Below are 72,089 nucleotides of genomic sequence, written 5' to 3'. Positions count from 1 at the left end.
CACTTCTAGGGCTAAAATCCCAACAATTATGCCAAGTTAAACCCCTCTAGCCACACATCTCATTGGCTCACTAACTATCCTAATTACATTAACAAATTAGGGTTAAAATTTTTTAGATGTTACACACCATCAATTGAGCTACCTGAGTCAGCTTCCAACTTAAAGAGTCTACAACATTAGCCTTTTGTAGGTGCTATTTCAATTCAAAATTAAAATTTTTAATGAACTCTATCCACCTGCTATATCTCATATTCATCTCCTTCTAGTCTATCAAATACTTTAATCCTTTATGATCATTGAATATCTTAAACATCGAGCCATAAAGATGCATTTTTATATACCACATATGGTAAATATGGATCAGGAATAACTGACACAAGCATTAAAGTCAATTTCTTCTTATGTTCCTAGAATACAACCTTACATTTATCAATCCATATAAACGGCTGATCCTTCCTAATTAACCTAGTCAATGGCGATGCAATATGAGAAAATCCCTAAATAAGCTATTAGTAATACCTAGTTAATCCCAAAAAACTCTGAATTTTGGTAACTAAGCCAAGATGTTCGTAATTCAACATAGTATCTACCTTATGCTAATCCATGGCAATACCATCAATTGAAACCATATGACCAAGAAACCTAACCTCCTTTAACCAGAACTCACATTTGTTGAGCTTAACATATAACTTGTTATCCTTTAAAATTTATTGAGTGATTCTCAAATGTTTGGCATGCTCCTCTTTATCTTAGGAATAAATCAAAATGCTATCTATAAATACTATGACAAATTAGTCCAGATTGTTAGGGTTGAAATATATAATTCATGAAAATTATAGGTGCATTTAAAAACTCAAATGGCATCATTAGAAACTCATAGTGGCCATATCTTGTTTGAAACGTTATCTTGGGTACATCTTTAACATGAACCTCAACTGATGATACCTTGACCGTAAATATATCTTAGAAAAGACTAAGGTTAGATCATGTATTTTGATAATTACAAAACTAAGAGAAGAGGTATTTGTTATGTATGCAGATATAAAGAATCATGAATGAAAACAAAACCTTAAGAGCATGAAGAATCAAGAGAAGATGAAGAACTTTAGGATAAGTAATTTAAATTCTCTTAGATTCAATGTGAAAACTTAGAGAGCTTAATCACTTTTCTTAACCACTAAATGAATGCATCATATGTCTTTTCTACATGTATTAAGACTCATCTGAGTACTTCCTTCTTGTATATAGTTCCTCATAGAAAAAGTTTGCATAGTGAAGAGGCAGAATCACATGTGATCTATAGGTCACTCATGAGTTTTTGCATGTTAGGCACATTGACAGCTAAATCATGTGAGTATGAAGAAGTGCTTCACACGTGATAAAGCACTTGTGTTGTATGCTACCTTATGATTTGTCTTTGCATGAAAAACCACGAGTGAAAGGCTTCATTATCCACACAAGTTTTAACACATATGATTCATTGTATTATGACTAAGTGCAAAACCACGAGTGATTTGTTGCTTATTAAACAATCATACTTTGTTTTGCCAAGTTTTAAATCTTCTCAAGTAAAACTAAAATTGTTCACATTTATGATCATTGATTCATAAATCCATATCTCTTAATCATGCAAAATCTTGCTTGAGTTGTGCTTTATTCCACGCATGAATATGCATCAGACAAGTTTATGTATTAGTGCTTGCAATTTCACGTGTGATATGTTTTTAGTTTCATATGAGTTTTGATCATATTGAATGGCTTTGGCATTGTGCTAGCCATTTCACGTGTGAGAGAGTAGGGGTTCCTTACATGATTTGTCACATAAAATTGATGATAGTTTATTATGTGTAAAACCACGTGTGAGAGCAAGTGGTGCACTTACAAGTTTTAGCACCTTGATATGTTAGTATATTCATAAGTGCTAAACTACGTGAGAGAGCAATAAGGTACCATTCATGTTTAAGCACATAAAACTAAATGGTTAATCAAAAGTGAAAAATCATACGTGAGAGGGCAAGGTGTTCATGCGTGATCTATCACATTTAGTTTTTTGAAACTTCCTTAGTACAAAATCGCGCGTGATTATACCAATCATTGATAAGAAAATGCATTAATAGATAGCATCACTATTCTAATGGTCTGTCAACTTTTAAAAACTATGTAAGTGATTCATTTTGAACTAGAACATGAACTAATGATCCTTGAGTGAACAGATTATTAGTTGTGCATTTTAAGAGCTTTCAAATTATAATTTTATACATTACATTCATTCATTATTCTTGAAAAGAATGGTAAAAAGGTTTTAAAGGTTTATAAGCTTTTATTTGTATTCTCATATACTCTTTAAGAGATTTTTTTGTAGAAAGCTTTTATTATCATCTCAAAAATCTTAAAAAAGAATTTTCAATTATTGTAACATCTTGCTAGCTTGTAGCAAGGTATGTTAAGTGAATCAAGACAAGTTTAGTCTTAAGAGTTATACTGTGGTGGCAAACACCCATTGAAGCTTGTGTTTTTAGTTGAAAATCTCAACTGTAATCTTAAGGACTGGATATAGGCCAAGTTTGTGGCTGAACTAGTATAAATCTTGAGTGTGTCATCTTCTTCATTTACTCTTTAGCTCTTTACTCTTATTAAGTTTTCAAGAGTTTTAAGTGTCACCTAATTCATCCCCTTTTAAGTGCCAGCCTATCCTAACATTTGGTATCAAAGCTTTGACTCTTTATAAAAGATTTAATAGTCTAAGAGGATCCTATGACTAGTTTTAATGACAGTGTTCTCCCTAAAGGTGCTGAAATTAATAGGCCTCTAGGATTTAATGGTGAAAATTATACCTTCTGGAAAAGTAAGATAAGATTATTTTTTGAGGCCTTAGACAATAATTTATGGGCGATTGTCGAAATTGGTCCTTACATTCCATACAAAAATTGTAGAAGGATAACTCATAAGAAAAGAAAGGAGTGAACTTACTGAAAATGAAGAAAAAACTTGTACTGCTCAACTCCAAGGCAATGTTGATTATTGTAAGTGCCTTGAGTCAATAAGAATATTTTCGAGTGAGGAATCTAAAGACTACAAAGAGATCTGGGATGCTCTAGAGATTGCTCATGAAGGTACTGAAGGAGTCAAGGAAAATAAAATAAGCACTTTAACTCAGCAATTAATATGGGTTATTCAAGATGAAGCCAAGAGAAAACATCAAGGATATGCAAGTTAGATATACACACATGGTAAACAAGCTTGCAGTACTTGGAAAGACATATATTCAGAAGGAGCAAGTTAAAAAAATTATGAGAGGTCTCCCAACTGAATGGCAACCAAAATTATTGCTATTGAAGAAGCAAAAAGTGATTCCATAAGATTTATGGCAGCTCTGTTAGGAAGTCTTGTCGAGTATGAAAGAAGATTATCCATGCTAAAGGAAGATGCTGATAAAAAGAAGAAGTCATTAGCCTTAATAGTAATAATGGAAGAATCTAAGTCTGAAGCAAGTGACAATGATGACTCTAATGAAGAAATGGCTATATTTGTCAAGAAATTTGGCAAATTCTTTCGGAAGAAAAAGTTTAGGGAGAAATTCTCAAAGAAGAAAGAAAAAGAGATAATTTGCTACAAGTGTAAGAAGCCTAGCCATATTAAGGCTAACTACCCTTTAAAGTAAGAGAGTAAAAGCTACAAGTATGACAATAAAAAAAATTCAAAGCTTATCTTTCTTCAATCTGGGGTGATAGTGATGAGGAGTATACGAAAGAAGAAGTAAATTTGTGCCTAATGGACAAAAGCCATTTTAATCAGGTAAACAATTCAAACTCTGATTCTGAATTTGATTTTATGTTTAAAGAGCTAAAAATTACTTCTAAAGAATTGCACAATGAGTCTTTTCTTCTTATGAAAAATCTTTCATAGGTTGAAAAGAAATTTACTATTTTTGAAAAAAAAACTTGTTTCTCAAATCTAAAAAATGATGCCTTGAAAAAGAATATTACTGTTTTGGAAAAAGAAACCTCATGTACTGATTGTTCTCTTCATATTTTAAAAAGGAAGGTCTAAAAATACACTTGGAAAATTTGTTAAGGGTAGAGATAATTTAAACAAAGTTTGAGTCAATAAAAAAGTGTTTTTGATAAAGCTTGCATAGGCTATAAACTGAATAAGAAGAAAAAATATTACAAGAACTTCTTTATTCCTGCCACTATGACTAACTCAGCTAAATTCACTTGTTCCTACTACAACAAAAAAGAGCACATGACTAAGTCATGTATTCATAGGAAACAAGAGTTGAGTGAAAATATAAAGTGGATTTTAAAGGGGTCTACTAACTCACCAGGACCCAAATAGATTTGGGTACCTAAAAAAACATGGCATTTATGTAGGTATCAAGGAAAGCCACAGATAAAAAGTAATATCTAGACAATAGCTGCTCCAATACATGACTGGTGATAGCTCCATATTTTTATATATAGTAGAAAACAAAGATAGTGGAACTGTCACCTTTAGAAATAATGAAAAGGGAAAAACTCTCAACATAGGTAAAGTTGATAGGAATGCATCTAACTTTCCTTATATTGATAATGTTTATTTGGTTGATGGTTTAGGACATAACCTTTTAAGCATAAGTTAATTATGTGACAAGGGTTATGAGGTTATTTTTAATGTTGTGCATTGCATTGTGAGAGATGACCAAACAGGAAAAACTATCCTAAAAGGAAAGAGAGTTTAAAATGTATATTCAATAAATCTATGTGATGATGACTCACTGAACATAAAATGTCTCATCTTTATGAATGATGAGAGTTGGTTGTGGCATAAAAAATTAGCCCATGTTAGCATGAAGCAATTAGACAAGCTTGTGAAGAAGAAACTTGTCATTGGACTGCCAAAGTTAAAATAAAAAAGCTAATAAGCTATGTGATGCTTATATGAAAGGCAAACAAACCAATACTACATTTCAAAGAAAAATGTAGTATCCATATCAAGGCCCCTTGAATTGCTTTATATAGATCTAATTGGTCCTTCAAGGGTAAAAAGTCTAGGGGCTAATCTCTACGCTTTTGTTATAGTTATTCTAGGTTCACATGGACTATCTTCATGTCTCACAAGGATCAAACCTTTAAATATTTATTGGCATTTGTAGCCAAAGTACAAAATGAAAAAGGTTTGAAAATTATAAAGATAAGAAGTAACCATGGTGGAGAATTTGACAATTTCAACTTCATTGAGTTTTGTGAAGAACAGGGAATTAGTCATGAATTTTGAGCTCCTAGAATACCTCAACAAAATGGAGTTGTAGAGAGAAAGAACAGAACCCTGGAAGAACTTGCAAGGACCATACTGAATGAAAAGAAACTTCTTAAATATTTTTAGGCGAACGCCATGAGTATAGCATGCTATATAACCAATAGAGCACATATTCGACCTATTTTGAATAAAACTCTTTATGAGTTCTATAAGGGAAGAAAGTCTAACATCTCTTATCCTCATGTATTCGACTGTAAGTTTTTTGTACTCAATAATGGTAAGGATAATTGAGATAAGTTTGATTCTAAAAGTGATGAAGCTGTATTTCTTGGTCATTCCAATAGAAGTAAAACTTTTAGAGTCTTTAACAAAAGAACCTTATCTATTAAAGAGTTAATTCATGTTAGATTTGATGAATCCTTATCATATAAGAACAAAGAAGAAGAAATTGTGAATCTTCCTCTTGATGATTTTTTGCTGAAAGAAAAGGAGGAAAATTAAACCAATAACGATACCATGACTAATAATCAAAGTAGAGAGATAAATAATATTTCAAAAGTTTGGAGATATAGTAAGTCACATCCTATTGATCAAGTTATTGGAGAAGTTGGTAATAGAGTTAAAACAAGAGGTTCACTTAAAGAAGTATGCCATTTCAGTGTATGTCTTTTTAATATTAAACCTTTTAATATTAAAGAAGCCTTAACTGATGAATAGTAGCTTATAACAATGAGAGAAGAGTTAAACCAGTTTGAGAGAAGTCAATTTTGGTATTTGGTACCAAGACTAAGTGATCATCCTGTTATTAGGACAAAATGGGTCTTTAGAAATAAACTTAATGAAACTGGTATTAAGGTAAGGAATAAGGCTAGGCTAGTAGCTAAAGGTTATAATCAAGAAAAAGGTATTGATTATGATGAAACCTTTACTCCTGTTGCTAGATTTAAGGCTATTAGACTTTTACTTGCTTTTGCTTGTATTAAAGATTTTAAACTTTATCAAATGGATGTTAAAAGTGCATTCTTGAAAGGACTAATTAATGAAGAATTTTATGTAGAGAAACCTCCAGGATTTGAGAATCCATCAATGCTAAATCATGTTTATAAATTGAAGAAAGCATTGTATGGATTGAAGCAAGCACTAAGAGCTTGGTATGACAAGTTAAGTACTTTTCTATTAAATAATAACTTCAAAAGAGGAATGGTGGATAAAACACTATTTTATCAAATTGAAGGTAATGATATCCTAGTAGTTTAAATTTATATTGTTGATATTATTTTTAGAGCTACTAACAAGGTTCTTTGTGAGAAATTTGCTCAAATTACACAAGGAGAATTCGAGATATCTATGATAGGAGAGCTAAACTTCTTTCTCGAATTTCAAATCAAGCAAATGATGGATGGGATCCTTATAAGCCAAACTAAGTATACTCAAGAATTTCTAAATAAGTTTGGATTCAAAAATTCACATCCAAGCAACATACTTATGAGTGCATCAATCAAAATGGATAAGGAAGAACAAGGAAAAAAGGAGGATCAATCAAAATTCAGGAAAATGATTGGATCACTACTCTACTTGACTACTAGCAAACCTGATATCATGTTTTGTATCGATATGTGTGCAAGATTTCAAGTTGATCTAAGAGAATCATATCTAATGGCTGTGAAAAGAATCTTCAAGTATTTAAATAGAACTACACAGCTAGGACTATGGTTTTTAAAAGGAGGAAAGCCTGAATTGATTACTTACTCAGATGCTGATCATAGAGGATACAAGACAGATAGAAAGAGTATTAGTAGAACTTGCCAGTTCTTTGGTGGCTCATTAATATCATGGTTCAGCAAGAAATAAAATAGTGTGTCCTTATCATCATGTGAAGCTAAATACTTGGTGGCTGGAAGTTATTATGCATAGATTTTGTGGTTAAAAACAACAATTGGAAGATTTAGGAGTTCATCTCAAGGAAATTCCAATCAGATGTGGCAACACTAGCACTATCAACTTAGCTAAGAATCCTGTCCAACACTCAAGAACTAAGCACATTGACATTAGACACTATTTCTTAAGAGATCATGTGTAAAAGAAGGATGTCATGTTGGAATTTGTGTCTATCACAAAACAACTAGTAAATATTTTCACCAAATCCCTGGCTAAAGAACAATTCACATTCATCAGAAGGGAATTGGAAATAGTAAATCTCAATAAGTTGTAAGTCTCTTAAATTTAAACAAATTACATTTTGAATCTTTTATAACTTAAGCTTCAGAGTTGTCTTAAGTTGTTTTTATAGGAAGAAATCTATGAATCCTGACCTCATTAGAATAAATCAAGGAAAATCTTAAAGAAAAAAGTTAGAAGATTAGATACAATATGTTTAAAAGATTGGTTATTACTATTATAAAATGGTTCTTGTATGTTTAAGTGGTATATCTTGGGTGAATTTACTTGATTCTATGTTTCTCTCTATATAGCTGCATTTTCACATGTGAAATAGATATGCTCACCTACATGAAATAGTACTTAGGATGTCTTCACTTTTAAATTATGTTAAATCATGCATGAAGATGTTAATCTTGCTTGCGTGAAATAGCACTTAGTGAATATTTCTTCCTAAGATGTGTTAAATCATGTGTGACAGAGGAAGGCTCACTTGTGTGGAATGCCTTCTCGAAAGCATGGTATTCAATTATGGTCATTTCACACTTGAAAGTAATTTGTGATCACGTGTGACTTTACCTGTATTTATTATGCATTATTTGAACATTATACTTGCTGTCAAGATCATGTATGAAACTTGTCTGTCATAGACGAGATTTACCACTTGGTTAGCTAAAAGTGCTAACTCACATGTGAAACTAATTTTTTCTCACACATGATCCTACATTATCTATATATATCTTCCTCATTTATCTGCATTATCACGCATGAATTAGTGTTCATTTTTTTTAGTTGTTACTCAATCCTTCCTTCTTAATTGCCTCCCTAATTCTTCTCTGGCCATTTTGGCATTCAAATTACTTTGCCCATTACTTCTAACCTTCTTCTCGCATCTCATTTCACTCTAAACTCATTTCTTTCTTCAACCTAAATTCTTGTATTCTATTAAACTTCTCTGTAATGGCGAGAACAAAGGAGACCGGAAAGGGAACCAGTGAAGAGGTTATAAAAAAGAGAAAATTCTCAGAAGCTCTAATAGGAGAAGGCAGCAAATTAGCTTCTCGATCATCCAAGAGACTCAGAACTCCAAGAAAATCCAAGGAGCCTTCTTCTACATTAGAGCCTACTACAATCGATCAACAAGTCATAATTGATAGAGACTTGTCCAATCATGGTAGCAATGTGCCTTTAAGTAAAGTTTCATAGGTAAATATCAAAGATGGAAAGCTTTTGAGCTCTGAGCATCAATCCAGATTCAATTAGTACTTCTCCTTTATTATGGTGGTTACATGTCATTGCACTAAATATAGTTCTTTTATCAAAGCTCATAACTTTAATATAGATAAATATTTGAGTGACTATAAAGGCTTCTTAGAGCTTAACCTCTCATGCTCAGTCAAAGTAGTGAAGGCCTTCTATGCTAGGTTTGGATGGGATAAGCAAAAGAAGACTTATAAGATCAATGTCTAAGGGTGTCTTATATACTTCACTCCAAAAAGCTTAGGATATATGCTTGGTCTTGAAGTAAAAGGTCTAGAGCTTCAAGAGTTTGATCATGCTAATCAAAGAAATGCTCCCAAATAAAACATAAATAAGAGAAATACAAAGCAATTATGATGATAGAAGATGTACCTGAGGAGGCTTTGAAGCCTAGTTTCATCTTTAAACTAACTCCATTCCATTTCAAGCAACAAATGCTAGCATATGTAGTAGCAAGGTTCTTTCATAACAAGAGGACAACCTTCAACACTTGCATTGAGTTTGAGACTGAGTTCCTTACTAAAATGATCAAGAAGCAAAAAATAAATATGTGTCACTATATATTGACTAAGATGCTACATATTTGTAAAGTTGACACTAAGAGGAAGAAGGAATAGAAGAAAGACCAAAATCTTTACTTTTCATTAATCGTATCAAGTATTTTAAAAAGATTGCGAGTCAATGCTAAAGGAGCAATGCTGGAGCCAGAAGAATTTAGGATACTATACTCTATAAAATGAAGTTCAAGCTAGAAGGGAACATTCTTACTCCTAAGGAGGAAGAAGAGCTCGCTAATCCTATTACAGCAAGAAAGAAAAATAAGTTACATAAGAAACCTACTGCTAGAACATTAGAGGCTACTAGAGCTTCTTCATCTTAGCCCCATTTTCAAATGCCTACTCCACCTGACATGTCAAATGCTTACCTATATAAAATCCTTAATGGAATTGAATGAAAGCTTGACCAAACAATGGTGCATCTTAAAAAAAACATCAAGGAACTTAGTGACATGATGCTACATTTAAATGGCAAGCTAGATAGAATCATGAATCATCTTGGGATCTCAGAGACATCAGGAGGAACTATCTGACAAAAAGATGAGGCTGGTCCTTCAAGATTCAAAAAGGGCTTAGTGCACATAGTGGATTCACCCTCAACCTCTAAAACACACTCTAATCTACCTCACTCCCTATTCAAAATGCCCTCACCAGTTGACCTTTCTTCTCAAAAGCAAGAAAATCTTCTTTCTCAAAAAGATAAAGGATCATCCAATCTTCACTTAAAACACCAACCTCTAGAATCCCAATATAAATATTAAAGCCATCATGATACTTCAAAGCCTATTCATCCTTTTTAATAGCATGCTACTTCCTCATATTCCCTCTCCACCAAAATCCTTAGACATAGCCAAAACTACAGAAACTCCTTTATTTGAGAAACCTTTCAAAGATATTGATGATATGAATCTTACCAAACTCATTAGTAAACTCACTCAAAATTTGGAGAACCTGCTACACCCTCATCCATGCCAATGCCTATAACTTCACTAGCCATCTCCTCTACTCAATCAATAACAAAAACTTTTCAAAAGAAGAAATCTATCCCCAAACATAGACAAACCAAACCTTCCCTTTGCCAAACTGTTAAGGAACCCCTCATTGAAGAACTAAAGGTTTAAGGACTTAAAGATCAGCTTGAAGATACTAATCTAGAATCATCCCTATCCTTTCCTCAAGCTACTGATAGCTCAAATAAACCTTTGAATCCTATTCCACCTATAGATTCAAACGATTCTTCCACTTGGGCAATTGTTCTGTCAACTCCTGCCTTTAATCTAAATTCTTTATCTGATACAGAAATCTTGAAAGCCTATCTCAGATATCAAGTTTCCTCTCTCTTGGAAGGCCTACATCTTTTTAATAATGCCAAAGGGAGAGAAGAAATGTATAGAAAGATAAGCTAGGCTTAAGGGAGAGTTGTGTATAAAATTAAGCCTTAGGAAGAAATTTTTTCTTTAATGATATGACTATAATATTTTATGTTATTAATGGAATTTTATGTTTTCATCCATATGATTCAATCTCTTTACTTAATTTTGCACTTTTATCTTTCAATTCTCCCATATCAGTTTAAGGGGGAGTTTTATATCAAACATAACAAAGAACCTTGATCTTGAGGCTTTGTCATCATTAAAAAGGGATAGATTATTGGATCATGTATTTTGATGATTACAAAATCAAGCGAAGAGGTATTTGTTATGTGTACAGATATAAAGAATCGTAAATGAAGATAAAACCTTAAGAGCATGAAGAATCAATAGAAGATGAAGAAGTTTAGGATAAGTAATCTAAATTTTTTAATTACTAAATGAATGCATCATATGTCTCTTTTACACGTATTAAGACTCAACTAAATATGTTGAAGCTTTCAAACAATGGCCTTCTTATGTATGGTTCTTCATAGAAAAAGTTTGCCTAGTGAAGAGGCAGAATCACTCATGATTCTGCAGGTCACTCATAAATTTTTGCATGTTAGGCACACTGATAGCAAAATCACATGAGTATGAAGAAGTGCTTCACGCATGATTAAGAACTTGCATTATATACTGCCTTATGCTTTGTCTCTGCATGTAAAACCACACATGAAAGGCTTTATTGTCCATGCAAATTTTAGCACTTGTGCTTCATTGTATTGTGACTAAATGCAAAACCATGTGTGAGACTGATGGTAGCCACATGTGATTGTCACTTGTCAAACAATCATACTTTGTTTTGTTGAGTCTTAAATCTTCTCAAACCAAGCTAAAATTGTTCACATTTATGATCATTGACTCACAAATCCATATCTCTTGATCATGTAAAATTTTGCTTGAGTTGTGTTTTATTCCATGCGTGAATATGCATCAAATAAATTTATGCATTAGTGCTTGCAATTTTACACGTGATATGTTTTGGTTCCACATGAGTTTTAATCACATTAAATGGCTTTGGCATTCTACCAGCCATTTCACGCATGAGAGAGGAGGGGTTTCACACATGATTTGTTACACAGAACTGATGATAGTTCATTATGTGCAAAACCACGCGTGAGAACAAGTGGTATACTCGCAAGTTTTAGCACTTTGATATGTTAGTATATTAATAAGTGCTAAACCACGCGAGATAGAGAGCAATGAGGTACCATGTGTAATTAAGCACATAGAACTGAATGGTTAATTAGAAATGCAAAACCATGCATGAGAGGATAAGGTGTTCATGGGTGATCTATCACATTTAGTTTTATGAAACTTCCTTAGTGCAAAATCACACATGATTATATCGGTCACTCACAAGAAAATACACCAACAACTAGAATCACTATTCTAATAATCTATCAACTTTCAAAAACTATATAAATGATTCATTTTGAACTAAAACAAAATGATCTTTGAGCAAAATAAATTATCAGTTTTGCATTTAAAGAGCTTTTAAATTGTGATTTTACGCATTGCATTCTTTCATTATTCTTGAAAAAAATTGTGAAAAGCTCTCAAAGGTTTATAAGCTTTCTTTTGTATTCTTATCTACTTTTTAAGAGAGTTTTTGTAAAAAGCTTTTGTTATGATCTCAGAAATCTTGAAAAGAAATTTTCAAGTGTGTAACAACTTGTTGGCTTGTAGCAAGGTGTGTTAAGTGAATTAAGACAAGGTTAGTCTTGAAAGTTGTTCTATAGTTGCAAGCACCCATTGAAGCTTATGCTTTTAGTCAAAAATCTCAAGTGTAGTCTTAAGGACTAGATGTAGGCCAAGTTTATGGCTAAACTAATATAAATCCTAAGTGTGTTATCTTCTTCCTTCACTCTTTAACTCTTCACTCTTTTCAAGTTTTCAAAAGTTTAAAATGTCACCTAATTCATCCCCCCTCTTGAGTACTAGCCTATCCTAACAACCAATGCTCCCACTAACTAATCTAATAGATCATCAATTCTCGTCAGAGGATACTTGTTCTTCACTACTACTTTATTCAATTATCAGTAGTTAATCCAAAGCCTTAAACTAACATCCTTCTTCTTGACAAACAACATAAGCAATGTCCAAGGCAATATGCTTGGCCTGATAAATTTTTTTTCCAATAACTCCTTAAGCTTCTTTTTAAGTTCTGCTAATTTCAATGGGGACATTCAATGTGGAGCATTTGAGATTGGCTTAATTCCTAAGATAGATCAATCAAAAATTTTGCTTCCTAATCTAGAGATAACCTAAACATATTGTCAGAAAACACCTGTGAAAATTTATTAACCACATTAATATTTTCGATAACCCCATCATATACCCAAAAACTGAAAAGAAAACCATATACACCTGATAATCTTGCTATATGTACTTTTCTGCTTACATCATGTAACAGCCCTCCTGGGTCACCACTGCCTCTCCAGGGTCTTTTCCCAGGCGCTGGACAACACACATGTCACCACATGATTGCCGGCTTTAGCCCAGGTGGTACTGAGCGTATTCCTCACCCCACCCTCACGGGGGTCTTTTGGAACCTTCCCAGACTCGAACCTCCAACCTCTACCACCTTAATGAAGTTGAGGTGAAGTCTGGTACCATTGAGTCAAGTGACTCAATGGTACCAGACTTCGCCTCAACTTCATTAAGGTGGTAGATGTTGGAGGTTCGAGTCTGGGGAGGTTCCAAAAGACCCCCGTGAGGGTGGGGTGAGGAATACGCTCAGTACCACCTGGGCTAAAGCCGGCAATCATGTGGTGACATGTGTGTTGTCCAGCGCCTGGGAAAAGACCCTGGAGAGGCAGTGGTGACCCAGGAGGGCTGTTACATAAAAGGCGCCTTTTATGTAACAGTACGGAGCCACCCCTTGGGCCTCGACTCGGTACTGGACTCTGGCCCATCACTGGACCAAAGCCGACTTTCCCACAGGTGGTACTGTGGTTATTCCTCACCACTGCCTCTCCAGGGTCTTTTGGAACCTCCCCAGACTCGAACCTCCAACCTCTACCACCTTAACGAAGTTGAGGCGAAGTCTGGTACCATTAAGGTGGTAGAGGTTGGAGGTTCGAGTCTGGGGAGGTTCCAAAAGACCCTGGAGAGGCAGTGGTGAGGAATAACCACAGTACCACCTGTGGGAAAGTCGGCTTTGGTCCAGTGATGGGCCAGAGTCCAGTACCGAGTCGAGGCCCAAGGGGTGGCTCCGTACTGTTACACATCACATAAGATAATTGGGTTGACCAAGTGTAGCTATAAGTACAACATAAATAGGTAAAGAAACCATTTTCCAGCATAATCTAAAGTAGTATTATAAGCTACTAAATAGTTCATCCCAACTATCACATCAATTCCTTTTATTAGAAGGCACATTAAATATATCATAGTAGTTTGATTTTCAAATGTAAATTCTTCATTCAAGCACACTTGATGAGTTAATACAGATAACCTCATAGGTGTAGTTACTTTCACATCATAAGGCAACTAATATATATGAAATTTTAACCTTAATGTATAATCATCCAAAATGAAAGAATGCATGACACCATAATTAAATAATGCTTCTATTTCAAATTTAGTGATGTCCCAACCTACTCCTAGGACAAAGTACACACCCTAATTGGAATGGTAGAACATTGGTCAAGTGTCTTAGATCTATTACAATGCATTGCCTCACATTGTGACCCATTTTACCATACTTGGAACAAACCCAACACCTCCTAGCATGGAATGTACCACATTTTGCACATTGTGGCATACGAGCTGTATTGATAGTAGGAAAAGGCATAGCTAAAGCTTGTTGTGATGGCTGTGGGGCACTAACATTCCTTGGCCTCCTGCTTTTCTAGAATGAGCCTCTAGACTAAGATCCTCCCTAAAAAATTTTCTTCTGAAAGCTCCTAAAACTACCAAAGCAGTAACCTAACTTCTTAAAAACTTCACTAGTAAGACCTAAAGCTGATGAAAATCTCCCCTAACATCTCTTCTCCTCATAGCCTCTATCTCTTATCCCTTTCTCGCTACGATTCGAAGCCTGTTACACATCTCATCAAACATTGTAATACCCAATAACAAGCTATTGTCTCTACTCAAAACATGTCTTTTCTAGAAGTCTCTCCACTTTTCATTTGCTGTCACTCTTTTAATGTAGATAAGTAGAGTATTTCACTAAATAATTAAATTTTTTGATAAGCTCCTCTTCATCAAATTTCCCTTGCTTGAATGCATAAAACTTTGTCTCTTTCTCATCTTTGAAGGCAACTAGGAAGTAATACTTGAAAAAAGATTTGCTTAAACTCATCCCAATACAAACAGGACCCATTTGATGGCTTAGTGGTATCCCACCATTGATTGGATGCATCAACCAAAAGTACTATGGCAAAAATCACCTTCTATTTAAAAGAGCAAGTCACCACCTCAAAAATAGTCTCAAGTCGCTTTATCCAGCTCTCTACTTCTTTTTCTTTCATACTCTCATCAAATGTCAGTGGATTGAATAGAACAAAAGCCTTCCAAGCTTTATTAATATAAACCTTCATACCACTACCACCAACATTTCCATATTATTATGGCCTACTACTAGAACCTTGAGACAATCCCAACCCACTTTCATGCACCTCTTCTTATTCTAGCTTACCTTTATTTCCTATTGTCCTGCTCTCACCATGACCTCTATTTCTTAACAAAGCATCATGGTCTTGAACTGTGATCCTAATCTCAATCATCATATATCGTAATTCTTCTAACAATGCATCATTTCCCTGAGGTTTAGGTTGCTCAAGTATAAGGTTGCCCTTACTAATTCACAATTATCTTTAAAATTCAAGGTAACAATTGAAATAACCTAAGAGGATTACCAAGTTTGTAAAAATCACATAAATGGGATTCCAAGTTTTCTAAACCTTAAAACACTTTTGGGCTCTTTCATGAATCAAAATTAGAATAAAACTTGTTTATAAAAGCATCGGAATCTACTTTGTATTAAAGCATTTACATTAAGATTAGAAAACATCATTTCAATAAAACAATATAGGTGCATTGCAACATATTGCAAATGTGCCACGGCACATCTTTGTGCTATGCACTATGGCACATTGCATGAGTTTGACAGTAATTTGGCTATGAAATGACAATTTTTAGGGTGAACTTCCAACATACCCCATTTTTCCATCTGATGTCGATTGAGGTGATCTAATTATTTACAAAAAGCTTTCTTCAAGCTTTAGCTAATGACACTAGTTTCACATTCAAATCATTTATAACTAAAAGTTAGACACTAATTTTCAAACTCACTTCTTTTTACCATTAACACAAAACTTAAGTGTCAATATTCAATCAAAGTACCCAAAACTCATACAAACCCTTAGATCATGCTGAATTGACTACAAAGGATTTGTACAATGCACCATGATCATTCAATCACACATATATCACATTTTCACTGCTCAACCCCTTGATCACAAGAACATAAGGGGGACCTAAATCATTATGACATTCGTGATTCTCCTTTACAATCATCCACAACATATATATCATATTTGCACTAGTATTTTTACTTTGTCTAAACATCAAGATTTAACATACAAATTCCCTCTGGCAAAAAAAATGTACAAATGCCCTAGGGCCTAAAATACACAAATTAAATTCAAAACATCAAATAGTATAAGTAATCAAAACAATGCATTCCTAGTTGGCAAATTATCAATTAAAATACACAACTTAAATCTACAAAAGACCTATAGTTAATATTCACAGAATCTTATGCCTTAGGTCATTTTCCTTGATTCTATACAATGAGCTATCTCCTGTAATATTGAAGAGGGAGTATGAGTACAACCACTCAGTAACCAAGGTTAATCTAGTATGTGCAAATGCAAGTCAATCAATCATAAGGATGCAAATGGAAATTACACTACTTTCACATGTTTATTTGTTTTCTAAAATATTACTACGACCACAATACAAACAACCATGTAGTTAGGCATAAACATACATCAAAATTAACATCAATTATAATTATCAAATCACATTTAGGGACACAATACTAACAATCATATGCCTCTATCAAATCATGTCAAACTATAATAACAACAACCGTGTAATCGAGATATGATATGCATGATCAATGCTATCCTTATACCCTCTCGATATCTCTAACATGAAACTATTGGCTATTTAGTAGGCTATGTCCATGAACTCGGACTACCCAAGCCTTACATTCATAAGGAGCTTCCCGACCAAGTCTACTACACTCACTGGTGAGTTATATTTTCCCCCAATGCTAATAACCATGGAGTGTCATACCCCTAATCTACCTTTCTTATAAATCAGTGGAGATTAGTTAGGTTCGAGTCCCTTCAAAATAGTAGGACAATCCTTCAACAATAGTGAGACAATGGCTACCTCTAAATTCTAATAGTTGGCAACCTAGCTAGCTTTTCAATTCTAATGATAAGCAACTAATACCACATAGACTTGGTCATTTCTCTTCTTTTTACGCAAAATCTCATCATAAATGATCATGCCATATATATAACATTAGCAGTTAGTATAATGTCCACCTTGACATTATTAAAATTCACCATATAATCACAACCAACAATCATAATTAGGAGCAAAGATTGCTCTTAAGCTTATATTATCTATATAAGAGTTAAAACATAATGCTTTAGAAATAATTTTTAGAAAATTTGGGATCCCATAAAAACCTTTCAAATTAATAGCTTGAGCTCAAATTTAATGATTTATAAAGGTATTGGAAGCATGAAAAAATTTTAGGAAGCAAAATACTTCAAAACAGAGCCAAAAATGTCATTTTTGAGTGTTTTGGTCCATATGCCGCAGCATGTGGCACAGAAAGCCAAGTTTTCTTACTATACCGTGTGCTGCGACTTGTGCAAAATCCGCTGTGGCGCACATGTCCATGACAGCAATGCTGTCATGATAACTTTTGTAGACGAACTTCGAATGCGCACGATTTTCGCATCCAATATCCGATTAAAGTGATTCAAGTGACCACACGAAGCTTATTCAATAAGTTAACTAATGGTATAAGTTTCATTATAATCTAACACCATATGAGAATTTTAGACTCTCAGATGCAAAAGTCAGTTTTTAAAGTGATTTTCAAGCATCCAAGTACCCAAAACTCATAACTTATACCATTAACCCATTGTAAGGCTTGAACCAAATCCAATAGACAAAAATACACTTGAGTGAACATTCAAACACACAAAGACATACCAAACACAAAATTTGGCCACTCAATGGCCATTTCGCCTAATATGGCTAAAATACCAAATCAATACCATATACACTATTTAGCCTCTATTGCCACATAATACATTACATATATATTGTCACGACATAAATAAAACATTCCTTGCACTTGTAAAAGTATTTTAACCCATCACCACAAAAATTGCCACATATTCATATCATATATAATATTAGGCTAAAATACAAAATAACATAGTATGAAACATGTGCAACCAATCAAAATGCTATGCATTCCTAGTTGGCAACATATAATATCATATAATAAGTTTATGTACACCACTCAGACCAAAATCAGGCATTACTATTCAATGTGGCAAATCTACTAATCCTTGCCTGATTCCTTCCCTCACTCAATCTCAGTAGTAAAACCTTAAATGATAACTACGGGGTAAGATAAAAATTTCAGTAACTAAGATAACCTACATTATTGATTATCATGCCAATTTATAAACAAGCATTAAAATAAGTAACACAATCACACCATATAAAATCACTACAAGTTACATGTATGATCCTTAACCATCCGGTCCTCCAATACTCCCGACTAAACTGGTAGGCTATTTCACGAAACCAAACCACATGTATGGTCCCAAGCTCACCATTCATGGTAGGACTACCCGGCTAAGATATCCTAAACCACTTCTAGACTATTAGTTCCCCCATTACAAGTACTTAGGGTGTCATTACTCCACTATCACATCCTACGGATACTAAGGAGCATATTCTCCAACTTCGTACCCTTTTTGGTACTAAAGAAAATAAGTCTCCAACAACACACCCATTTTCAGGCATTAAGGAGAGTAAATGTTGCACCTGGTGTCCTGAGGTATCAGCAGTGCCATATGAACTTAATTTTCACTAACTCCACTAAGATGACCTCCCACCCTCTAATATGCCACAATTCACTACATATCTCTACTTCACTACATATCTCTACTTGACCATGCATAAACAACTTTCCAAACAAATATAACAAATGTTACCATTTATTTTAAAAATAAAATTTCACAAACTAATACTCCACTCATTTTCTAAAATAGTTAACCTTTAAAGAATTTATACATATATACTCAACAAATTATAGAAAAGTAACTTGAGAATAACTTATGCAAGGTAATAAATAATACAAATTATCTAGTTACCTCAACCCTTTTGTCACCAAAAGGTTACCCGTGGTACTAAATTTCTTCTTATGTCAAGTCTTCCCACACCACAATTTACATCAACAAGTACTATATGTTAATTTTCAATTAACACAAGCACTATTAGCTACCAATAACCTCCTAATTCTCCCACTTCTCACTCATATTCTCAACAAAGAGGTTTGTTGAGATTAGAATTTGTTCACACAATTCCTTTAAGCCTCCCTCTAACTCTCTCACAATATAATACTTAATATCTCAACTTATCACACTTCAAAACCCCATGATCAAGTTAGGGCTTGATCCAACTTTCACCAAACAACAAAATAGCTTCATATTACCACATATCTAAGATTAATAAACCTAAATCAAACGTTTATAGTTAATAGAAACCTTCAAAACATAGACTCATGGCTTAATCTAATTAGACCAAATTCTCCCTCTTCCAAATCTCATGGAAAAATGAGATGAAAAGGTAGAAGAGAAGGGTAAGAAACTTACTCAAAAGTTTGAAGGCTTAAATTATCTTTAAAATTCTCTCAAAATGATGCCCTAGCAGTGCCCAAAATTGTACCCTTCGTGCTCTAGGCTTTCCACCACAAAAACTGCCATTTGCTAATCATTTTTAAAACTTTAAGTTACCTACTATGCCGTGTACCACAGCTCATGCCACGTAAGCCGTGGCTCACAACGCAGTAAGCAACAAGTGGATTTTACTCCCCCCAATGCCTCCCGACTTGATCTAACTTTCATCCTATCTTAATTTAGAGCCAAATATGATCTAAAAATCCAATTAGCTACCCGAAAACATAATCAAATATATTAATCATATTTTTAACTAATTTATCCCTTAATTAATCAATTTTTTTAGATTTGAAGTTTTTAGATGTTACAGTTAGTATGCCAATTTCATTAACATCAATTTCATTATGCTCATCACATTCACAAACACAATAATGCTCAATACATATCTCAATTCACAATGTCCCTTTATTACGATCATGTGTGTATGTCATTTTCATCAATTCAAACACATACTTGCACATCACATAAATTTGTCAAACTGCCACAATTTACTTTTAAAATAAATTGATAACTATCATACGATTTTTGAATAAATTTTCAACATATAATCAACTAACAACCAAATATACAAACTAAATTTTCCTTCATTACTTCAAACCTTTTAGAGGTTAAAGGTTTACCCCCTTAATACAATTTCTTTCAAAGCTCTTCTCAAGCTCAAATAGTGCCAAATGATGATTAATCTATAATTAATCACATCAACCATCATTAATATTCTTATGAGGATTAATCCCAACACTTTAACTCAACACTCTCAACTCACAAAATCACAATCTCTCCTTTCCAAACATACCTATTGTGTTTATTTTCTCTCTTTAGCTCACATTAGCTTCATTTGACTATTAAACTATTATTAATGGCATCAAACACCTCCAACAACCCTCATTAATATCCCAAATTTGGCCATTAATGACTTCTACCTACCAATAGATTGTAAAATCATGATGGTGTAGAGAGGAAGAAAAGAGGTTAGTAATGGCTTACCTTAATATAGACAAGCTTGAATCACTCCTTTGGGTTTAATCTCCAGGCCCTAGTGGACCAAACCAAGAGCTACTCTTCCCTCTCTTTCAAAACTCACTTTCTTCTCTATTTTTCACAAGTTTGACTCATATTTAATAGCAAAAAAATTAGCCATAAAGGTCCCTTCTTTGTGATCTGCCACATATGTGCTACAGCAGAGGTGTAGTACGCTATGACATGTGGCACAAAACTTTCTTCATCTAATTTTCTTACTTTTTTATAGATGCGTGACATAACTTCACTTTGGATCCAAATTGAGGGTTGAAACCACAACCTACAAAACATTGGTTAGACTTCTAGCCACACACCACATTAATTTATTAAATTACCCTAATTTAGCTTAGTTAATCAGGGTTAAACTTTTAGGATATTACATTAGGTGCTGGTTCTTCCTTCAGTATTGCTTACTCATTTTCCTCTAGTAAATTTCCAAAAGCAAGAACTTGTATCACCATTTCTCTCTTTCTAAGGATAGAAGTGAGATAAATAAAGTTAGTATAGAAGACAAGAATGCAAAGACATAAAGGGGAAGAAATGTGTAAATTATATATATATATATATATATAGGGTTAAAGGTCGAAAATATCCCTAAAGTACACAAGAAGGGTTGTAAATGACTTTAAACTCAATTATGAGTAATTTATATCTCTCAAAAAAAAAAATCGTTGCTCCGTTACCTTGGCATTAACTTACCATTATGTGGGTCTCACATATAAATTTTCTTAATGTTTTTATTATGAAATATTGTTTGTAGGCCCTATATTTTTTTAATGGGTTAAAGATCAATTTTATCCTTGAAGTTTACATGAAAGGTCACAAATGACTCTAAACTCAATTTAGGATCAATTTTATCCCTCAACTGTTGAGATTTTTAAATTTATCACTTTGCCATTTTCTCCGTTTATTTTCTCTATTAATGGGGCCTGTAACCTCCTCAATATTCACTCAATATTTCAGAAGATTACGGTGTTACCACTGCCTCACATCAATCATAATAATTAAATTTCATTTCAAAAGCTTTGGCCGAAGGCTTATTTTGTAAAATCATTCAATTCACAATATAATTAGAGAAATATATAGCAAAAGAAAATCATACACTCCTCTAACATGTAATGGACATAACCCAGCAGCATTCCTATCCCAATGGCATGCATTTAATCACAAAATAAAATTGAGAATTAGTCTGTGCGCCGCTTGTATAATGTGCATCACGACATGTGGCACAAAGCCACACACTCACCCTTTCTATGCCGTGCATCATGACACATGTCACCATGCACCGTGGCACGCCTGTCCAATTTTCTACTGTCATTTTGATAGCAAAAATGATGAACTTTTGGCGTGCATAATTTTCACATACAATATCCAATCGAAATAATTCAAGTACCCATACATAACTTAACTCATAAGCTAACTAATGAGATAGGTTTGGACATGATCTAATAATCCGATCAAAATTTAGACAGTCGAGTGCAAAAATTTACTTTTTCTAAAAATTTTGCACACCCAAGTGCTCAAATCAATCCTTGTCTCTCATTAGACCATACTAGGCCTTGAATTAAGTCTAAAAGGATCTAATACACCTAATTGACCACAATTAAACACAACCATACTCATATATCGAAATTTAACCCTTTGATAGCCAATTTTCACAATTAAATAACTTTACACACTTTGCCATTTCTTGGCATAACTTAGCTCACTTGGCTATTTCTATACACATTCATACATATTCATGTTCACAATAGAATTTTAGCCCCTAAATTACTCATTTTATCATAATTTGTCCTTTGGCTTAAGATTCACCAACATACACTCATTTCAACACAATATCCTCAATTCATAGCCCCTTGTTTCAATCAACACATATACACATAATCGGGCTAGATTTCACAAAATTTCTATTCAAATCATGCATGCAACCCTATAGTAACTCATTTACATATATACACATAAAATCATGGTTCAATTTATTACACAACTCAAAGTATACAGCTTCACAACTCAAGCTGGTCCAAAATCTTTTTCCTTGCCTTGATCACTTCCCGATCCTATAAACATGTAACTATAGGAGTGAGATAAAAATCTCAATAACAGAATAACCTACTCCTATTAACTATCACATGTAACAATATGGAAGTAAATCATATGATATCATTCAAGTCTCATTAAAATAACATTTATACCACATAGCTCATTTCATTCTCAACTTTTCGTCAATCACATAGGATCTCGTGTCATCTCATAACATATCTCAACATATCACATAGCACGTTAGCATGATCACTACCGACCAAACCTTCAAATCACCCCGACATGAAACCATAGACTCACTTTAGACTAATGTACACTCTCATTGGCCTTAAGCTCACCTGCAGTGGTAGAATCACCCAACCAAAGGTGTTCTAACTCAGAATACAAACTATAGTTTTTCCCAATACACACAATAGAGCATCGTTAACTCTAATACTGTATCACAAAGATACTAAGGAGTCTTTCATCTCCAACACCACACCTTTTAAGGCACTAAGGAGAATTTTTTCCAACACCGCACCCTATTAGGTGGTACTAAGGAAACCTTACCATATAGTCTTTATCATCTCCTACACCCGGGTGAAGTCTCACCCCTATAATCATACTTTTTTGAACCATTTAAGGTTCCTATTTACCATTTTACACTTCTCAAACATAACACACACACACACCCACACCCACACACACACACACACACAGATATATATATACATATATTACATTCCATTTGAAATCACACATTTCAATGCTTTATTTCAATTAAAAGTTATTTCATACAACAATCACACAATACTATAAAACATGCTCAGTTTAAAATTATTTCATCCACTACATAGCATATTAACATACAGTTACAATAAACAATCAAACAAAGAAAGTTATTCTATTACCTCAACCCTTTTATCACTAGAAAAGTTACCCGTAGATTTCAACTATCACACAAGCTTATCTCAAGCTTCCCTCCTATACTCATGCGTCTAATATGCCAATCTGAACATATTTTAGTCATTTGGTCTAGTTTCTACTACTTAAGGCTATATTCATCCATAAATTATTTTCCATTAATCCATTTTAGGTCTATTACTACCCAATTACTACTTTACATTACCTCAAATGACCTTATTTTACATAAATTAAATTTTTCTCCTAACTTTCTCTCTCTAAAGGTTAAAATTGAGCCTACGGGTTCAAAGCTCTATTGTTCAGCTTTAAACCAGTTGTAAAGTTCTAATTTAACTCCTGAGAACATTTTTATTGCTATTGGGTAAGAATTAAACCCCTCAAATTCCACTGATTCAATTTTCCTATAACTCATTTTCAGATATATTTGTGTACGATGGAAGGTAAAAGTTATATGTAGCTTACCTGATAAGTTATCGATCCGAATCACCTTCCAATGACCTGAAATGACTTGACTTAATTTCTTAGCCCTTTACCTCTCCTCACTTGTGTGTTTCTCAAATTTTTACTATTGAAAATCACCCAATTTCATAACTTAAGAAGTGATTTTTTAGTCCATGTACCACGACACATGCAACACAAGCCGTAGCGTGTGGCATAATGAGATTTATTCTCACCACGCATACTTGCTTCAACCTGAAATGCACTCCTCTTACCCGTATCTGCTCATACAATATAACAAGTCAAATCATCAAGGAATCATCCGAATGTCTAATCCCACATTAATTACCATCCTCCTCCAATTAACCGCTAAACTTGGGATTAAAAAATTCAAGATGTTACAGGGCTCATTTTAAAAATTTTTAATATTTTTATTATAAAATATTTAAATGAGTCCTACCAATTATTTTTTAATATTTGTTCTCCTTCTATCTCCCCTCTCCCCTCTCCCTTCTCTCCCCTCTTTCTTTCCTTCATTAGTTTGAATCAAGGTCGTGTAAGAGTGGTCAAAATTGTTGTTAATGGGAAGAGAGAGGGAATGAAGGATCTTGGAATGCCGTCATTCAAGCATAAGCTAACCATTGATTCAATTTTCAAACTAAAAAAAGCCAAATCTTGCAAAACAACCATGCTACATTTAAATCTACAAGAATGGGTTATGTAGATGAGGGGATCAGCATTATGATTGCTTTAAGCCATGCTTGAAATGAAAATGTATGCTTATGTGTGAGTTGCTATCCAGTCGTAGTTCAAGTTTTAGGCTCGAACTCCCTGAGTGGTATTTTGTAATGTAAAGCTAGCCTTCAAGCACTATGTTTCTCATTTTTCATTTAGGATTTCACTCTCAACGAGTGCATGTTGCATCTCTAGCTGTAGATTGAGTTCTGGGCGTATGTTTCTCTCAATTGAGGAGTTTCTACATAAGGACTCAGCTTGTTAGATGAGACACGACCTTGATTTAAATGACTAAAGGAGAGAGGAGAGAGAGAAGGAGAAGAATATTAAAAAAAATGATTGGTGAGACCCAGTTAAATATTTTATAATAAAAATTTTAAAATGGGCCCCATTAATAGAGAAAATGAATGAAGAAAACAGTAAGGTGACAAATTTAAAAATATTAGAGGTTGAGGAATAAAATTGATCTCAAATTGAGTTTAGGGTCATTTGTGATCTTTCATATATACTTCAAGGATAAAATTAACCTTTAACCTATTAAAAAATAATGTGGGGCCCACAAGCACTATTTTATAATAAAAAACATTAAAAAATTCATATGTAAGACCCACATAACAGTAAGTTAATGCCAAGGTAACAGAGCAACAGGTTTTTAAATTTAAGAGATATAAATGACCATAATTGAGTTTAGGATCATTTATGACCCTTCGTGTGTACTTCAAGGATATTTTTGACCATTAACCCTATATATATGTATATACGTAGATTGCCAAAATCTAAATATGAATACATGAAACAAAATACACAAGATCAAATCTAAAAACTTGAGAAACTAATACCAAAAAAAGGAAAAAAATGAAAAGACATAAGGGGAAGAAATGTCTTCCATGATATTACTAGAATAAACTATACATAACTAGAGCCACTGATGCTATCAATGGTATCATATAGTTTTTTATCTACTCCCCCTAAGGTGAACTCTCACACTATCACTAATTATGCAGAATCATACAATAATGCATTCTCATATACAATTAGCTTTTCACTTCCAAGTCATTCATATAACATAGTTTATAAATTCATAAATTAAATCTCTATATATCTTTATATAAATCTATTTTAAAAATTGTAATGCGCTCACTGACATTACTTTACAATCTCTATGCAATCTACTAATCAATTCAAAATCATTTTATTTTGAAAGCTTAAGAGCCCAAATAAAACATTTCTAAAACCATTTCATAAAATATTCAAGTTGTAAAACACTACATAGTGGAAATATTTAGGATAAGCACATCAAAGAGCAACTCAAACCATCATAATTTACACAAAAAAGTGAGCCATGTGCCGTGGCTCATGCTACATGCGCCATGGCATGTGGCACAAAGATATAGCTCCCACGCTTTGTATCATGCGCCACAGCATGTGGTCACACGTAGACACATGCACCATAGTGCACATATCAGATTCTACTGTCAAATTCTAAAATCTAATGTGAACTTCAGACATGCACCATTTTTGCATCTGATGTCTAATTGGGATGATTCAAGTACCCACACAAAACTTATTTCATAATCTATCTAACCACTGATACTGGTTTCATTCAAATCCAGTATTCCATTTAAAAAGTAGACACCCAAGTGCATTTTGACTACTTTAAGTCAAAATTTGTCACTTATGCATCACCAAATGAAACTACTAGTCATTAGCCACTTCTAAGGCCATGATCAATTCCAAATGGACAAACACCTGATTGAACAGTTATATACAAAATATAAGTTACATATATCCATCTAGCTTGTAAACTACCCATCTTAAAATCCTGGGCTAAATTTATTTATTGATTTTATTCATATTCAAGGCCAAATTCCACACAAGCATCACATATGTTTCACCCCCATATTCTCAAACATTCATTGTCTAGCCTACATTACCATATCATCACTTACACACATATACACAAGTTTATCAGGCTAGAACTCTAAAAATCACACACATATATACATATATCACAAGTTTATGCATAGGTATGGATTCCTATGGTAACTTATATATATAACCACTATTATTTACTCAAATTCATTACACCATCTTATAATGGGATTTGTAAAGGATTGTCTATCCCTAGCCCAAATCCTTTCCCTTCGCACCACTAGTATCAAACCTTGAAAAATGTAATAACCACGAATGAGATAAAAATTTTAGTAGCCAATATAGCTCATTAAATGTCTATTACCATAAATAACTATACCAAAGTAACAAAACCAAAGTAATGGCATATATATATATATCGAAAGTAGATATAAAATTTTTCTCTTTTCAAAATGCTTTCACAATCATAAACTAGCATGATCATCTATCCACCTAGCCTCTAATGCTTCCTGACATAAAACCACAGGCTCTCTTGGATCAATCGCATATTAACCCGAGCATACTTTCAATGGTAGAAATACCTGAACAAATGTGTTCTATCCCACTTCTAGACTATGGTTTCCCTCATTTCACACACTTGTGATTAGAGGTGTCATTAACTTCTAACTACACTCTCATAGGCACTAAGGAGTTGCTAGAATATCCGGATGTCCCATGGTAACAATCTTAATATAATGCTGTACCAAATATCCCATGGTACTGGCCCGTATAATGCTGCACCAGATGTCCCATAGTGCCAACCCAATCATATAGATTTGTTCACTCTCATCTCCACACACACATATCTACACATACCCTGGGTGAACTCCTACCCCCTATGATCATGATTTTCACACACATTTCTTCACTTTTCCACAATTCATACCACTCATATATATATGTATACATACACACACACATATATCAATCAAAACCAATAATCACTGAGCTTTCATTTTTACAAATCAATTTCATACTAAAACCATTTACAATGCAGAATCATGTATAGAAACTAACAAACAATGATTTCACAATTGTACAGTTACTTCTACATAATTGTAAAAGCTAATAAACATAACAAATTATATAGTTACCTCAACCCTTCTATCTAATAGAAAAGGTTACCTGTGATCTAAAACCTCATTTAAACCCCTTCTCGCATTTTCAACACATCATGCATGAAATCTACACAATTAAGGCATCCAAAGTCAATCTGCTCACTGACTGGAAGTGCCAATTATAGCAATTTAGGCATCTAATCTGTATCATTTTCTCTATTCATATTCATTCACACATATTATGACCAATTACCGCTTATGACAAGCACTAACCTTCTCACAATCAAATTTCTCTCACTACTCTCTCTCTCTCTCTCTAAACTAAGTTAATTTGACACTATCACTTTAAAGCTCTATCGTTTTGACTCAAACCAGTCACAAGGTTCCAGTTTAGTCCAGAAAACCCTTCTATTACTATAGGTTAAGAAATTAACTCATTAAAACTTTCAAATTCAATTCCTCAATAGTTAAGAATCAGAAGTTAAGGCGGTACAAGACTTACCCAATAAGTAATAGGTCAAAAATATTGTCCTTACTCTTGAAAACTAAAGCCCTAGTAGAGGATCATTCCTTTTCCATTCGTGACCCCTCTTTCTCTGATCTCCCTTCTATTTTTCATGAGCAAACATGTCCTTATTTACTAAATTTTTCACCATGCACCGAGGCGCATCCAACCTTAGCCACGGTGCATGGCACAGTAAGAGAATTCCTTACTGCACTACCCACTCTAGTTCGCAGGCCATTCTTCTACTCATAACTATTCACACATCGTCCTAATGAGTCAAATAACATTTCACTATCTAGAATTCTAATCTCGCATTAAATCACTAATTCATTCCTTAATCAGTATTAATGTAGGAATTAAAAATTCAAAATGTTATAAAAATCCTCTTTCTTTAGGTTTTCAAACTATATTTATGTATACACAAATCAACCATTTCACAAACATATAAACAATTCAATATGTAAATAAACATATTATATTATTTAGTTACCTCAATTTTTTTATTACTAAAAAGGCTGCCCATGAAAATTATTTCTCTTCACACCTCCAATTGCTCAAAACAAATTTGAGCACATCAATCAACAATAATGAGCAATGTATGTCAATTTCCTAATTTAACTTAAGCACTTAACAACACAATTAAGCTAATCTAAGCTCCTAACTTCTTATTTTTGGATAATTCTAAGCCTTAACCTCCCAATTAACACCAATATAGTTCTCACAACTTCAAACCTTCCATTTAAAGCTGTAATTAAATCAACGTCCCATAACATAATCAACAACCACCAATTCAAATGCAAACCTTAATTTAACTTTCAAGAAGCCTATAAAGGTCATTAGGCCAAACAAAAACCCTCTGTAAACTTAGAATTTATTTTCCCCATATCTCAAACAAAGAGAAAATGAAATAGATAGGGAAAGTAAGGAAGTAAATGCTTCATCTTCTTCTTCCTCTTGTCTTGTTTTCCCTTCTTTTCCTCTCTATCTCATGTTTAATTCAGAAGCTACTTAAGTAAATCTAGCACCATTGGTTGCGGTGCATGGATGCATTCACCATGACATATAGGTTAGTTTCATCATATGAAATTCAAGCCATTGATTGGGCCCAGTTGATCCAAATACCATCCTAGCTTCATTTTAAAGCTATCTAAACATCCCAATAACTCCATTAACTATTCCAAAAACATAATTAAATTAAAATTATAGTTCCCTGATTATCTTTTTTTAGTTCATAATTTCTTAGATTAAAAATTTGGGATGTTATAAATAACGTCCCAATTTAAAATTAAACAAAATAAAGAGAATGTGTACTAATGACATAATTAGAAATTTAATAGAAATATCCATTTTAAAATGAATTAGAAACTCATATCCATAGGCCACATGATTCTATATAAATATATGAATCATATATGTACAAATCCAAATAATGATAACATAGCATTAAAATTTCACTTTTATACTATAGTATATGTTTTAGACAATTAAAAAAATGTAACTCTTTTAAAAATCTATAAGTGAAGAAATATATCTCATTTAACCAATATCTTTTTGAATAAACAGTAAGTTTCAAAAATTAATTTTTTAATAGGACTTAATCAAAATTATTGATAAGCATGGACATAAAGTCTATGAAATTAAATAACTAACAAGCAGGGCTTTAAGCTATGAAATAATCAAACGCAGCTAGAAGCTACAAAACAAGAGTCATGAAACAAGCGCAGGAAGAAAGCCTGCAAAACAAGCATCGGCAAAAAGCCTGCAAAAGAAGGGTGAATATAATGGTTATGAATACCAAGCTAGCTAAGATTTAACCATGACGTGCCAAGTGTAACATCCTAGGAAAATTTAATCCTAATTAGCTAGGTTTAACTATAATAATTGAGTGATTTGATGTAGTGTATAGTCAGAGATATTTAATAAGTGTATTCGGTTGTGATTTCAACCTTAATTATGGGTTCGAAGTGAAGTTGGGCTACTCAGGCATCTAAAGGATAAGAAAACTTGAAGGGCTTATCTCTATGCCACATACCGTAGCATACAACACATTTGCCACAATGCATAGATGACAAACAAAAGAGGAGGACCTCTCTATGCCATAAGTTATGGCGTGTGCTACATGTGCCACGGGGTATGGCCAAAATTTCTGATAAACTACCTTGTGAACAGACAGAAACTCAAAATGAGAAAAGGGGAGAATAAAGAGAAAGTGACAATCCTCTATTAGGGTTTGCTACATTAATGGTTTGGGAGTATTTTGGTGCTAGAAAACACTTAAGGTAAGTGTCCTACACTTCTTTCCTTCTTTCTCTTCTATTTTCTTAAAGATTTGAGTTAGGGTTTAAATGGAGATGATGATTTTAAGTTCAAATAGCTTATAGGTCCAAACTCATTGATTTAAATAGAGTTAATGAGAGTTGTTTGAGGTATCTAAACTTAAGGTTTATGAGTTTACAAGTTTTGGTAGTTGGGAGGGCATTAATTCCAAAATTTAGAATAAATAAGAGAGTTGGAGTTTGTTGGGAACTATTAATGATACTTTGAGAGTTTAATAAAATTATTGGGAGTTAAAGAGAGCTAATAAACCTAATAGGTAGGCCTAAATGTGAGAAATATGGGCATTGGATATTGTAGATATGGAAAATAAGAGTTAAAAGTGTATTTAGCAATGTTAATTGAGGTTGGACTTGATTAATCATCCGAGCACCACATCTGGCTTGGAAAACAAGCTTAGAAGCTAATTATTGAGAGGTGAACCTTTAACCTCTTAAAGGTTTGAGGTAACAGGGAAACCTATCTTAGATAATTGTTTATTAATTGTATTGAAAAGTGTGATATGTTAATTTGTATGTGTATTTGTAATTGTGAATATGTAAACATGTTATGGAGCATGTGATCATGTATTCTCTTTGATTTGAATTAAAATGCAAAGGTGAATTTGAAATATATTTCAAACTACAATAGTGGATTGAAATGATAAATTTTATAATGCGAGATATGTGATATAATGATAATGTGATTGTATTAATATATGGTTATAATGTGTGAGCTTAAATGACAATTTGAACTACATATAAAATTGAGAATGTAAATGGATAAGGTTGTGAAAAATAAAATTAATGCTCACTTGGGCAATATACTATCTTAAACCCAACGTGTTGATATTGAAATAATGAAATTATGGAATGAGTAAGCATCATATATTGTATGATTAGTTGTGAGAGTTTGCTTAGGGAGAGGAGTAGTTAAAATCTATATAGTATTTTTAGCTGCCTTTCGATGCACGAGGGTATAGCCTTGGCTCATAGTTTGTCAAGAAACTGTCCCATAGTTTGTCAAGGGATAAGAACCTAGCTAGCTCCACCTGTTTATCAACAAGGCTAGCTTAGGATATTAAATACCCCAGAGACTTGAGAGTGGGGAAAACCATGGTTTAAGAGTGAGTCTTATGATCTTTAATCGGGTTACACCTCACAATTGATGAGCTTGGGTAATCCTGTCACATGGATAAATCCTTATTTAATATTATAGCCTATAGTTTCAATCGTAGAAAATAAATAGGGTATAAGATGATTTGATCATGCATATATGTTCAAATGACGTGTCACAAGGTTGTTTAAGTTTGTGGTAAGTTGTCATAGTAAATTGGGTCATTGACATATGTATGTATGTCTTAGGGTATGTGTCATGTGATTTGAGATAAAAATTGTGAACATAAGTTAGAAGAGGAATGATAGTTTTGTGCTACATGTGTTAGTACTTATGTTTTGAGAAAATCAACTTCAATTATGTGTGTTTGTTCAATTAATATATAACTACATAGGATAGGTGTACCTTAATTACTAAATGGCTAGATTCACTGCTCTCTTTCAATATTTTATAGCCTCTAGCTCCAGTGCAAAAAGGAAAAAAGCTATAGAAGGTTAGGAATCTAAGATTCCTACTGTATAGCCTCTTGACCCTACTTATCTTTGTGTATTAATTGATATATTGCCAATTAGATTTAAATTTTGCATACACTTACGCTTTTGATGGTTATAATTTTGGAATTTATTTTGAGCCCTGGGTTATTGTTTGTATGTTGCTCAAGTATATTATAAGGTCAAAATACTAGTATAAGTATAGGAATATCAAATTGATTGCAACTATGAATACTATTGTTGAAAAACAATGCTAAAACCTCTACCTTCTATTTTTGGTATCAAGGGGTTAAGGAGTAAAATTTTGATGTGATTGAAATTATGTGCATGTGGTGTATTGTACAAGGAGCCCTAAGTCCTATGAGTGTATGTTGGATGTTAGGAATAGCTTTTAGCATAAGTATGAAATTTTGGACACCCTTTTAGTTGTGAAAATGTATTTAGATGTCCAACTTCCTTGACTTAATTTGAAGGTAAAATTCATGTCATTAGCAAGTTTATAAAAAAAGCTTTTTGTATACACCTAAATTACCTCATTCAAACATCATACGGAAAAATGAGATACATCAAAAGTTTTTCCAAATTATTGTCATGTGATAGCAAAATCTATTGTCAAAAACATATAACACGTCGCGATGCATGGCACAGAAGAGAACAACTACAGTGCACGTGTACAAAGTTTTTTTTTTTTTGCCCTGGATGTTTTTCAACATTCATCAAGTTATTTCACTCTTGTGAGGTATCTTGTGCTTTCGAAATGTTATTTTACTCTGATCACAAGTTTAGGAAATGATTTTGGTTTATTTTAAGCTATAAAAATTTGGAATTCCATTTCTATAAATTACAAAACTTGGTAATCTTTCTTAGATTATTCCCTTAATTATCTTGAATTATGGTTTCTAGTGAGATTAGTATTTGAAGACCTTACACCACTGGCTAACAAAATTGTCATTAATAATCAACATTCTAATTTAATCCCACATTTTAAATCATGCATGTATGGGTCTAAAAAATGACATATTATCTCTTTTTAATATTTCTCATCATATTTAACATAAATGAATTCACCAATATCTATATCCCATGCACAAATTAGAATAGTTAATCCTTCTTTAAGCATAAAATCAATCATCAAACATTATGCATGTAACAAATATTTTTTAATATTATTTGAGGAATGAATTTAACTCTTTCTATAAAATTTTATATAATAAAAAACATTCTTATATATGATAGTCAGCAATTGCTTTAATATCATAAATTATTAAGTAAAAATAAATTAAAATATTCTAACATTTATTCTTGAAGGAAAAAAAAAAAAAGATCATATCGATGAAAGAGGTAGCATACGGATAAACTTTATCAATTTTTTAAAGAAAATGAAATTTACTAATAAATTGTTGGATGCTATTTACTTACTGAAATACTCCCAAGATAATAAAACACCTCTCCTTTCCTCTTAAGCTATTCCTTTCCCATAATTTTCCCAAGCAGCAGAGGAACGTCGAACTTGTGAGGAGTGAATTAGTAGCTGAAAAAAGGGAAGAGCTGAGCTAACCAATGCCGATGAAGCAGGGGAAAAGGATAAGAACCTGATACACTAACCCACAGTAGCACGGACAGGAAGGGAAAACGGTTTCCGACAACACGAAGTAGAGGGGAAGGAGAATGACAAGCGACAAAGATGAACGGCAACCAGGGGAAGAAGAACTCGCAGCGGAACATCATGGAAGCAGGAGAACATCACACCAATGGCGGATGGATGCTTGACAGTCATTGGCGATGAATAAAAAAGAACGGGGGAAGAGGAAAACAGAGGAAGCAGACGTTTCTGGAAGCTCTCCCTCCGTTTGCAACGATCAAGAAGAATGAGAAGGAATGGGGAAAAAAGAAACCTTATGGGTCATTTATTATTTTTTAACAAAGGGGCGTTGTAATAATCTTGACAATTTTGGCAAGTTAAGGCAAAATAAAATATCTCCCTACCTGAACATAAGCAGCGTTAAGCAGCGTGAGAAATTTTTACAAGCCACCAATACATCTTGTTAAATCCCCCCCCCAAAAAATTTTAAAATATACTTACTTACCATATTATTAATTCTAATTTAATAAATATATTTTGGGCCATTATAAATTCCTCCTTTTGTTCAAAATATAAACAGCATTTAATAATATTTCACAAAAATAATATATGTATGTGTGTGTGTATTTTTCTTTCTTTCTTACCCTTAGCTTCAATTTGCGAAGTATGAGAAGGTCATAAATTTATAGACACAAAAATTTAGGTTAATAAGTATAAGAGATAAACTGGGAAATGGCTTTTGTAAATATTAAATCATTTATATTTTGAATTAAGATTAACTAAAAAAAATAATTATATTTTGGATTAAAGGGAGTAACAATTAAGAAGGTAATGACCAAAACAAATGAAAAATGTTTAAGAAACCAAGTTGCAATAGTGTTGTATTCAAACATTCCCCTTTTTCTTTCCATTTCAAAGTTCTTTCAAAGAATAGGATAACCTATCCGTTAATGTTCATATGTCATGGTGGGTGTTGAAGATAATGATCCTCCCACATGTCAAGTGTTCGAACCGACATTGAGAAAGTGGAGGAGTAATAGGATAACCTATCATAACCATAACTACCCAACTAGAGCAACAAGCATATTGCAATCCTGCATGTAGACTCTTAAGTTGTATTTGGCATGCATGTAAAGATTAGTTTCCCAAGCAAATAAAAATTTAATATGTTTGAGCACAATTGTATATCAATGAAGGAAAAATATAAAATTTATGTTTTTTTTTTTTGAATATAAGATCATAAATAACCATGCAAAATTAGGTCAAATTAAGCCGTATAAAAATATGACATTTACATGAAGTATCTTCAAAAATTGAGATGTTGATGTTGTCGTTTAAATTTGATAAACCATCCAATCTGCACAAGAGCTGAATTCTCTAAACATATGATTCAAGTTGATGACCCATGCTTACATTAAGAATGTTGACCTTTTAAAAAAAAAAAAAAAACATGTCTCGTGCCATATGTGGGTTAAAGAGTCCTGGGGAAACTAAGATACGTGTACTCCAAATGCCAACCAAGGTCTACATTCTCACAAAGGACAAGGTATGCAGAGAAAAGGAAAGAGAAGGGAGGAATTATTAGTTGGTGTGACGAATCAAGTTTAGACTAATTTTATTTCCACTTCTCCAGCCACTATAAGAGCTAACAGGAAGTATATTTTCCTGCGAGTTTCATATTTCAAGGAAGATCTAAAACATCAAAGTTTCTAGCATGTTTCAACCCCATTACACCTCATAGAGGTTTCAATGCACATATAAGAGCTACAGCTTAAAGCAAGCCAATAATTTTGGATGCTGAAGCAATGCTTTTTCCTCTTTTTGCATCCAACCATTGCAAAACTCATATAAATATATATATATATATATACATATGAAACAATTTATTACCACCACTGAACAATAGAAGACGACTTGCATCTGCCTGTGTTGTATCTGCGATGAAAATCTCAAGTCATACCATAGGAAGTGATAATTATTCATACCAGAGAGGGAGGGAGACCTCCACGTGTCAATTTGACATCAAAAGTGGAAGCAGAAATTGATTTTAATAATTTCACTCAGCAGCACTAGATATTTTCCAATTTGCCAGAGATGTACAAGGAAGAGCAGGAATTCGCAGGCGGATAAAGTACCTCACACAAACTCACAATCAAGGTGTTGCAAAGCTCAGGAATCTCATTGTAGCTAAAGTCAACGCTAAGATCCAAGCAACGTTTGAGCTCATCCAGATCTTCATTGGTAAAGATAGATTCTCATTTGGTGAATTGTGAGCAAGGCCACCACTTAGGCGGCAATGTAAGGAAGGGGTAGATGTCTAAGTAGCAATGTGAGAGAGACAATGAGTGACTAGCAATTGAGGATGTGAGGGAAAAGGGTGTTTGAGTGACTGAGTGCAGTGGTTGGGAGTTGTGTGGGTATTTTGGTCAGTTCATTATCAATCAAAACTAAGATCCAAGCAACGTTTGAGCTCATCCAGATCTTCATTGATCAAGATAGATTCTCATCTGGTGAATTGTGAGCAAGGCCAGCACTTAGGCGGCAATGTAAGGAAGGGGTGGATGTCTAAGTAGCAATGTGAGAGAGACAATGAGTGACTAGCAATCGAGGATGTGAGGGAAAAGGGTGTTTGAGTGACGGAGTGCAGTGGTTGGGTGTCATGGTTGGGTGTCGTGGGTATTTTGATTATTCCATCATCAACCTTTATTCCTGTAAAGGACCTAGGTTTAAAACAAACTTTCAGGTACTTTTAAGCAATAAATTTTTCAATGAGGAATTTTTCATAATTTTGAATTTTTCCCTTGTTCATTTTTTTTTTCTCAAATATTTGACCAAGGTTCTTGCAAAGACATAACCAAATAAAACAAAATCATAAAATTATTGATAAAAAATGTTCACGAACAAACGTGGATATTATTAAAAGAAATAAGTGAATCATAACCAAAATTTTCGCGCTCATATTTATCGTACAAATAATACAAGAAAAATATTAATTTTGACGAGTTCCTTGTTCGTACACGCAGTACCCTATCTATTCTTCTGTCAAATGATCCTATTGCTGGAGCTTGAGCACTGGGAATGCAATTACATCTCGGATACTAGGAGAATTCGTCAAAAGCATCACAAGCCTATCAATTCCAAGTCCCTGAAACAATATATTTATTCATCAATAGTAGCTCATGTAAACAAAAGTTCAAGGAGTTAATTAAAAAAAAAAAGGCAACTAAAAGGCAATAAATTCAAGCTGAAACTGTGTGTGTGTGTGAGAGAGAGAGAGAGAGAGAGAGAGAGAGACCAAGCTTATGCACCGGGGAATCATCACGATGCTCAAGAATAAACTTGCTACATGACTTTCAAAGACATGTATATGGTTTGGTTCAACAGGTCTTTATCAATCTCTTGTAAGAAAAAACTACAACTAGGCATGAACTAGAAACTCGCTGTGAGACATGAAACATAAGAAAAAACATAATTGGGGATTTGACCTACTATCAAACTTGATGTGAAGATATGGGAGACTTGTGACGAGGTACTAAACATTAGACATGTCATTAAACTGATCAAAGCACTAATTTAAGGGCTAATGGTCAAAGTTTTATTTGAACTGTGATCAAAGTATTTTATTAAACTGATCAAGATATTAGTTTAACATTTTATTAATTCAACTAGGTAGGTTAACCTAAATTTTTATACTATGCTTGCGAAATGCTCCAGCTACAATATTAGTGCCTTGAGTTGGTTTGCTGTGGGGCTAAGAACAAAAAGAAAAGAAAAAAAATCTAGAAAAGAATTTCTACAGAAAACTTGATTGTCTTTATGTTACTTCAATATATTTCAAACAAAACAAGAGAACATGGAAACAGATGATGATACCATTCCAGAAGCTGGAGGCATTCCATATTCCAGAGCTGTTAAAAAGTCATCATCAAGAGTGACTTCATATGAGTCATCCTCATTTTGCGCGTCTTCCCTCTTAGCACCATTTGCTGTCAAAGCTGCCGCTCTCTTCTTTTCATGCTCGCTAATTTGATACTCAAAGCGTCCTCTCTTCCAAGTCAAAATAACAAAACCATTTTATCAGAAAATCAAACCAGTCCCAACTGAAAACAATAATAAACATAAGCTTGTCCACCTATAATCACCATAAATCATTTCTTGCTGAGTAGCAAATAAGACAAAATCCTCTGAAAAATACGTTGACATTCTAATATACCATCGTGATGAAGTTTAATACAACAGCATACTGGTTTAAGGTGCAAATAAGAATACAATGATCATCACAAGACAAACTCTTCGCATCAATTCTGGGTAACATTTTCAAGACATAAACCACAACAACAAAGTTTTTATGTAATTGTTTTAAAAACATATAGATCCACGCCAGTTAATAAAAGGTTCAACCAAAAAACCATTAAAAGTGAAAACCTAGGAAGCACCAACAATTATAAATGGACAACGATACACACCAAAAATACATGTGCTAGAAGAATCTTCAGTATATTTTCAACTTACACAGCTTTTTTACGACTCTATATAGCTGAATAGCAAAAGTGCAGTATCTTATTAAATAGTTACGATTACCTGCTTTGTGAAATATTATTTTACACTCATGGATATTTATTTTCTGCTAATCCCCATGCTTCGGAATTTAGATAGTATTGAATTGTTTGTAGAACAAGTTTGAAAAACTATTTACAATCAGGTGTCTAATTTGATATGTCTTTATGGGTTTGCCAAAAGAAAAAGAAGGAATCAAAAGACAAATACCCAAAGCATTATGTTAATTTGCATACATTATTGCAGCATCCATTGGCTAGAATATGCCTTTAGAATATAGATCAGTTATCAAAAGTCGAATACTCGATTGATTTTGTCAGTCAGAATGTAACTCTGTCATAGAAGCAGCTGTTTCATTGTCATTTAGCTTCCAGTTCACTTGTCTCTATCTTGAGTTTGTCTTTTTTCTCTCTCCTCATTTCCTGATTTTGTTCACTACAGAATCACTGTCTCTGTTGACGCTTGAGAGATTTCACACATGCATTCTGATATATGCTGTCATTTGGCTTCTAGCTCACTTGTCTCTATCTTGAGTGTCTTTTCTACCTCCTGTTTTCCTGATTATGTTCACCACAGGACGACCGTGTCTGTTGACGCTCCTGAGACACCAATGGTGGTGCATTCTGATACATGTTGCTTAAATTGCAGTTCTGTTTGACCGCTATGAAAGATTATATTTTGAGAAGTTGATTTATGATCTTAAGAAGTTAATTTACAATTCTGTTCTCTGCAGTTCTCTAAGTGCAGTCATCCTCAGAATTTATTTGTCGCCAAGGGGAGCTATGAGCCAGTAATTGAACAAAAATAATCAAACCATATCTGCAAGCTGTTGATTGAGGACTTGATGTTACTGTTCGTCCCAAGGTCTCATTATCATCATCATAACTACCCAATTTACAAGTTGATGGATTTGGACTTTTGTAGGATCAAATTTTTATTCGCAAAACTTAGTTACTAATTTGTAATAAGAAATTGATTTTGAGAGGTAGATCCAACATTCAGAATTTTTCTATCATGTCGTTCAATTCAAGAAAAATAAGCCATCGAACATTCAACAATATGAAAGCTTGGAAGCCTCAAGCCAATAATCTCTTGATTCCGGACAAAGATATCATAAATTTTTTCTTACCTGATCTACAGGATCGGTTAACTCAGAGAATGCATTGCCCAGCTCACGACCACAGATAAAAAGTTCAAACCTCTCTGTCAAGCCTGTGAATCTAATAGGAGAAAAAGAGTATAATGTTGTCCATAAACAGAGTAAGAGGATCAGAGCTAATTAGTTAGAAGTGCTTGTCAAGTTTTACAATTTTCTCATTACATCCTAAAAATTGACTAGTAAAATATATATTGAAAAGTCATTCTTAAATATTAGCGTCAGAAATAGGGGGAAAACTAAATATCATGTCAGTATTAGAACTCAACATATAAGTGGCAATTATAGATGAAGATTAGTAAGTAGTTTTCTTTCAAGGTAATGAAATCAACCACTGCACAGTTTTTATGCCAAGCATGAGGAAACAAGGTGAATATTTAACAGCCAAAAACAAAAAAAAAATGAGAGAGCTTAGATACATCGATGCCAGGAAAATTTAATAAAATTGAGGAGAATATCATAGTACAGCATTTATTCTAAAGACAAAAATATTAGTTCCAAGCAAAAAGCAAGGAACCCAAAATTATCCTTGCTCTAGGAGATCATATAGCCTACAATACTTCTGCAGCATTCACCAAATTTTATCAAAAAAGCACATGCTTATCATGACCATGGGTTTTCATGACCCAACGAAAAAGGCACCTCACTGAATCACTATACCATGGGATGAAACAATAAAACTATTTTAACAAAATAAACATAAACAACTCTCAAATAGAAAGCAGCTTCCATCAAGTATTGACCATTGTTATAAAAACCACTCTAATTATTAAATCAGTTTGTTGAATAGGCTTATGTTTATAGCCGATCCCAAGCCCGGATAAAGGAGGAGGGTTGTGTTAGGCCATCAACAGCCAATGTAAAACTTTGTTGAATCTATAATGAACATGGACAATAGACGTTATAATGTTAATGCTAGGTCGTTGTCCGTAAGTAACGCGCTACATGGCTCGAGTACAGTGATAAGTGAGTTAGAGCCGCTGCATCGGCGCCCGGATGTAGTGTTAAATGAGCAAGGGCTACTGCGTCATTCTAGACACATGTGGCTAAAGAAGTTAGTCCATGAGAACAAAATTAAATTTGGTACTTGGAATGTTGGGGCATTGAATTGTAAATCTGTAGAGGTTGTAGGGGTTATGATTCAAAGGAAAATCAATATCCTTTGCCTGCAAGAAACAAAATGGCGTGGAGAAGAAGCTAAGGATATTCAAGGTTTCAAACTTTGGTATACAGGAAAAGTAAGTGCATGTAATGGAGTAAGCACCATTATAGATAAGGAGTGGAAGAAGAACGTTGTAGAAGTTAGCAGAATTGGAGATAGAATTATTTCCTTAAAAATGATAATTGGACGTGAGACTGTTAATATTGTTAGCGCTTATGCGCCGCAAGTCGGGACAGAAGCCAGTCTTAAGGAATTATTTTGGGAGGATCTGGAGGGGTTGATTCAACACATACCACAGAATGAAAAGATTTTTATTGGAGGAGACTTTAATGGGCATGTCGGGAGGGACGGTGGTCAGTATGCGAGAGTACATGGCGGTTTTAGTTTTGGAGAGCTAAACAATGAAGGACAAACTCTTCTTGATTTCTCATTGGCGTATGATTTTAAGATTTCCAACACTTGTTTCAAGAAGAGAGATGAGCATCTCATCACTTACAAAAGTGGAGCCTCAAGGTCACAGATTGATTTTCTTTTGGTTAGGAACACAGATAAAAGACTTTGTAAAAATTGCAAGGTGATACCCGGAGATGCTGTAACGACACAACATAGGGTCCTAGTCCTTGATGTGTGTATTATGAGTAAAATTCAAAAACGTCGACAAGTAGTAGCACCAAGGATTAGGTGGTGGCAATTAAAAGGTGAGAAGCAAGATATCTTCAAGCAAAATCTTTTGGATAAAGGAATTTGGGAATCTCAGGGAAGTGCTAACATCATGTGGGAGGATATGGCTAAAAAGATACGGGAGGTTGCAAAAGTAATTTTGGGAAAATCAAAAGGTTCTGGTCCGAGAGATAAGGAGTCTTGGTGGTGGAATAATAGTGTACAGGACAAAATCAAGTATAAGAAGAACTGTTTTAAAGCCATACATTTGTGTAACAATGAGGAAAATTGGGAGAGGTACCGTATGGCTAAGAAGGAAACTAAGAGAGCTGTGGGTGAAGCTCGTTCTAAAGCGCTTTTGAAGAATTTTATAAGATCCTTGAGACGAAGGAAGGAGAGCGAAATATTTACAAGATTGCCAAGAGTAGGGAAAGAAAATCAAAAGATCTAGAACAGGTAAGGTGTATTAAGGATGAAGAGGGAAGAACTTCAATTACAGATGATGAAATTAAAAATAGATGGGAGACTTACTTTTCTAAACTTTTCAATGATGGAGAGGGTTCATCTAGTAACTTGGAGGATTTAGTAACTGGTGAAGGAGAACAAAATTTGTCATTCTATCGAATAATACGTGATAAGGAGGTAAAGGAAGCTCTTAAGAAAATGGCAAATGGTAGAGCCAACGGACCTGATTGTATATCTATCGAAGCGTGGAAATGTTTAGGTGAAAAAGGGGTGAGATGGTTAACTAAGTTATTTAATGTAATTTTACGGTCCAAGAAAATGCCTGATGAGTGGAGGAGAAGTACATTAATTCCTATTTATAAAAATAAAGGAGATATTCAGAATTGTACTAACTATAGAGGGATTAAGCTCATGAGCCACACAATGAAATTGTGGGAGAAAGTAATTGAGCACAGGTTGAGATTGGAGACAAGTATTTCTGAGAATCAGTTTGGTTGTATGCCAGGTAGATCAACTACAGAGGCGATTTATCTACTAAGGGGATTAATGGAAAAGTATCGTTGTAAAGATAAAGATCTACACATGGTTTTTATTGATTTGGAAAAAGCTTATGACCGTATACCAAGAGAAGTGCTTTGGAAAGCGTTAGAAAAAAAGAGAGTACGGATTGCTTATCTTAAAGCCATACAAGATATGTATGAGGGGGTAAAAACTAGTATAAGAACGCCTAGTGGTCAAACAAAGGATTTTCCTATAAAGATTGGACTACATTAGGGATCATCTCTGAGTCTTTATTTGTTCAACTTGATCTTAAATGTTTTGACGGAACATATTCAAGGGGAAATTCCGAAATATATGCTCTTCGCGGATGATATAGTTCTTATAGCAGAGACAAGAGAAGAGGTTAATTGCAAACTTGAGTTATGGAGAAGGACATTGGAGTCGAAAGGTTTTCGTCTGAGTAGAAGTAAGACGGAATATTTATATTGTAAATTTGGTAAAGGACTATTCGACAATAATTTGGAAGTGAAATTGGGAGATCAAATTATACCTCAAGTGGAAAAGTTTAGATATTTGGGAGCCATTATTCAAAATGATGGCGAAATCAGTAGAGATATTTCACATAGAATTCAAGCTGGGTGGTTTAATTGGAAAAAAGCTAAAGGAGTTATTTGCGACCATAAGGTGTCTAATAAATTTAAAGGAAAGTTTTATAGCACTGCTATCAGACCGGCAATGTTATATAGTAGTCAATGCTGGGCTCTAACGGGACAATAAGAGCATAAAGTTGGAGTAGCAGAGATGAGAATGTTACGATGGATGTGCGAACATACACGTAAAGATAAAATTCGAAATGAGCACGTACGCGAAAAAGTGAGGGTGGCACCTATTGAGGAAAAAATGATAGAAAATCAGTTGAGATGGTTTGGACATGTACAAAGAAGACCAAGGGAGGCACCAGTGAGAAAAGTGGAACATATAACTTTGAGTCCGATTAATAGAGGTAGAGGAAGGCCTAAGAGAACACTTTTGGAAGTTATTGAACGCGATCTGTTAATTAATAATATTTCTAAAAGCTTGATAAATGATAGAGCACAATGGCGTCTTGCAATCCATGTAGCCGACCCCACCTAGTGGGATAAAGACTTGTTGTTGTTGTTGTTGTTGTTGTAATTATTAAATCAGTTGAGGCATTGGTTCAAGATTTGGTGGGATTGTAGTTGAACAAGTTATAATTAAATTAAAATATTTTAATTTTGTATATTAAATATTATGTAAGAAATGATAATTTATACAATATTATTCTTTAAGATGAAATTAAATAAATTTTTACTTTTATGAAATATCATTTTATTAGCATATAATATTTTGAAAATCTTGAAACCAAGTATTATTTATGGCACTAACTCTATGAAACAAAAACATATTCTAGATTATTTGTTAAATTAATTGGAATGAGAACACTCGAGAGATGTTGAATGCGGCTTCTTTTAAGCATTGGCCTTCACCAGGGATTGTCTTTGAATTCTTACTTGTTTGACCTCATTTAAGATATTCTAACTAAGCACATACAAGAGGAAATCCTCAAATGCATGCTTTTCGCTGATAATATATTTCCCATTGCAAAGTCAAAGGAAAATATTAACTCTAAACTTAAGTTGTGGAGAAAGACCTTGGAGTCAAAGGGTTTCCGTCTAAATAGGAGTAAGATAGAATATATGCACTGCAAATTTGATAAGAGGCCAGTTAACACTGATCTGGAAGTTAAAATGGGAGATCAGATCATACCACAAGTGACAAAGTTTAGATATTTGAAAGCAATTATACAAAATGATAATGAAATTAATAAAATATAGTACAAAGAATACAAGCTAGATAGTTCAAAACAAGAAAGGCTATAAGAATTATTTGTTATCAGAAAGTATCTAATAAGCTTAAAAGGAAGTTTTATCAAACTATCATAAGAGTAGCTATATTATATAATAGTGAATGTTGAACTTTAAAGGACAACAATAGCATAAAGTTGGGGTTACAGATATGAGAATGTTGTGATGGATGTGTGGGCATATAGGAAATGATAAAATTAGTAATGATCATATAAGAGGAAGAGTTGGCTTGGCATCTATTAAAGAAAATCATTTAAGATGATTTGAACATATATAAAAAAGTCTGCCAGAGATACTAGTGAGAAATATGGAGCAGATAATCTTAAGCTATATGAAAAGGGCTAAAGGAAGACCAAAGAGAATACTCAATGAAGTTATCAAATGATACATTTTGGTTAACAATATATCCAAAAATTTGGTTGCTGATAGAGCATAATAACATTGTGTAATCCATATAGCCAACCCCACCCAACAGGATAAAACAACTTCTTTGTTTCATACATACGATTGTAAATAAAATAGATGGTAAATCGGTAGATATACTGACTACCTTTCCCACAACTCTATTATTTTCCTCAATGTTTTACAATTATCATTTGATTGTATTACAGATGTGGAATTATTTCATGTCCAGTCCCTAACTGTACTATATGAATTGAGAAGAACCAAGGTTGTTAAAGGCAAAAGGCGCACTTAAGGCGCAGAGCCTATAAAACGCCTTAGGCGCATGACGCTAGAAAGGTGTGCACTCGAATGAAGCGAGGCGCTACCATGTGTTATAGCCTCTGGGTTTTGCTGCTCTATTCTAAATGTCTAATGGATTATAATAGGTTCTCTTTTATAACCTAATCAGTATAAGTTGGGATTAAATTTTCTTGAAAATTTTCCAAGGCTCATAATAATTTCACTATCATGTTTAAAATTTCAATCAAAAAGTATTTCTTGCAATAAGTTTAAATCTTTTCTATTATGTAATTGTCTTCTCTTATTTTGAAATTAAATATTTCATATTTGTTTTTATATCATTTAACTTTTCATATTTTATATCATATTTTAATGGGTTATGTATTAAAATATGAGCAAACCCATTGTCTTCTACAATATGTTACTCCATAGAAGTCAAGTGAAGCCGTCGATGCTGTCCTTATCTTCTCTTCTCTTCTTCCATATGCTGTCAGCATCGTCCTCATCAATTCCAATCGGTCGTTATCTTCTCTTCAATAACCAAACCCAGTCAGTCGTCTTCTTCACTTTTTCAATACCCAATCCCAGTCAGTCGCCTTCATCTCTTCTTCATTGCCCAGTGGTCGATCATCATCTGCTCATCTTTTGTTCCCCTATTCTTCAACCTACTTCAATTAGGCACCCTCAGGCGAGCACCTTTTGCTCGTGCAAGGCGCACAAGGTGCTCTCAGGCGTGCACCTAACTAACCCCATCGCCTCTCTTCACATGAGAGGCGATGACCCTGTTTAGCGCCTTGCTTTTGCGCCTTAGGCGCTGAGGCGAGCGCCTTTAACAACACTAAGAAGAACAAACAAAAGGCCAAGCATATAATCAGGGATGTGAAAGCCATGAACTTGCAGAAACGTGAGTTTTTTTCCCTGTAAGTTTTATAGGGAAGAAGAAATCAAAAAGAGTTTTTCTTTTCCTTTTTTTTTTCCTTTCACGTACATTATTAAGAGATGGAAAAGTAGCAATTGGAGGTAGTGAAGGCATTCGCATGAGACGGGATGGGATACATAGGTCACTTTCTATCCTTCATTTTATTATTTCTGGCGTTTGTCCTTCATTAAAATTATAGTTTTCAAGGGATTTCAAACAAAAATGTTCCTTTAACACCTTGATAGCATCCTCAAGGATCCTTCTTGGGCTTTGGCTATCTTTCTAAAAGCTCCAAAGTTTAAAATTTTCATATTTTTTTCCTACTGGTTCTCTAGTTCCTAACTGGATTTTCCAGTCATTCATTAGTTTTCATAAGGTCCAGTTGAATGTTCTAGACTAGACTAGGTGCCAGTTTCCCACTTTGTATGACCTGGATCACCAGCCAATCTGGTTTTCTGAACATTGATTGGTATTAACCACAAACACACAATAACTATAACTAAGTTAAATTGTTGGTGTCAAAAAAAGCAGTACATCCTAAACTAATAGCAATTGGCCAGAAATACCAAAATATACAGCATGACAGTATCAGCAGAAGGAAGTGATAAAATAGCACTTAAGATATCACTACCTTCGGTGGGGCTTAGCCAGGGGTGATATTTCAATTGGGTAGTCTAACACAAATGTAGGTTGGATAAGTTTTGGTTCTACAACAATCTCAAAAACCTGAAAAAAAACAAGACCAACAAACTGCATAGGCTAAGTGAATTTGAAAATACAAAAACTTTTAAAAGCACGACCAGAAGGAAGTTGAATATATTAATAAAGAATAATACAACAACAACAACAACAACAACAACAACAACAAGCCTTTATCCCACTAGATGGGGTCGGCTACATGAATTGCAAGACGCCATTGTGCTCTATCATTTATCAAGCTTTTAGGAATATTATTAATTAACAGATCGCATTCAATAACTTCCAAAAGTGTTCTCTTAGGCCTTCCTCTACCTCTCTTAATCGGACTCAAAGTTATATGTTCCACTCTTCTCACTGGTGCCTCCCTTGGTCTTCTTTGTACATGCCCAAACCATCTCAACCGATTTTCTATCATTTTTTCCTCAATAGGTGCCACCCTCACTTTTTCGCGTACGTGCTCATTTCGAATTTTATCTTTACGTGTATGTCCGCACATCTATTGTAACATTCTCATCTCTGCTACTCCAACTTTATGCTCTTGTTGTCCCGTTAGAGCCCAGCATTCACTACTATATAACATTGCCGGTCTGATAGCAGTGCGATAAAACTTTCCTTAAATTTATTAGGCACCTTACGGTCGCAAATAACTCCTTTAGCTTTTCTCCAATTAAACCACCCAGCTTGAATTCTATGTGAAATATCTCCACTGATTTCGCCATCATTTTGAATAATGGCTCCCAAATATCGAAACTTTTCCACTTGAGGTATAATTTGATCTCCCAATTTCACTTTCAAATTATTGTCGAATAGTCCTTTACCAAATTTACAATATAAATATTCCGTCTTACTTCTACTCAGACGAAACCCTTTCGACTCCAATGTCCTCCTCCATAACTCAAGTTTGCAATTAACCTCTTCTCTTGTCTCTGCTATAAGAACTATATCATCCGCGAAGAGCATATATTTCGGAATTTCCCCTTGAATATGTTTCCGTCAAAACATTTAAGATCAAGTTGAACAAATAAAGGACTCAGAGATGATCCCTAATGTAGTCCAATCTTTATAGGAAAATCCTTTGTTTGACCACTAGGCGTTCTTATACTAGTTTTTACCCCTCATACATATCTTGTATGGCTTTAACATAAGCAATCCGTACTCTCTCTTTTTCTAACGCTTTCCAAAGCACTTCTCTTGGTATACGGTCATAAGCTTTTTCCAAATCAATAAAACCATGTGTAGATCTTTATCTTTACAACGATACTTTTCCATTAATCCCCTTAGTAGATAAATCGCCTCTGTAGTTGATCTACCTGGCATAAAACCAAACTGATTCTCAAAAATACTTGTCTCCAATCTCAACCTGTGCTCAATTACTTTCTCCCACAATTTCATTGTGTGGCTCATGAGCTTAATCCCTCTATAGTTAGTACAATTCTGAATATCTCCTTTATTTTATAAATAGGAATTAATGTACTTCTCCTCCACTCATCAGGCATTTTCTTGAACCGTAAAAATTACATTAAATAACTTAGTTAACCATCTCACCCCTTTTTCACCTAAACATTTCCACGCTTCGATAGATATACAATCAGGTCCGTTGGCTCTACCATTTGCCATTTTCTTAAGAGCTTCCTTTACCTCCTTATCACGTATATTCGATAGAATGACAAATTTTGTTCTCCTTCACCAGTTACTAAATCCTCCAAGTTACTAGATGAACCCTCTCCATCATTGAAAAGTTTAGAAAAGTAAGTCTCCCATCTATTTTTAATTTCATCATCTGTAACTGAAGTTCTTCCCTCTTCATCCTTAATACACCTTACCTGTTCTAGATCTCTTGATTTTCTTTCCCTACTCTTGGCAATCTTATAAATATTTCGCTCTCCTTCCTTCGTCTCAAGGATCTTATAAAATTCTTCAAAAGCGCTTTAGAACGAGCTTCACCCACAGCTATCTTAGTTTCCTTCTTAGCCATACGGTTACCTCTCCAATTTTCCTCATTGTTACACAAACGTATGGCTTTAAAACAGTTCTTCTCTTATACTTGATTTTCCTGTACACTATTATTCCACCACCAAGACTCCTTATCTCTCGGACCAGAACCTTTTGATTCTCCCAAAACTACTTTTGCAACCTCCCGTATCTTTTAGCCATATCCTCTCACATGATGTTAGCACTTCCCTGAGATTCCCAAATTCCTTTATCCAAAAGATTTCACTTGAAGATATCTTGCTTCTCACCTTTTAATTGCCACCACCTAATCCTTGCGCTACTACTTGTCGACATTTTTGGATTTTACTCATAATACACACATCAAGGACTAGGACCCTATGTTGTATCGTTACAACATCTCCGAGGATCACCTTGCAATTTTTACAAAGTTTTCTATCTGAAATAATAAGTGAGTAGTTGCAAACGAAACCAAGTACATGAAATAAAGAGGACTAAAAATGCCTTGAGGAACATGAGATAGAGAAGCTAATCAACCTCATTAAGGAGGTGGCCAAGTGATTGGCATGCATCGATGGAAGCTTTATCTTTGTTATCAAGGTTATTGCCAAGGGTGCTTAGAGTAACTTCTTTGCAACATCTAGATCACTTCCCAACTCATTGAAATCAATTCCAGCAGTTTCTTTTACAAGGTTGTTCATGGTATCCCTTCTCCAGGACGCTCCAAACATATTTCATCCCCCTGCAAAGTGCATTTATCCCTCTTCAGCAGATTTGTTGTATTGGAAGAATATTGGAATAATTGAAGAATGTTATGCATCATGAATTACTATTGCGACAGTATTGTAGAATAAGAAGTCATATAATGTCATCATAACCTTATCTAATTAGTTACCAAAAGACTGATACAAAAAACACACTAACCACTCCGATGATGAGAAGTTAAAATCTAACTTCCAGTCCCAAGATAGTACCTAGGTAATAACACTTGAAGATATTAAAAGACCAGATAGTATTTGAAATAACCTTTCTTCCCCAAGCAACTACATGAGAAAAGAGGATGTTTAACAAGACCAATAATTTCAGTTAAAGCTTTGAAATAACTTGCATATGACATCTTGTATAAACAGACAAACATCATGCCATGAGATTGACCAAATACAAAATCTACCTGGTAATCAACAGTAAGTTTTCCATGAACCGCAAGAGCACACTGAGTGACAATCTCCTCTGCCAAATTCATCATGCTTTGATAGTCTGAATATGCCTCATACATCTAAAATTTTATAAATATTAATAAATCAGAATGTCATTAAGATATAACTACAAAGGCATTAACTACAACCAGCATACATACTCATACAGACACCACCCCACCCAATTGCTTTAAAATTCTCAAGTTAATCTATCACATCTCAAAAGAAAATGAATAGGTGCCTGAAGATGCACTCCCGTTACTGCATGCTCAAAACTTTACCTCAATAGTTGTAAATTCAGGATTATGACGAGTAGAAATTCCTTCATTTCTAAATATCCGGCCAATCTCATATACTTTTTCAAACCCTCCCACCTGTCATGAAGAAACACATCAAAGTGGTTAGCTACATTAAATTCATAGCCTGAAGAAGCCTCTTCCATTCAACCTTTGAAATGTATACTTTTCCAATCCTCAGAATGTTGCCATGTCCATAAAATCCAAGACCGTGAATGGTAATTTAATATCTTTTGGTGGCAAATTTGTTGATAATGCTAAATCTATCTCCATGTTTCCTTTTATTGTTTAACATACTAGTTGCATCGTATCTTCACAATATTAAATGTAAAGAAGATAATTATTTAATATTTCATTCCCCTAACAATGAAAAGAGTATTTTCTGTAGACACTTCAGTTTCACAATTTAAATAAAAGAAAACCAGAACTTCAAAAGATGACATGCTGATTGGGGTTCATTATACAGTCAGTTCACGTCACAAAATATCTCACCAGCATTCTCTTTAAATGAAGTTCAGTTGCAATCCTCAGATACAAGTCCCGTTGAAGAGAATTATGATATGTAATAAATGGTCTGGCTTCAGCTCCCCCAGCTGCGCCCTGGACAATAAAATTAATCAAAAAAGGGCTGACACAGAAACAAATTCCAAACATGATGGCATTTAAAAAGTATTGTTAAAAAAGAAATTTTCTAAATTAAAACAAGGTTGTGAAGCATGCAAGCAACAGGGGATCAGACCGAATAAAACATAAGACCAACAAAGTGCCAAAATAGAAGTATCGAAAGAATGACAGAACCACTGTACAGGTTAGCAATTAGTTGTTGAAATCATTATAATGATTGTTAACAATTAAAGTTCCATTTTTTGAAGTGGGAATTGTACAGATATACACTATGCAGTTCTCCCTACATGCTATAGCACTCTGGGTACTTGGCACTAAAGTTCACCAATTGCTGTCAATAACTATTATTTTAAAAGAAAAGGTATTGCGTTAAATTTTAACAGGAAGAGGAAGATCAAACAATTACATGATGCCTGTCAAACTAATGCCTAATATGTTAGGATACCAATGACTGTCAATGAAAGACTTGTACAATTTGCATTCTTTCAGAAACAATCATCCACCAAGAGATGAACTAAAATCAAATAAAAGAATCCACGTAAACTTGAAGGTACAATGATATAACAAACCTGCAAAACCGGAGTTTCAACTTCAACAAACCCTAAGGAGTCCATTGTTGTCCGTATCTCTGATACAATCTTTGGAAAGGCAAAGAGTTTATATTAATTTATGCATAGAACTTACTAGCTCATGCACCGAGTGAAAAGCAATAATCATTGGAAAATCAACTATCAAAATCTTAATATTATTCACCCTTGATGGCAATCACAATTAAGAATGCAAGAAAAAAAATCTACATGCAGTGTAATCATATTGCAGGATTGTTATTGAAGTTTTCATCCTACCCCTTCTGAAGTCCCCCAGGGTCCTATTGTTTAGAGTGGGTGCACACTACCAAAATATTCAATTACCGCTTGGCTGGTTTTCCATGGCAAATTAGCTACCAAGGATTTTCCAAAACACTTGAAGTTAAAGCAAAATGACCTCCGCAATTTTTGACAAACTAATCATGAAACATTTCATCATTTATTTCTTGGACATTCTATACCTGTTAACATTTTAAAATAACAATGGCTTATGTTAACTTAGATGTTGGCTCTTCAAGATTATCCATTTACATGTTTTTGTGAAAACTAGAAGGGAAAAAAGGCTGTTGTTTAAGCTTAGGATGACCATGTTTTGTGCTGCAATCTATGCTTTTGGCAAGCAAAAATAACTTTATTTTTTGACAAGAACTCCCTGATGATACGCAGATCTGTCATAAACCAGCAAATGATTTTTTGTTAAATGGAAACACTTGTACATAGGCAGGAACAGGTAAACAAAGGTGTTAGGTAAAACATGTAACATCATCTGGGTTGGTTATGTTTCTATCTTGCAGGCCAATTCTCTTTTTTTCTATGCCTGATGTGAGTTTTTGCACAGGCGGCTTAATGCCTCCGATGTAAATAGTTTTAATTTGAATATAGTTTCATTCAAAGCAAGAACCATATTCAACATAGATATCTGTACTGGATAATTTTACCAAATCAGACACCAGCCAATATGGCAGCTATCTACATGGAATTTAAACTTTTTTAGGAATGGCAATCCAAACAAGCATAGGCCAGTAATTTAGTTGTGCAATGAAAAAAAAAATTTCAGCAATGCTTTATGTAAACATAGTTATTTTTTTAAATATAAACAAAACAGGCAATCCTTCCAATTCTCTTATATGAAATTCATGGGTACCCAAGGGATGGGGAACCCTCCACCAAAAGCTAGCTATTGAAGTGGGAAACCAGCCCAATAAATACCCTATAAAGCATTATATACAACCAAGTGCAGGGCTTAGGCATCCCACACTATCCAAGTCTTCATAAATTGGCCTCCTTGGAGAGCTAATATCCTCAAAGAACACACTCTATGCCACCTCACTTGGCTTCTTCATTAGTCAAAATGCTCCATAGATAGCCCTTTTAGAATCGTCAACCACCAACTTTGATACCAATTGATAGGTACTCAAATGAAATGAGGAAGCCTCCCCCAAAAAATAGCTATTGAGATAAGAAAACCAGGTCACTTAAATACCCAATAGAGCATCTCATACTGCTCAATGTGAGACTCAAGCATCTTGTACTACCCAAGTCTCTATCAAACACTAATTTAAAAATTGAAGGCTAATACTTAAGTTACACAAATGTCAATAGGAACTATTTAATTGATTTATAATAGTTATAGAAAACACAGAATGAAATTGTCCTTGCACTTATTTTGATTGGTAAACATGATTGATAAATCATATTTTTTTCACATTTTTACCTGATTAAACTTGACTTTTAGAACTTGTTTTGTGATTAGTCGAGCTTAATTGATTAATAATTGTGTTTAGAGGGGAAGATTAATTTTATGGGAATTTTTGGAATTTATTGCAAATTTTTACAGATTATATTGAATATTAAACAAATAAACAAATTCTCATAATACATATTCTAGTGAACATTTTATTTTATGTGTAGGTGGCAAAAGAATTAAATGGTGCACAACATGTGCCAATTGGTCACTGAGTGAGGACATGTGGCATCACTCAGAGGGTTGGTTGAAGATCAAATCAAATCCAATCCAATCATGCAAGATCAAATATAATTAGGATCTGTTTTGGGGCTGTTTTAGGCATAATTAATCATTCCAAGATCAATCTATATGTTGATGAGTCAATCAAGTGAAATTGAACTACCACAAGTTGCTAGGGTTCTAGGATTTATAGAAAGCAATTCCACCAAGTCTAAAGAATCCTTTAAGCTACTATATACCAATGAGTCAAGGTGAATGAGCTAATTAAACTTGCATTGGCTAGGATTGTCCCCGATTCCTACTCCTAGGGATCACTTATTGAATTGATGTCATCTTCATTCCATTGCATTTCCATTAAACTTGCAAACGCACAAAAAGTAGAGCAGGTTTTGCTTTCTTTTCACACTAGCCAATCCAAACCCAATCATTTGCTACTGTTTATTCACATTCCTAATTCAATTTAGCTCAACTTAAATCTATTTCTTAGGGAAGAAAGACCTATGTTGCACCCCATGTTACATTAGGTGTAGCTTTGCAATTTAAGGCTGACACGACTTAAACTTGTCAATGACACATGCACCAGCTTAGTAAATTCAAAACTTACTTATCTATTTAAATTATTAATGAGTAACTTTGGGTCCATTTTGTCTTAGCTTCTTTTCATTTTTATCTTCCCATATTCTTATTCCTTTGGTAATTACATTCTATTTAGCAGCATCAACTCCTAACATTGTTTTCCAAGTTATGGTCCAATAAAGAGACAGTAAAAGCAGAAGGTAGCTGTTGGCATTTAAAAAGAAATGTAGCTTAAACATAGCAAGCCTTTTATATCTAAACTAAAGTACTAATCATCTAGTATAGATATTTAAAGAAAATAAGATGTGAACCACCGCAAACAGTTCAATTCAGATGAAAAGGTAAGAGAGATGAACCACCTTTGCTCTTTTACGAAATACATCTGCTACCTCCGGGTTTGCAATCATATCTACATACCTAACCACAACAAACATCAGGAAGAAATACTTAAACAAAAGGGCTACTCAAGTTTCAGTGCTTAAACTTCCTAGCAAGTCAGAATTAACAAAAGGCAATGACTTCAGAAATGGTAATCGGAGAAATGTTCAAAATAAGTAGAGTTACTATACTGCAGTTGAAAAATCACATAACAAAGAAAGAGGAAGACATGTGGAAGGGGGAAAACAAGAAGCTCACAAATGAAATAGAAACACACAATGCACATTCACATGAAAACATAAAAATAAGAATAACAATTATTAACATAAAACCCTTTGAACTTCGTCAATGAAATACCTCTTGAAACCCTGAAAAGCAAAATGACGTAAAAATTGGTACTCAAAAGTTACGGAGAAAAACAGAGGTGAGGGGCCAGAATGCCCATAGGATGGATCTACTATGACAAAAGAAGTAAAGCCAAGCCTACTAGTTTGATGAACAATGTGAATAAACTTATCACTATGACACAGAATAGTAGTGGATGAGAAGGGAGAGGGAGAAAGAGGGAGAAACATAAAGGTAAAGAAAGGGAGGAAATTGATAGAGGAAAAAAAACACAGAGAATAAAACTAACAGCATAATCCAAAATGGACAAAATCTACTTCAATACAATTGACGAGGACATTATATAGACCCCATAGAATAGTTCCCGATAACTTCAAAAGAAGGGGGGATTAAATAAAATAGATGCAATTTAAACTACTAATTTATGATCCTACTCTTTAAGTAAAATATTTTTTCTTTTTTCTATCTTTAATCCCTCATCCTCATCTATAATGAGTTAGTAATATCTTACATAATCTCTTCTCATACATGTTGGGCATCATATTTGAAAACTAAAGTTCTTTTATTGCAAGTCTCCATATTCTGAATCTTACTTTTGTAGCTAATGACTTGGTAGAGGATGTCAAAAGCCAATAAAAACAAGACTTTCACATCCAAGTATTATTTTGAAAATGCGGATAACATGTCAGCTAGAACTATTTTTAGATGAGGTCCTCCATCAGATTAGATGGAGAAGTTGGACTATTTTGGTGACCTATTGCCTTGTTCTGAATGATAATAGAAAACCCCAATCTGGATTTAAAGGCCAAAGAGGGATTATTCAAGGGAGTCCTTGTTAAATAAGGTGTCTTATTAGAAGGTGATATGTAATAAATAATTGAATAGGCATTAGGGGGTAATGGGTAGTTAGGTTTGTTAGTTGATTAGGCATTAACGACCAATGGCTATAAAAGGAGGGAAAGGTCAGTATCTGTATTCTAATCAAGGGCTTTGGAATAACGAAGAATCATCCTTTCTCTCATTTCTCTCTTCCCCCGTGTTCTATTCTCTCTATTTCTCTTCTGCTGGCTCTCTCTCTTTCCCTCTTACACTTTTTATTCTCTATCAGAACGTAAACCCCATCTCTTTCTTTGTGAGAACCTAACACAATGCAACAATAAAGGACAAGAGAATAACTTTCAAGAACATTATGAAAGAAATAGCAAGTTATTAGGAAAAATGTCATAATTGCACTATCAAAAACTAAACACACCATTTCCATTGTACAACCCAAGAAGCCATGCCCCCAATCAAACCCCTCTTCTCAATAAAAAAAAAAAAAATTAAACATAACAAGAACTAGAGTAAAGTGACATAAGACATTGAAATGTGTACTAACCTCTGGCGATAACGCTTATCTATGTCAGTTAATCCATGGTATTTGTCAGGTAGTGGAAGCAGAGATTTTGTAAGGATCACAAAAGAATTCAGATAAACAGAGAGCTCCCCTAAAGAAAGGAACAAAACAAGAAAAATAACATAAAGAAGTAGCAAAGATATTATGACAGAAAATCACAGTATTGTACAAATGCTCCACCCCTTGTAGTAGTTATATTAAAAGATAAGGCATGTTCATCAAATACAAGATATTAGTAATAGACCAGCATGATGCAATCAACTGACCATAAAATCTCCCATCTTAATCGATCACAGCTTTGAAACAACCAAAAAAATGTATTTGATTTGTTGTATTTCTAGGATTTAGCATCCAAGTAACAGTGTAAGAAATGAAAGGCAGAAGGTTTAGAGCCTTCTATAATCAATTTAAGAAACATTTGCTTTATTGGACAAACAATAAGGGAGTTTTCTTCCTTGCCTATTAGGCCCTTCAAAATGATTTCAAATTCCAAGTGAGACCAATACAAAGTGATGATACAGTTAGCAGGTAGATTTTCTTTTCAGTGTCATTATCCAGTAAGAGTAATAGAAGCCAACAACAGCCATCGAGTATTGACAGACAGAGAACTGAGAAAGTACACAAAAAATTATACCTGGTATATAAGAAAGACAAATATGTAGGGCCTACAAGTCATATAATGGAACTCAAGCTCAAAATGGTATCAAATTAACAATAATCTGCCAGAGTGCAGGTCTTAATAGATAAGCCACACAGAAGATAGCAGAAAACACAGAGTGAGATAGAATTTGAGAGGCTAGTCTCTCCCATTCACACAGTCACAAATTTCTTACCTCACTCGTCCCAAATCCATCCTATGTATGTCCTTCTTTATAGCCAACTCCATCTCTCCCCTTTCCCCTTCCTTCACCTCTTGTCCCATGTGATAGTAATGCAGCCCTGGGCCCCTTTTTGGACACCTCACCAATCATTATAACAGACCTGGAACCTCCCATATTACATCTATTTGCCCAGGGTCCATCATCATAGAATACCAAAAGTCCAACTCCTTGAAAGACCCATAGGGCTAACAGAAAAAATATAGGAAGTAAAGAAAATGAATCTAAAATATCTCATATAACCCCACAAAGACTCCTTTTAGCTGATCAAAACACTAACTTCTCTTCGGAATTATACACACAGTAACACAATTAACATAAGATAATAATGTGCCAAGCCAAGCTACAAGTAACCCATCAGCTTCAATTCAGACAGCCACTCAAAATCGGATGCATTCCCAATTCTGCAAGTCCTCAAAAAGCAGATCCGTTCCAAGTTGTATTACATTGTCTGCTAAAGTCTTCATGTTTCATATGATAATTTTGTGAATATTTTTGCATTTTGCTCAATCTTTTTTCTTGTTGCGTCTTCTTATTGAAGACCCAAAAAAAAAAACAGAAACATATTAAGCAATGAACTTCCATAAAAGAAATGCATTTCAAACAAAATTTGCTCAAGACAGAAATGACATCTGCTTGTGCAGAAACCCCAGTTGCTGAAAACATAATATTGTTATCATTGACTGTCGTTTCATTCCACTTTCATGATGGACAACTAGACTTTGATTTTGAATAATGGGTCACAAATTATAACCTCATATTTGTAGTTCTGCGTAAGGCCATCATACTTCCATAGCATTGGCTATGTTCCATTGACAATTTGACTTTCCTTTATGTTTCGGTCAAAAGTTAATTGCAATACAAAATATAATACAAAAACCCACAAAAGATCAGATTTTGAAGCCAAATGAATCTTGTTTCCTGGCTTAATAAACCAATTACCTTCTAAACATCATTATCAATATAATTTACACCTTTTGTATGATGTTATTCTAGGATTAAAACTTCCAGTGTATTTTACTGCAAGAGTCAGTTGACTGTCTTAAATTAAATGACCAGTTTATTCTAATACTTTGTTCATAAAACAAGATTCTTAGGTCAGAATACAAACCATGTTTTACCTTCATTTAAGAACGATAAGCAAATAAAAATGATGTCCCAAGGACCAACATACAAGCAAAAACAGAAGAGATGTCCATAAGGGAGTCAAAGAGTAAACAAAGGAAAAGAATAATACTCTAGTACATTAGCCTAAGGGTATATTTATCAAAGAGAACACGCAAAAAGATCCTTTCATATTTCCCTATACCATATAGTATCCTATTTATACTTCTCTTATATCTTAATATATTATACTTTCATTGACAGCAATAAAGAATATCCCAATAAGACTCCATTTTCTCCTTAACTACCTCAGTCTGACCAAAAATATCCTAATAATTATCTAAAATTATCACTGAAAAATCATCAATAATCTGTATATGACTATAATTGACAACCCAAGCCCAACTTGCTCAATCTGCTGCACTAACTAAAGCATTTTAGGAAATTACTCACAATATAGAATGTTAGAAATGCAAGTCACAGTAACTCTACTGAAGAATTATGAGCTAAAGGAAGCAAATTTTAAAGAAGAACATCAGAGTGATACCTTTCTCAGTGCGTTTTATAGAACCTCTAGCACCTAGTATGTCACCAATATCAACAAATGCTTTTACTTGCTCAAATTGATCACCCGGGAGCCTCTCTTTATCACAGTAAAGCTGAAATTAAAGATTTCAATAACTGCAGTCAGCACCTCACTACAATATGCATTACATAGAAGCAACACATGCTCTAACATTTCTATAATTAAGAAATGCAACGAACTATGAAGACTCAACGACGAGTTTAAGCATAAGAACAATACAAAAGCTCACATCTGACAGTTCATAGTGAACAGCCAACTATGGGCTTTCAGAGAGAACAAAAATGAGTCTTTAAAAATACCTGAATAGCTCCTGAATCATCCCTAAGTGTCAGGAAGGCAAGCTTTCCAAATGCCCTCCTAGCAATAATCCTTCCTGCCACAGATACTTGATCATTCTCGCTATTTAATTCCACTCCATTTTCTAAATTTTTATATATATTTTGAAGCTGAACAGCACTGTGAGTTCTGTCCCATCCATAAGCATATGGATCAAGCCCCTTGCTTCTCAATTCTTCAACCTACAAAACAAAAATGAAGTTGAAGCAGTTGAAACGATAAGATTTGAGTTTAAATGAATGGATAATTTAAAATAAAGAATCACCAATTTTCAGACCTTATGATAAGAAGTCAAGCAGTTAACCAAAACCTATCACACCGTCTCTCCTATCCATAGCTGAAGGGGGCATTTGTCCCTAGAAATAAAACTTGACATATAAGTTTACAACTCAATTTTTCCCAACTGATCGTCTAGAGAAGGACAAAAAGTGTCAAATAGAAAATAGTAAATTCCCATTACTTCAAGATTAAAAGACTACAGTCTAAATCCCTAAGATAGATACTATGCCACAAATTGGACATAACCCAACGGCAAAGCTAAATCACTAAAAAGAAAAAGTTCACAATTTTACATAATACAGTGCAAACTAACTCTGAAATTATTATTTCCTCAGTACAAAAGGTTGAAATAAAATTATAAATCGTAGAAAACAATCACATACTGAAACAGTTTTTTCTGATATGGTAGTAGACCCTACCTTCTTCAACCGAATGGCTCTGACAGCTTCCCTATCGGAAGTAGAAGACGAAGACGAAGAAGACCGGCGATTACGACCACCACCCTTGGGAGCACCTTGGTCGACATTGCTTGAGGTGGTGGCGGAAGAAGAGCAACAGCGAAGAACCACTCTAGTAGGTGGCCTAATGGTGGTGGTAGTGGAGGAAGAGACGAGGCGAGAGAAGTGCTTCAGTGGCTGCGAGGCTAAGGTCCATATTCTAAGCGCCTCCATCGCCTAGTCCCTGTGGGTGGCTAACTCCAGTGCTTCTGATTCCCGCTGTAGCTTGTCGCCTATCTTTGCCTATCTAACTTGATTGATGGTCCGCCAGGTCAGCACATCTGACGTGGCATGCGGTTTTTACGTTTTTTTTTTTTTTTAACTATCAATACGGTTTTGTATGTGAGATGAATCGCTTCTTTTGAAGGAGGACGGGAAACTCGAGTGTAAAGCAATGTTTTTAAAATTGGACTTAATAAAATGAGTGAGGAAAAGATAGTGTCTGGAAATTAACGGAGGTAACGGTGGCAAGGATAAGGGTGGTGATCCTGGAGGCGAAATCAATGAAGGAAGGAGTAACTTTGTTTTTTCCAGTACGAACACTGATAGGTATTATAAGGGTGGGAAGGAGGATAAGACGGTTGAAGGCTTGAATTCTAGGAAGAAGATATCCTATAAGGATTCTTTGCTGAGTCTGAATTCTGTAGGTTTTCGTTCTCCTAATGATGAGTCCGACAATATTATGCATGGTTGGGAGAGCTACCTTAAAAAGTTAAGGGCGCAAGAGGCTATTAAGAGGGCAGAAGGGAAAATGAGTGCGGAAGAATCGGAGGAGGAGGATTTGTCTGATGATCAGAGGTCTATGAAAATCCTAGAGTTGAAGATCCCTGAACAAGCATATCTTGCCTGGTGCAAACTCTAGTTAAACTCTATTATTGTGAAATTATTAGGACGAAATATCCCATTAAGGTTTTTGAGAATCAGGTTAACAAGAATGTGGCAGATTAAGGAGCCTATGCAAATTACACCACTGAGTAATGGATACTTTATTGTCTCCTTTTCTAGCAAGGATGATCTTGATCATGCTTACCAAGAGGGGCCATGGATGATAGATGATCACTATCTTCTTGTGTAGAAATGGAGACCTAATTTTAATCCCTGGAAAGCAAAAACACAAAGAAGGATAGCTGCTGAGATTTGTGTCTTGGATTTGCCTGTCGAATTTTTAAGAATGATAGGGGATAAGGTTAATGCTATTCTAAAAGTTGATTAGTCTACTTCTATATCTGATAGGGGAGCCTTTGCTAGAATATGTGTTGAATTCGACTTAAGCAAACCTCTTATGCCCATCTTCACTATGTATGGGGAAGAGTATAAAATTGCTTATGAAGGTCTTCATCCCATCTACTTCCACTATGGCCGATTTGTCCATCATTTGAACGCTTGTCTTGATCAAGCTCAAGGATATGAACAAGGAAAAGAAATGAATGACGGTTTAGATGAAGATAAACAGTAGATGGTTATGTCTATTGATAAGATACAATCAAGGGATGGCCAAAGAGTGGAGGAGATCATGTCAGAAAAGCCAAGAGAATCTAATAGAACTCATGCATTGGACCAGAATGATGGAGGTACACCGGCGACATTAACTAGTGGAAAATACGGGCCTGATATGATCATTAACCGAGATTTTCACAAGAGATTGAAAAAATCAAAGCCTAAGGGAGCTGTGAGTGTTTCGGATAAGGGGAAGGAGATGGAGAAGCCTATGGTTGTGCCAAGAAAATCGAGATTTGGAGAGCAGGAAAGTAAAGCATTTAACTATTATACTAATATGCATGGAAAGAAATTTGAGGAGCAATGTTAGTTTGGCAGGGAGATCTTGAATCAAAAATTAAAGTGGACCCTAGTAGGAGGAAAAAAGAAAAGCTCCTTTAAAAGTCAAAGGAAAAAAGAAAGAGAATATTGTACTTAGAGCATATCGAAATGGGCCAGATTTTATAAGCCCAAATTCATTTGATGCTTTTGCAATTAATGATGAGAGCATATCTAGTGGTGAAACTGCTCAAATGGATAATGGGCCAAATTGCTTGGACTTGATGGCTAATTAGCGTGTGAATGAACTAGGCCAGGATGCAAGGGGGTGTCACATCATGAATCAGCTACCAAATAGTACTGGATTACTTCATCAAGAGCTAGACACTGTGACTAAAATGGACATCACTCTATGTGCAGGTATTGACTCGAGCTTGCAAGCCCATTCTTCTTAATATGTTTTTTATGAATTTTATGACTTGGAATTCTAGAGGCACTGGGTCATGTTCTTTTCCATGCCTTATTAAAGAATTGAAGTGTAGATATAAGGTAGGGATTTTAGCAATAGTAGAGACTAGAACTAGCGGTCCTAATGCTTTTAGTATTGCTAAGTATTTGGGTTTCCATTATATTCATATTGTTGATGCAAGAGGATATAGTGGAGGTCTTTGGCTTTCATGGGATGATTTAGACTAGAAAATTGAGATTCTTAGTAGTCATGCTCAATGTATTCATTTCAAGGTAAAGAAAAATGATACGAGCTGGTATGGCACAGATGTGTATGCTAGCCCAAATGCTATTAACAGAAATCTTCTTTGGAAGGAACTTAGATGTATTGACATGAATATTGATGCTCCTTGGTTCATAGGAGGGGATTTTAATTTTATTTTGTCTAGTCTTGAAAGAAGATCCTCATCTCATCCTTCTGTTATTGCTAGCCGAAATTTTTGCTTATTGGTTAATGAATTGGAGTTAATAGATATAGAGTGCAAAGGGCCATTGTTTACTTAGCATAGAGCTGGGTGTGAGAGTAAACTTGATCATATGCTCATGAATGAGGAAGGTACAAGTAATTTTCCTAATACAACAATTGTCAATTTACCTTATTTCAAATCTAATCACAGGCCTATTATTCTAAAGTTGTATGAAGACGCTATCTCATGTTCTTCATGGCCCAAGTTGTTTAGATTTGTCGCCTCTTGGGTTCTTCATAACGAGTTTGATCAATTGGTGCGTGAGAACTAGAACAATCTAGATAGCTGGAATGATAATATGTGTTCTTTTACGAAGGCCATCTTGAAATGGAAAGATGAAGTTTTTAGGCATCTCAGTAATAAGAAAAAGTTATTGATTTGTAGGCTTGAAGGCCTTTCTAAAATGGACCAGCCTTGTTTTAATGCACCTGCGAGAATGGAGTTACAATATAGACTTTGGCTTGATCTTGAAGAGATTCTTATGCAAGAAAGTCTCCTTTAAGCTCAAAAACCTAAGTGTGATTGGTTTGTTTCTGGTGATAAAAATAATAGATATTTTCATGCAAAAGTTAATGCTCGAAGAAGAGCGAATTGAATTGAAGCTCTTAGAAAGGAAGATAGGAGCTAGGGATATGATACTGAAAGGATTTCTCAGATTGCTAGGGTATATGATACTAAAAGGATTGCTCAGATTACTAAAAGCTTCTTCATTGACCTTTTTAAGGATGATGAGGGACCAAGACAAACTGTTCAGACTTTCCATTCATTTTTTGAGGTTGATAATGTTCAGATCAACAAATTATCTAGAATGTTTGATGCTGAGGAGATTCGTAGAGCTTTATTTGATATGGGATCGCTAAAGTCTCCTAGTCTAGATGGGATGAATGCTCTTTTCTTTCAAAACCAATGGAACTTAATTGGGCCTTTTATAATTTCTATGGTGCAAAGTAGTTTTAGAGACTAATCCCTAATTAGGGATATTAAAAGTACTTTTATCGTGCTTATTCCTAAGAAAGAGAACTAGGAAACCATTCGTGATTTTAGACGAAGGTGATATCTAATCGAATTAAAGGGATTTTACGTTCTATCATTGCCCCTAACTAATGTAGTTTTATGCTTGGAAGGAGAGTTCTAATAATATTATTATTGCACAGAAAGTGATTCACTCAATGGGGAATATGAAAGGAAAGAAAGGCTTTATGGCCATTAAGATTGACCTTGAAAAGGCTTACGATCACATTAGATGGGACTTCGTTCGGGATTGTCTTGTTGAATTAAAACTGTTGACTAAATTAGTAGATATTATCTCTCATTGCTTGGACACTTCTAATATGGAAATTCTTTAGGATGATTACAAGACGGAGGAATTCTTACCTGCTCATGGACTTAGACAAGGTAATCCTATATCTCCCTATCTTTTTGTGATTTATATTGAGAACCTAGCTCATACAATACAAGATGAAATTCAAAAGGGTGCTTTGAGGCCAATTAGACTCTCAAAATTGGGACCTGCTTTGTCACACCTATTTTTTGCTAACAATCTTGTGATTTTTTTAGAAGCTTCGGTTGATCAAGTAGAAGTTATTAAGAATTTCCTTTCTCAATTTTGTATGACTTCGGGCTAAAAAGTTAACCAAGCAAAGACTCAAGTATTTTATTCTGCTAATGTATCGCACATAAGGAGAAATCAACTATCTAGCTTGTTGGGGTTCTCTAGTACAGTAGACCTTGGCAAATATCTAAGGGTCCATATGCATCATAAATGTATCACTAAGGCTACTTATGGGTATATGGTGGATAAGGTTAAAAGTAGACTGAATAATTGGAAGATGTCTAACCTTTCTTTGGCAGGTCGAAATACTTTAATCACCTGTGTTGTCTACTATTTCCCAATATCCTATGCAAACAACTTTACTACCCATTGCGATTTGTGATGAAGTGGAGAAGCTTGCTAGATCATTTCTTTGGGGTTCTTCCCAGGAGAAAAGAAAGATTCACCTAGTGGCTTAAGATAAGGTGTGTCGAATAAGGACAATGGTGCTTTGGGTATTAAGTCTCTCATCGCTCAAAATCAGGCCTTCTTGATGAAGAAAGGGTGACAGCTTATCCATAAAAAAAGATTCTCTTTGGACTACAGTTGTACGTGCCAAGTACGAATGTAGGGATGACTTATTACTAAAAATTGAATGGAAAAGGCTTAGTTCTAGAATTTAGAGTGGTATTAAGAAGACTTGGGATTTACTAGAAACGGGCCTTCAGTAGTTTACTCTTCCTAATGGACAAACCTTTATCCGTTGGAGACCTGAAAAGAATGGGTGTTTTACCATCAAGTGAACTTATGAGTTATTTCACAATGATGATATCACTCCTTTGCAGGTGTATAAAAACCTGTGGAAATTGAGGATCCCCTTTCAATGTAAGTCCTTTTTATGGCTAGTTGTACAAGATAGATTGTTGACTAATGAGGTGCGAAGAAATTGAGGTATATGTGTTGATGCTAAGTGCTCTAGATGTGATTATGATTGTGAAGATATTTTACATGTGTTTTAGGACTATGCCTTCTCAAAAGAAATCTGGCTCAGGAATGTGCGACTTGAACATCTTGAGGATTTTTTTTTGCCTTGAATGCTTCGAACTGGTTCAAATGGAATCTAAGCTATAATGTGGGTAGAAATGGTGAGAATTGGATTGAATGGTTTTCTATTGTTTGCTAGCTTTTGTGGAAGAACTACAATGAATTCATTTTTCAAGAGAAGGATACAGATATGACCAGCATTGGGGTGCATGCTAGAGGTATTATTAGATGTATGAGCGTAAGTCACAATAAGCTTGGCATGAATAGTGTTGGTTGGCAAGGATTATCTCAAAACTCTATTATAGTTAATCGGGAAGTTGACAACTTTAGTATCTTTATTGATGGAGCATACTCGATAAGCATAGAATCAATAGGATGTGGAGGCTTAGTCAAGGATGAGAATGATGTTTTGATAGGTGGATTTCTTGTCAGACTTCATGAAGGAGATGCACTTCTAGCAGAGTTATGGGCATGTATTATGGGTTTAAAGTTTGCATGGGATAAAGGAATTTAGGTTGGCACTTTGTTTTCTGATTGCTCTGATATAGTTAACCTTCTTCAGGGAGGTGACATAAGCTTTCATGAATATGCCTCGATAATACAAGAAGCACGAGACATACTAAAAAGGGATTGGAGGATAAGGGTTGCTCTTATTGCTAGAGCTAGTAACCATGAAGCAGATAGATGTGTAAAGAAAGTGCTAAATATTTCATTGGGATTCCATCATCTTCAAGCTAAAGACCTCTACAGGGATGTTCTTTTTGAGCCTCCTTAATTTCCTATTTGCTTTCCTTTATGTTTTTGTGTCTGTTTTGTTTTGTTTTTTCTTCCCTTTTATATATAAAAAAAAAGAATCAAACTGGATACTGAGCTAAAGGTCAGCAATTTATAGTTCACATGATTCAATTGGGTTGGACTAATGATCAAACTGGTGATGTAATAATTAAATTAAAAAAGTTATGTATGTATATAATAATCTAAATAAAAGAAACAAATATGAAATTGATACTTAAAAAAATCAAATATTTTAAGTTTATCATGACTTAACAAGTCATATGATATAATATAACATCAAATGATTAAAAAATTGATCATTTTCTAAAAGAATTTAATAAAAAATAAAAAAGTTTTTCCTTAAACAGTCCAGTTTTTGAAAACCAGATCCGATTCCCAATCTAACCACCAATCCAAAACGGCCCAACTTAACTCAACCCCCAAAACGGTTTTCACATCTTAACTAAACCAGAATCTGGACCGATTGACAATCAAACTGGTCTGACTGTCTAGTCCAATCCAGTTTTTAAATCGTTGGTGCAAAGGTCAACTAACATTAATATTCTTTATAAAAGAACATAATAATCATGTTATTAAAAATTAATTTTCATTATATAATGCAATTTCAAACTCACTGATCTCATATGAACAAAATCAATTGCCTCATAATTCTTAAAAAATTTGTTAAAAACATTTATTCTTCCCATTATGTTTCAAATTGATGACATTTTTAAAATATCTCTAGCATAAGATTTAAACTCCTTTATTCCTCATAAACACGATGCATTTAAAGCAAAAATAAAGAGTTATCAAAATAACCTTTAAAACACAAAAATAAAGAGGTATTAAAATGAATATAGGGATTATGGGTAGTTTTAAAATATCTCTTGAAACAAGAATATGACATTGGATTTGGAGGTTTCCATAGTTTTGTATGGATGAATTTTCAGCAAATTTTCAAGAGAATTTCCAGTCTAACAAATTATTTGATTTTGACAAGTTGTGTGGTTCAAATTTTGACAAATAGGCTTTTACACAGTCTTTAAATATTAACTACTGATTTCATAATATTGACAAGTTATAATTTAGATTTTGACAAATTGTTATTTGACTCTAACAACTTAATATTTAAAGTAATATTTGTAAAAGTATGAATTATAACTTGTCACCAAAGCTCCCCCAACCAACTTCTTTGACAATTTGTCAAGATAGGAATTACAACTTATCAAATCAAAATCTGAATTAAATCTCGTCATCATAGCTCCTCACAATCATCACCAAGAATGGTTTGGTCACTAGTGCTAGTGTTCTTCACACGACTATACCCGACCAATTATAATAGTGATGTGGCATCTATTAGTGGCAGAGCCAAATCCTGAGTCATAAGCAATTTCATTTAAATATTAATAACTAAAAAAATTAATAATTATATACATTATAAATTTTCTCTACATGGTTTAATGTTTTGAAATCATTAAATGATTAGTTTACTATCAATATCTATATATGTATATAAAATCATGAACCTCAAGCACACATGTCACTATATTATGAACCCACATCAGCTCCATATTTTTCTCTCATGACGACAAGTAGACACAGGTTAAATAATTTCTCGATGATAAATTATTATTCATTGTTTGAAAATATAATGCATGCATTTAATGTGTATGGATGTAGTGAATTAATTTCTTGATTTGATTCTTCAATTTATGGAAAGTATAATCATGGGATATATTTATGAAGAAATTGAATTCTTGAATCCATTTTATTTTGATTAATAATCTATATATCTATATATGTATATAATTAGGACTCCTAAGCACACATGTTAGAACATTAGCAAGCCACTCAACTCCTCTCTCCCATAGTGACACATGGATTTACAGGCCAAATAATTCCTCAATAAAGTAAATTTATTTGTATATGCAATCAATTAATTTCATGATTTAATTATTTAATTTATGTAAATTACAGTCACAATATTCATGGAAATTGAGATCATACAATGAATTCATTTATAAAAATAACTATATATTGTTAACATTTTGAAAGAAATAAGTTGGTGGCACATATAATTTTTTTCAGAAAGTGAAATATTGAAATTGTGCAGTGAATTATTTGAATTTCATTTTTTTACCAAAATTAATCCATTGAATTTCATTTCTACGTAAAATTTAAAAATTAAAAGGAAATTATATTGCAGTATACAAAATTACGTTATAGAGAAATTAAAAAAGCATAAAAAAAATTAATTGCTTGTCTTATAAAAAAAATTAGCAATTAAATTAGATGGAAATGAATTCAAAAATTAAAAAATACAAAAAAAATAATTTGCAATACCCTAATCAATCAGCATTAAATTAGAGAGTCAATGTTATTATGCCAATGTCAACTATGTTTTAAATGTGTATGTTTATTTAAAAACAAAATACCAAATCAATCAAAGTAATTTATAAATTAATGTATCTTAAATAAAGAGCATACAAAGATGCATTATTAAAAGAGGGAAATTTAAATTTCTAAATTTGGTTATAGTGAAATTGTGGGCTAAAGTTTACTATACTTTAAGTTAAAAAATGTAAATTTTGAATCTATGTTACAAATAAGACTAAAGTTCAGGCAAGTTAGTAATAATCTACTATAATAGGTTAAAAAAAAAATCAAACTTACATTAAGAAAATGTATTAAGAGGGACCCCAAAACAATTTGAAATCAAAGCCAACCTAACACATTGAAGTCCAAAAACATTCAAAAATAAGTTTAAGAAGTATTTGGAAGCATGAAATATCATTAGAATAGGAAGAAGGGGAAATAGTCGTTTTGGGACTAATCAAGGCATGCATCTCCTTTTTCAAAACTTTTAAGATAGCTATGAAGATCATCAGTTGGAACTGTCAAGGCCTTTGTAAACCTTCAGTGATTCAAAGGCTCTAGATGCTAATCCATGCTCGCTCCCCTAATGTAATTTTCCTTTTGAAACAAAAATATGTTTAGATAATGTGTTCCATATTTTGTCTCCAATGGGATTTAATGATGTCATAGGTACTAATGCTTGTAAGGGTAGGGGTGCCATTGCCAGAGCATGGGCTAGTTCTCTTTCTTTTGATATTTTCAATTGTACTACCCATTAGTGTTTACTTAAATCTGCTAGCAGCTCTATTTATGTTTGTTATTTTGCTTTTGTTTATGGCTTCCCAAGAACTCAAGATGGACATGTCCTTTGGAGTTGGCTTTACTCCTTTACAAAGGAGAGTAAAGGATGGATCACTGTAAATCTAAATTGGTAAATTAAATTTGGTGATTTAGATTTGACAATTAAATTAAAAGTACATATTTAATTTGAATAGTTCAAATTTCTAGTAGAGAAATAATGGAAGGAAAAAGTAATGAAGAGAAATTTACCCTATGTCCTTTGGCATTAGATTAACCATTATGTCTCCAAACTTCATGACCCTTAGGTTATTATTGGAGACTTCTGTTGGCGGTACTGGCAGTATAGAGGCGAACGACGAGCTGCTTAAGTCGTGCCTGGAAGGACGTTGTCCTTAAAAACTATTCTGGCGCACCGGGATGACGAACCAGTATTTTCTCAGGATTAAACGAGCACTTCTTGCGAAGCAAGGAAACAGAACAGTAGAAACCAAAACGAACTCAAATGAACAAAACATAGAGGGAGGAGAGAATTGCTCCAAAAACTCAAGAGGCTGGCCAGTTGCTCTATCTGCACCCATGGCTATATATAGCCCGAAGATGGAGACATGAACATTAGCTCATAATCACCAGATTAAAGGCTTGGTTACACTATCATAAATCATGTTTAAACACCTGTCTAGAAACATTAGGGGGTTACGCAAATGTAAAACACATTTAACGTCCTGTTTGGAAATGTTGGGGAGACAAAAATGTTTAGAAAATTAATCTGCTTAATGGTCAATAATGTTCATGATTTGATTTTAAACTCCAAATACCTAAAAACTGAGCTTTTTTAGTAAGCCAAAAATAATTACTTATTTTGTGAAAATAATCTGGTAAAAGGAATCCATTGCCTCTTAAACTCGCACACAGGGGGGCAAATCGGCTGATTTCAACTGCGATTGCTTTAAGTTGGCTTGTCTCATGTGCGCAAGCTCACTTTTTCTTCAAGCTCATTTTACTAGCCCACTTCATTCCTTGTTATTTATACATTAGGGTACAAGGAACCTATTGCATCTTGAACTCACATGCAGGGGGGCGAATCAACTGATTTCAACTATGATTGTCTTGAGTTAGCCTATCTCATGGGTGAGAGCCTACTTCTCCTTCAAGCCCATTTTACTAGCCCACTTCATTCCTTAATATTTATACACTAGGAGAGTCTTTCATTTAGTCAATGTGGGAATTTTGACACACACACACACACACACACTCTTTGCACACTCACTACAATCCCTCATATATGTTAAAAAGATCTATTTTTACCTGAGTTATTCACACGGAGGATAATCACCTCGAATTTAGTGTTTGTCGACTTAAACCAAATCTAGACTAATAAAACTTAGCACACAAAAAAGTCGGTGTAACTTTATTATTGAATTAATAGATCTTGAGTGTGTACTAGAGGTCTTATTAATCGGATTATACCTCCATAGTCTTTACTGTTAACAACAATTTTGCACGTTATCAGCCATGCATGTGCCTGGTTTTAACAAATGCTCTAGAGATTTCGCCACGATCTTATAGGAGCGGCCCCACTTCACATTTATATAGGTGTTTTTATCAAGTATATCTGCAATGAATACACCATCCATAAGGACTATGAAAACATTAAGAGCTTCTACTCAGCCTCTATTCAATGCATTCTAGCACATTCTCAAGCTATAGGAAGGAATAAAAATTCAATGCTAGCAGAACTAACAAGTGACTTGTTCTTACCCATTGTACCTTCTTTATGGGATCTCCAATCACAAATGTTAGGTTGCCATCACTGTTAATTTCAAATAGACTTAAGTCTCATTCCTCTCAATGTTTCAATAATAAATTTCTTCCCTAAGGGTTTAGTTAACGGATTCGCCAAATTTAACTTTGATCTTACATAATCAATTGAGATGACCCCATCTTTGAGCAGCTACCTTATAATATTATGTCTCAATCGAATATGTCTACTTTTGCCATTGAAGGTCTTATTTTTAGCCGTTGCTATTGTAGATTGGCCATCATAATGTAAAGACATTAATAGTGTGGGCCTTTCACCTATTGGAATACTCACTAAGAAGTTTTTCAACTACTCAACCTCAATTCTAGCCAGCTCCATGGCAATAAACTCAGAATCCCTTAAGGATTTTGTGTTGATTGTCTGTTTTGCAGACTTCTAGGTTATTGCACCACCATCAAGAGTGAATATATAACCACTAGTGGATTTTGTCTCTTCTAAATCCAAAATCTAGTTAGAGATCACTGTATCCTTCCAATACAATGGGAAATCCACTATATAATATACCATAATTTATAATATCTGTCAAATATCTCAAAACTCTCACCAGAGTCTCCTAGTGTTTATTGCCTAGACAGTGGGTATATTTGCTCAATCTGCCTATACCATAAGCTATATTAGGCCTAGTAAAATTCATCAAATACAACAAACTCCTAATAATCTGTGCATACTCAGATTGAGCACTTGGGTCATCCTTGTGCTTTTTTAATTGCACACTCGAATCATAAAGAGTACTTAGAAGAGCATCTTCAAGATGTCCAAACTTTCTAAGAATTTTCTCACATAATGTTCTTGGAAAAGCAAAATTTCATTTTCATTCCTTATAATTTTTGTATCCAAGATTACCTTGGCTTCACCTATATCTTTCATATCAAAATTTAAAGAAAGAAATTTTTTTTTGTTCATTAACAACACACATACTAGAGCCAAAGATTAGCATGTCATCCACATGCAAGCATATAATCACACAATCATTATTCACAAGCTTTGTATAAATGCATCTTTCTACTTCAATAGTAGAAAATCCACCAGTTGTCAAAACTTGATCGAGTTTCTCATGCCATTGCTTAAGTGCTTATTTTAAGCCATACAAAGACTTGAGAAGTTTACAAACTTTATTTTCTTGCCCAGGAATCACACATCCCTCAAGCTGTACCATGTAAATTTTTTCTTCCAAATCACCATTTAAAAATGCAGTTTTAACATTCATTTGGTGAACAAAAAGCTTGTAAATTGAAGTCAAAGCAATAAGAACTCTTATAGAAGAAATTCTAGTCATAAGAAAAAATGTGTCAAAATAATCTATATTTTTCTTTTGAGTAAAACCATTGGTCACAAGCCTTATTTTATATTTATCAATTGAACCATCTGAAAAAAAAATTTTTCTTAAAAATTCATTTACACCCAATAACCTTAGCTCCTTGGGATAAATCTACTAAAACACAAGTTTTATTTTTCCTAAAAGAATCAATATCAATTTTAATTGCTTCTTTCTAAAATTTGGTATCAGGAGAAGAAATAGATTCATAAATTAACGGTTCATTTTGCACTAAATAAGTATAAAAATCATTTTCAAAAATTGTTTCTTTTCTTTGCCTTTTACTTC

At 34.0% G+C, this 72,089-nt stretch overlaps 1 protein-coding gene across 1 annotated transcript; it reads right to left on the bottom strand.

Moving 5' to 3' along the window:
- Nucleotides 1–36,609: 36,609 nt before the first annotated feature.
- LOC129290840 (lysine--tRNA ligase, chloroplastic/mitochondrial-like) lies at nt 36,610–59,645 on the bottom strand. The gene is given in 16 exon segments (XM_054927883.1): nt 36,610–36,895; nt 37,624–37,797; nt 39,437–39,527; nt 46,372–46,466; nt 48,927–49,027; nt 49,030–49,107; nt 49,110–49,131; nt 49,561–49,665; nt 49,867–49,959; nt 50,374–50,481; nt 51,075–51,143; nt 53,994–54,051; nt 55,736–55,844; nt 58,283–58,394; nt 58,621–58,839; nt 59,356–59,645. Coding segments are annotated over 16 exon segments (1,779 nt in total). The 5' UTR covers nt 59,608–59,645; the 3' UTR covers nt 36,610–36,802.
- Nucleotides 59,646–72,089: the final 12,444 nt, after the last annotated feature.

The sequence above is a fragment of the Prosopis cineraria genome, unplaced genomic scaffold (assembly GCF_029017545.1).
Source record: "Prosopis cineraria cultivar Desert tree isolate PC_DT_omini unplaced genomic scaffold, ASM2901754v1 PC13, whole genome shotgun sequence".
In the NCBI taxonomy this organism is placed as follows: domain Eukaryota; kingdom Viridiplantae; phylum Streptophyta; class Magnoliopsida; order Fabales; family Fabaceae; genus Prosopis; species Prosopis cineraria.
Note: the sequence above shows the minus strand (reverse complement) of the source record. Positions and strands in the feature narration are given on the sequence as shown.